The sequence below is a fragment of the Aquarana catesbeiana genome, linkage group LG01, assembly GCF_042186555.1.
Source record: "Aquarana catesbeiana isolate 2022-GZ linkage group LG01, ASM4218655v1, whole genome shotgun sequence".
Classification (NCBI taxonomy): Eukaryota; Metazoa; Chordata; class Amphibia; order Anura; family Ranidae; genus Aquarana; species Aquarana catesbeiana.
The window spans coordinates 57,848,417-57,920,505 of record NC_133324.1 but is presented as its reverse complement, the minus strand read 5'-3'; the positions used below and the strand labels follow the sequence as shown (position 1 = coordinate 57,920,505).

General features: G+C 43.6%; 2 protein-coding genes and 1 long non-coding RNA gene across 3 annotated transcripts in view; 2 read left to right on the top strand and 1 right to left on the bottom strand.

Moving 5' to 3' along the window:
* The window catches only part of EPG5 (ectopic P-granules 5 autophagy tethering factor), a 194,787-nt gene extending 194,224 nt beyond the window's left edge, over positions 1 to 563 (top strand). Inside the window, exon 45 of the mRNA XM_073629339.1 lies at positions 1 to 563. This exon is cut by the window's left edge and continues 443 nt beyond it. The gene's annotated coding sequence lies outside the window, so the exon portion shown is untranslated.
* An 894-nt stretch (positions 564 to 1,457) lies between these two features.
* Positions 1,458 to 9,879, top strand: LOC141131491 (uncharacterized). The gene is made up of 2 exons (XR_012242785.1): positions 1,458 to 8,573; positions 8,702 to 9,879. It is a non-coding gene; the product is annotated as an uncharacterized lncRNA (long non-coding RNA).
* Positions 9,880 to 17,802: 7,923 nt separating this feature from the next.
* SIGLEC15 (sialic acid binding Ig like lectin 15) lies at positions 17,803 to 36,744 on the bottom strand. Its single transcript, XM_073624569.1, has 5 exons — positions 36,575 to 36,744; positions 26,593 to 26,976; positions 25,977 to 26,342; positions 22,348 to 22,378; positions 17,803 to 18,148 (listed from the first exon to the last, which is right to left on the bottom strand). The coding sequence occupies exons 1-5, from the start codon at positions 36,624 to 36,626 to the stop codon at positions 18,100 to 18,102; spliced, it is 882 nt and encodes a 293-aa protein (XP_073480670.1). The 5' UTR covers positions 36,627 to 36,744; the 3' UTR covers positions 17,803 to 18,099.
* Between the last annotated feature and the right edge of the window lie 35,345 nt (positions 36,745 to 72,089).

The window sequence follows — 72,089 nt, the reverse complement described above, 5'->3', positions numbered from 1 at the left end:
CATCCCTCTTCATAACAGTCGATCACTGGGCTTTACTATTAGCCATTAATGATGCAAAGTAATCCACATGGGGGGGGGGGGGGGGGGTTTGCAGATCAGTGCCTGCAGCTTACAAGGGGTGTTCAAGGAGAAAGGCAGAACCCTCACCTCCGGCAGGCCATTCTGTGCTTGCCATTGTACAGAAGGGATCAGTGTGATGCAGAACACAAAAGAAAGTGAAGTCTTGCGTTACTGTCCAATCACCCTTTGCCTATCAACTTTTTTATGCTCAGTATCAAATTAAAATGTCGGCTGTGAATTAGCCTTGGCGCAACTATTTTTGATTCTGTATTAAAGAAAAAAAAGTTGCACTATAAGAGTAGTAGTAGCCTAGAACGACCCTTTTGCCATTTTTACCAGAGTTGCTGTATATATGTGGCTACAAGTAAGAGTTTTCAAATGCAGTAGTAAAGAGTTGACTATGGACTGTGGGTATTCCCTCCTGTTTTCTTTACCAACCAAAAAAAAACCCATAAATCATCAAAAGAAGTTCTGGACAGCCACACTCCAAAAAATATATTTGCCTTTATTCAATAAGGTGTCATCCAAAATACAGGTCACAGCAAAGTGGAACAAAGCTTACGCGTTTCGCACTACGATGAGTGCTTAATCATAGCTGTGATTAAGCATTCATCGTAGTGCGAAACGCGTAAGCTTTGTTCCGCTTTGCTGTGACCTGTATTTTGGATGACACCTTATTCAACAAAGGCAAATATTTTTTGGAGTGCGGCTGTCCAGAACTTCTTTTGATGATTAATTGCCACAGCATTGCCAGCACCTGGACTTCTAGACTGGAGGAGATGCCCTTTACTTTGATTTGGCCAACCTGGAGCGGTGATACTCTCTACTTAAAAAACCCCATACTTTTCATTTACTCCCCCACTACTCTACTCAGCCACTGGGTGCAAAGACAAATACCCAGGGCTTTTGCCTATGGGACCTGCTCCCATGCGACAGTTCTGGTGATTTGGTGGATGCTTGCTCTTGCACACAGTGCTGTCACATGAGTGTGCCGGAAGTCCTCGGTACTGCGTCAGTCAGGATTTGGAACATTCTCAGGGATTCCTCGCTTTGCTTTCGAGGGGCAAATAGTGCAATAGAGTAGCAAAGGGATGGTGAGTAGAAGCTGCGGGTGAAGCCATCATTAAAGTGAACCTTGGGGAAAAAAACTAAGAAATTGCAAATATGGACTTTGTAGGCACACACAAAATGATTAAAATGATGAAATTTTAATTGGATAAGGTTAAAAAGGTAATATAAAAAAAACATAAAAAGAGCACACATGATACTAATGATGACATAAAATATATATGACCCCAGAGACTCAGATACCTCCATATATTATAATCCAATCCAATGAGATGAATGATAAAGTATAGTGTAACCAATGGTAACATCCGAAAGGAATAAAGTGCGTGGAGTGGTTCACTCCACGCACTTTATTCCTTTCGGATGTTACCATTGGTCACACTATACTTTATCTTTCATCTCATTGGATTAGATTAGATTATAATAATTGGAAAAGCAAATACTCTTGCACACAGGTGTGTTGACTAGGTAATCCAAAGGATCAGAATGGAAAATAACTTTCAGCCTTGCTGCCCTCCAGGATAGGGATATCCTAGTGATAGACAAAAACAAAAAATATATATATATGACCCCAGAGACTCAGATAACACCTCCAATTATTATAAACAAAAACAAAGAAAAGAGGGCGCACCAGCCTAGTGCATTATCCTTTAGTACATGTATTCAAAAAGCATAAATAAAAACTACTCAGGCTCTGATGATGAAGGTTTAACCTTCGAAACGCGTTAGCCAGTAGCCAGTCCCCCTTTCCAAGACTCAGAGACTGCAATTAGTGGACAGACTGCTTATGTCAAAGACTGTTACAAGCGCGATTTTCTTTCTACCTGTGTGAGTAGTTTTTATTTATGCTTTTTGAATAAATGTACTAAAGGATAATGCACTAGGCTGGTGCGGCCTCTTTTCTCTGTTTTTGTTTATAATAATTGGAGGTGTTATCTGAGTCTCTGGGGTCATATATATTTTATGTCATCATTAGTATGATGTGTGTTCTTTTTATGTTTTGTATATTACCTTTTTAACCTTATCCAATTAAAATTTCATAATTTTTTTTTACTCTGTGTGTGCCTACAAAGTCCATATTTGCAATTCCTTAGTTTTTTCCAATCAATATTGGGACGTTGGTACATTGTTAGTAGTGCATCCACGATGTCATCCTGTGAGGATACACGTTAAATTCCATTTTTTGACATTAAAGTGAACCTGTTGCTACCCCTAGCTTTGGCAATGCAAATCAAATATAAAAAAGCACCAATTAGTGCAGTTGTGTAGGCCTAAAATGTATGTAAATGCAAGGCGTGTAAGCAAGTCTGCCTCCAATGCTACCTCTTGGAATCTTCTTTACATGTGCCAGGAGAGAACAAAGTGAGCAGAGGAATGACCTCACGGTTGTGCTGCTCCTTTATTGTCCAATCAGATAGCTAGGGGTGTGTCTATGACCAGTGTTTGAGCTTCTGCTGCTGTAGTGGTCAAAGACTTGGCTATGCTGTCTGCCAGGGATAGCCAACTCACCAAACCCAATGGCCATAATTAGCAATCCTCATGGCCATTCTTTTTTTCTGTCTGGAACTCCGCTGGTAAGAGACATCCACCAGAATTTAACAGCTTTGTGCAACAACTGAAAGATTTGCAAATGATGGCATCCCTGTTTAGATGGTACAAATAATTCAGTAATCAAACATGATCTTTGGAAACTTAAAGAGGGCAGACACTTAACACTTGGCCACAGCAACGAAATTTAGCTACTGAAGTTTTGGAGAAATGTAACATTTTTGTAAGACAGCTCCATGCTATTATAAATTTCCTGGTCCTAATCAGTTTCAGAAGAACCTTTTTATGCAACAGTGTGATAGCTAAGACTTGTAGTTTCCCATAAGCTGCAGTTATACCCAACTCCAACTTAGGCCGGCCATACACTGCTTGAATCTCAGCTGGTTTAGCAGGACCTGGCCGAGATTCAAACTGTTAAGGGGCAGGCTGAATGTACCAAGTTGATCATTCGATCAACTTGGGTACAACCAGCCTACCAGATTCTCTTGTGACAATCACTGTTGCTCAGCAGGAGGGATTCCCCTGTCAACACTGTCTGGGTGGTTGCAGGAAAGAAATTTGCACTGTGTATGGTCAGCCTTAGACTTTACTTACTTTACTTAGACTCCTCCTAGGAAAATGTTTCTGTCGGATACGAAGAAATGTTATTTTTGTTACCTAAGGTTGGAGACAGCAGATTAATTAAATAAAATGCCTCATCATTTCTTTACCTCCTGCCCCTGCCCAGCATATTCATATCGGGAAATACCTACATGCTGTTAGCTGCAGACAAGCTCTCCATTTAAGTTTTTGTAGGCTTTACTTTATGGTGTAAGAAGCAACAGCAAGTCTTTAGTGAAGTACTGAGAACAAGAAAGCCATATGCCCCCTGTACCCACTTGATTGAATATCTTCAGTGCCTAGAGCCATATACGATTTTGCACTGCACTGCACTCAGGAAGCACATGTAGTCACTGAAGACTCAGAACAGAAGCTGCTTGAGATTAGATAAGCTCCCCTCATTCCTGTGTGATTCCAGCCAGCCAATGGCAGAAAGTTGAATGAATAACTAGAGCAGGGGGTCTCAAACTGGTGGCCCTCCAGCTGTTGGGGAACTACAAGTCCCATCATGCCTCTGCCTATTGGAGTCATGTTTGTAACTGTCAGCCTTGCAATGCCTCATGAGAATTGTAGTTCTGCAACAGCTGGAGGGCCACCATTTTGAGACCCCTGAACTAGAGGGGTCATGAGGCCTTCCTTGTTCTCAGCCTGGCACAGAAGATGTGTTACTGTTTACACTGTGCTGTTGATTAGTAGGAACTACAGACAGGCTTAAAGTGTTACTAAACCCACAACAGTAAGATCAGTCTGTATATGCAGTAAAGCATGCTTGTTATACTCACTGTGGGGCTGCTTGATCCTGTCTTCTCTGATCCTCACCTTCTTTTATTATCCCCAATCCGTCTGCTGATAGTACAGAGCCTTGGGGGCACTCTGCACATGCTCAGTTTGGTGTGTATTGCTAGAGTTTTTTTTTTTTGGAAGGGTGTATGTGATCAGCACAGGGCCAATCAGCACTGTTCAGACAAAGTCAGGGGTCATGCAGCCTCATAGGACAGTCAGAGGAGAATGAAAACTCTTCCTACAAGCTTCAACCAGTGCTTGACCAGACATTGATAGAAGTCACAAGACTGCTATATACTGCTGATGAGAAAAGGTATTTAGCAGTTTATATTTACTAAAATAATTGCATTTCCATGTTCTGTGTACTTTGGGAGACCAGATATAGTGAATGCAGGGGCCGCGGTTTAGTAACACTTTAATATAAGCAAAGCAATAGGCTTGGACCTATATAATTGCAAGGGTAGTTGTTCCTGGTTATTTTACAGGAGCTAATGTGTTTTAAAAGCACAGTTCTCATTTTTGTTGTAGGCATTATTTTAGTGCCTGTGGATGAGTACCCGTACATGTCTCAAAGAGTAAATGTGGTTTAAAAATAAAAAATGGAAGGGGCTGCCATATGCAGCCCCTATGTTGCCAAAATAAAGAAACCTGATCACGCTGCCCGTCCTTTGAGTGGCCGGTGCAGTGTTGCCATCTGCTCACGTTCTTGTACGAACACAAGGGGGGAGCACATTGGGAGGCAAATGGGGAGACTGTGTAAGGTTTGCCATTGGACCAACCACCCTTACTCCGGGTGTGAGGCTTGCACTTGTGTTATAAGAATATCAGCAGAAGGGAACATTGCCTCCACCCCATACGGGCCAGGAACAAGTACACAGTTCTGTTGGACATCTGGCAGAACTCGTGCCACTTTCTGTAGCCCCTACTTTAAATAAGTTGCTGTTATGTCTACATCTATTGTTCCCTGAAGATGACTGATTGTTGCTGGTAAATGACTGAACTCAAATCAATGCAACATGTAAGAGGCCTTCGTATTGGCACACAGTCTACTTGACCTTACACAGTCTACTTGAGATGTTGCTCAGTCTGGCTGAGATTCCTCAGATCTATGGTGGTGGCTTTCTCCTTGACTTGTGTAGACTCCTTTTGGATTGACCAGTCTTGGAGAAAGAACCAACCTTTCCATGGTGGATTCTGCCAAGACCTGAAAGTAGCAGGTTGTTTGCCAAATGGTTGTGCCAATTGCTGTCTTAAGCCCCTTGGCTGCCTTTGGAATCTTATTGTATTTATATATTCTTTAATAGAAAACAGAGTTTAATCAGTATTCTATAACCGAGAGATAGCTACTATATAAATATTATAGATCTATAATTTAAAAAAAAAAAAAAAAATCACAGAAAGGTCTATGTACTATAAATGACAGATGGTGATATATTGACGTAGTCTAGTTGAAGTGTCTTCTATAAAGCAGAGGCAGTGGCCCCAAGTATCTATAGACCATTCTCTGGGGTCTCCACATTTGCCATCATTGGTGCCCCCCTCAGAGTGTGCCTCTCAGCACATTCCATTTCCAGCAAACTGGGGACCCAAAATGTGCCTCATGGGACCCCACTTCCCAACCTTTGGCTCCCCACCTAGGCTCACTTTATAACTCTCAGGGACTGCTGCCATAAGGATGTATACTTTTTTTGAATGAAAGTATCGGATTTAGGCAAGTTGCTTTGGATGCTGTATGGGATTGTTGTTGTAGACTGGAGGCTTTTAGCATATTGTGATAAGTGCTGTTATCATGACTAATCTGACCATTTCTTTATTTAATTTAATGATACATGTTAAAGGTACCTGTCAGGGGAAATCTTGTTTATCCTTGCCAAGTCTCCCACCCAGCACTGGGCATGTTTATAACTGGTGTAGGATTACAGGCAGGGACTTGCCACAGAAGGCAAGTAACAGCTGATGGGTCCCCTTTAAATTCAAAACTTTGGTACACACTTACAGATAAGCTTCCCAGTAGTTGTCTTAAATTATGTTACCAAAGATGAAACTCCTGGTGCAGGGACTGCCTGCAATGTGACTTCAAACTCTGTGCAGGCTTTTGGGAAAAACAGTGAGCCAATCACTGAGTTGGGAAGGGGATTCTGTGTAAAGGTTGGAAGGAAGAGTTTTTCAACACATTTTTAGAAAATCAAGCCAGTTTGTAGACTAAAATGGAAATGTCTAAGAATATTAAATGACAGATTGGCTTGTGTGACAATTATCTTTATAATTGTTTTTAACATTTTTAAGGCATAAATTAAGCCAGAAATTTAGGACAATTACCCACATAGGATTTCTGACCATACAGACTTGGAATTGTGGAGCCATCAGGTGTTTATATATAATCGTAAATATCTTATTGGGTGTTTTAGATGTCTGTGATCAAATTTGCAATTTTACTTTTGTTTTAAGGGAATCTTGTACTGAGAAACTAGGAAACTTGGTATAACTGCTCTACTCTCCTTTGGATAATACTACATGCCTGGCTCTTTTGTTAATCCAAAAACTTCAGTACTTTCTGTGCCAATGACCTGGATTTAGAGTGCAAACTTTTTAAATAAACATCCTGCACTAAACTAAAAAGAATCTGTGCCCCCTGGAAAACCATGGAAGGGAAAAATCTTTAAAGCAGAGTTCCAGGCTTTTTTTGTTCATTAAAAGTCAGCAGCTACAAAAAGTTTAGCTGCTGACTTTTAATAAACAGACACTTAACTGTTCCATGGTCCAGTGATGCGGCCGCACGGAGCCCCGCTCCTCTCCCTTGCTCCTATCCCTCGCTCCTCTCCCCGTCCTCTCCTCAGCACCTCCATCGAAACTGTGGGCACCCGGCCGTGACAGCTTGCGGCTTCACAGCCGGGCGCGCACTGCTATCTGGACAGGCAATCTTCTGGGACTTGTCACGTGTCCCAGAAGATTGCCTAGGGGGAGACAAGGAGTCGCCTAGGCGGCCCGTAGGCAGAAGCAGGAAGTGGAATTACATGCCAAATGCTGCATGTAAGGGGGCGAGGACTGCTTAAAGCAGAAGTTCCACTTTAAAATCTTTTTTTTTTTAATTTGCTTATCCACTTCCCGTCTTTAGTCCATTTAGAAACCGTTGAAGTTGTTATAACAGGATTATGGTTGAGGCTACAACAGTTTGTTTTTTTTTTTTTTTTTTTTTTTTTTTTTTTTTAGAGTTGGCGATTCTGTTTCTATTAAGTGTTCTGAGGGGCTATACAACGCACTGGATCACATTTACAGGTGGCAGAAGAGGCCCCCCCCCCCCAATTCCACTTTATGACATAACTACATAACTTCACCGTGTTTTTGTGCATTAAAATTAATTGAAGTGTACTTTTTCCCAAAAATGTTTTTCCAAAATATATCATGTGACATAAAAATTTGCAACACCCACCATTTTATGCTCTAGAGCTTCTGCTTGAAAGAAAATATAATGTTTGCGGGTTCCAAGTAGTTTTCTAGCAAAAAAAAGAAAAGGTATAGGAGAGGAATGTCAGAATTGGTACCGGACTGGAACTGGGGAAAATTTAATTTTTCAAAAATCCAGCATCCTTAAAGTTGACTTTTTTTAGTTTTTTTTATTGATCAGGGTTCCGTGGAACCCAAAGTATCCCTCCTGAGTTTAGTAGAGATTCCTTGAGCAGTGAACATTGGTGGATTGATTTCCCACTTGCACTGATCACAAATGCAAGGGGTAACTTCTAAGTTGACCACAGATTCAATAGGGTGATTTCCACTAACCACCAAAGTAAGGGGTAAGAGGACACAACGTTTACTGTCTGCCATTCAGCTTATTGATCACAGTAATGTACCATGAGCTGTAGATATAATCCTGTTAAGTAGGGTTTCCCCAAGACCTAAAAATTATTTCAAGGGTTCTTCAAGAGTAAAGAGGTTGAGAAAGGCCAGTACAGACCATCGAGGTATGATACGTTACATTATATCATCCATGTTTTGTTTTTTTCCTCGCTGAATTACATCAATACATAGAACTATTTTTAGGTTCTTCATGTGTTTCTTGAAAGGTCCTCTTCTACAAAGGAACTGGTGTGGTATTTGTAGTATCGATCTCAAAATGGGCCACAAATGTCCTCCTTCCAGTGGGATACAACTATCCCTACTTCACAACTCTGAAATGGCAAGAAACTCATGCCTCCAAAAGAGGAGGAATGTCCCCAGTCTGGAGATGAGACTCCCTCTGTCCTCCCGATGGACCACCAGGAGGTAAATGTAGAAGATAGCTTTCTCTCACACCTACCTGCAGCCAATATAAATATTTGCTCACTAATATTCCACAAATGCTGATTATTTGTTATAGGTTTGTGCAATATTTTAAGTTCTGTATCTGGATGTGTAATATGTTTTTTTTTTTTTTAATTAATTTTAGGTGTACAGATTGTACACCGACAACCATATAGCAAGAAATTTCAGAGAATTGTGACAATCTTATACGTGTGCATTCTGTATACCAGGGATAGGTAATTAGCGGACCTCCAGCTGTTGCAGAACTACAAATCCCATGAGGCATAGCAAGGCTCTGACAGCCACAAGCATGACACCCAGAGGCAGAGGCATGATGGGACTTGTAGTTTTGCAACAGCTGGAGGTCCGCTAATTTCAGATCTCTGCTGTATACTGTATAACAGTGCAAAAAGTCAACTTTAGTGGAAGGAAGAGGACATAGAGGAGTAATAAACTCAAACAGAGCGGGCAGTGGGACAGAATAGGTTCCAGCAGCTTCGGGACAAGATCAAAGATGTCCAACTTCGCCCCCCCCTTCATTATGTGCAAGCTTATGAGGAGAAGGGGGCGGGAGAACACAGCCTGCACCTCCTCCCTACTCTCGCCTCCTCTCCTTGCCACTTCCAGCGCTGGGTTGACAGAAGTAGTGATGTTGCTGTCAATACTCCTTTCAGCCTTATAGTAGAAGGAACGTGCGGCACCCCCATCCCTACAATACATGCTGCGCCCAGGGCAGCCGTCCCTTCTGCCCACCCCTTGTCCCGGCCCTGGGTTCCAGGGTACCGTTTGGCAGCAATATAATGCGTGGAAGGCCTCTCGGAGGTGGGGTACTCTGTGGATTGGATGGTGAGATGGGGTGGAAAAGTGGATGAATTAGGAATGGGATGTGAGGAAGGTAAAGAAGTAGGGGTGGGGAAGGGAAAAGGACTAATAGAAGAAAAATAAAAGATTGCATGATTGTTCCAGTCAGTACTTCTAAAAGTAATGAGGCCAGAGAAAGATGGGTACCTAGCAATCCGTAATGGCCGCCTTTTTTATTATTTAAGAACCAAAATATTAGGGCCCCTAACCGAATCTGGTGGAATGATAGTTAGAGCTGTTGATCTGAGAATGTTAGCCGTTATTTCTGGGGTCCCAAACAACAATCCATACACCTGCTTTAGAGCAAGGATGAATTACTTAACCTTTTACTAAGCTACTACAAGTCCCAGTTTGCCCTGCTAGTTCTAAGTCAAGGCAGGAGCTTCACAAGCGGTACCAGTGTCTGTGGCCGTCTTAACCTGGAGGATGTAGATACCAGGCGTGTTCAAGGAGGTGTGCCTACTTTTTATGCATCTTCATTTAAACTGCTGTTTTTCCTTTTTTGTGCACTTTTTATTTCATTGTGAAGTACCAGATGTCTTATAATCCTTACATTGTGTATTATATGTAATTACGATATATATTAATTTTATACATTTTACATCTCATGACATTGTGGAGATATGTGTTATATAATAGTTGTGATTGTATATTTAATGTATAAACTGATAAGCATTATAACTCAGTTTTTTTTGTTTTTCTTTTTTGTTTTTTTTTTTGTGTGCAATATTTAAATGGTTAGGACATGACAACACGGGCATTTGCGAGCGCACTCATTGTATTTAATAAAGCGCTTACAAAACATTAAGCATCTTTTGAGAATCTTCCTTGAAGCCCTCAAAGTAAATGTACAGCTCCTGCGATGGATGCAGATCTTAATGGAAGTGCAGGCTGTAGCTTTTAACAAGCTTTTAGCGTGTTTCAGGAGCTTCAGCTAAAAGCTTACTTAAAGCTACAGACTAGCACTTGCCAATTAAAAATTCACAAATGCCAGTGTGTCTAGGGCTTAACAAAAAAAAAAAAAAAAAGCTTTTTATTGCTCCAGAGTGATATGAGAAATAATGGGGTAGGTCAACGTTGGATACCTTTTAAAATTTTTATAAGACAATAAAAAATATATATATATTTAGCGATAGCAGGCAGCCAGTGATGCCTGCATATACCTTTTAGATGAAATGTCTGCTATGGTCTGTGATTATGGTGAGTTGAATTACTCACCGGCTGGGTGTACATAAGAATCCAGCAGCATTATCTCCCCATTGGTCTTCTGCCCTCCCCCCTCCGCTAAATGGGAGGAGTCTCAGCGTGCTTACTGCGGGTGCCATAATGTTAATCAGATTGCGTATATATAACAGGGTAGGTGAGACTTCCTTATACTATAGATGGAGCTGGGGACTCGGGAGAGATTTTGCCACTGGAGACCCTGACCTTAATGTGCCAGCATCTACCTGAAGCTGAAATATATCACTTTTTGGGTAGACTGGTTGTCAAAAACCACGAATAGCAGTTCTATGTGGTTTTTTTTTTTTTTTTTTAAGGGTTCTTATCACCTAAAATCAGTGCCTCAGCAATAGCACTGTTTCTTAAATGGATAGGCCTGCATTCTCATGAACATTGGTTCACTGCACAACAAGGCCTCCATGACTTGTGTAGGTGACAGATGCCCTTTACATCCTGTGACTAAATGTAAACATGTTGGCGAGAATTCATTAAGCTGCTCGGTTGTGTCTAGTAGCCATTATTGTGTATTTTGTGATGAGCCTAAAAAATAAAAAAAAAAATAAAAAATATATAGTCTTATGCATGTCCCTATTATTTATTTATTTTTTGATAAATTTGTTTTTAATCATTTAAATTATAATAATTTTACAGACATTGGAAACATAGCCAAAAAATAAAGAAATATGATGATATCAAATCAAAATAAATGTCATCAATTTTACCAAAAGCAATGAGGAGTGTGAGCGGTATACAAAGACATCAAGATTGAAATGACAGTGGGTGGGAACCCCAACGGGACATGGTCCCTGACCTTGTTAAAATAAAACCCTGAACATGACATGGCCCCTGCTCTAGCTAAAAGAAAAACCCCATCGGGGCGCAGCCCATGATTTATCTAAAAGAACTTTTATAAAAACTAGAGAGAGTGGACTTTAAAGGCACACAGGTAAGCCATGTAAAAGTAATTAGGTATATTTATTGGTATAGAAATTTTAATTAGAGAAAGTTATTACAAATAAATGCATATAAAATACATAAAACTCGTATTGTGTACCCCGCACATATACTCTAACACCACTTAATCAAATAGAGAGAGTACAGAAATACATCCAACAGGACAATAATTGCAGTTCCCGTAGTGTTAACCAGATACAGGTGTATATATAGAGTGCTGTGGGTCAAGATGTGGCACAACTTATTCACTCAACATGTGGCGAGTAAAGGTACGCTTCTTCAGGATAATAAAGTTCTATTGAATATATATAAAGAAATATAGCAAATATATAGTTTGAGTTTATTAGCATAGCATACAAAACTTAACACAATAGGCAAAAGACAATATAAAATTGCTCCGATAGGGTCAGTTGGCCATAAACGACCCCCACTTAAAAGGAATGGGCCACCCGGAGTCAGGAAGCAAAGCACTTCAGTTGGGACGTATATGTGTAAGAAAGTATATTAAAAACAGCATGTAAGGGTTTTCAATGATATATTGAGATCAAATTACTGAGCAATTTTATATTGTCTTTTGCCTATTATGTTAAGTTTTGTATGCTATGCTAATAAACGCAAACTATATATTTATTTGCTATATTTCTTTATAAATTCAATAGAACTGTATGCTCATGAAGAAGCGTACATTTACGCGCAACATGTCGAGTGAATAAGTTGTGCCCGGATCCACATCTCGACCCACAGCACTCTATATATACATCTGTATCTGGTTAACACTACGGGAATTGCAATTAGTGTCCTGTTGGATGTATTACTGTACTCTCTCTATTTGATTAAGTGGTGTTAGAGTATATGTGCAGGTTACACAATACGAGTTTTATGTATTTTATATGCATTTATATGTAATAACTTTCTCTAATTAAATTTCTATACCAATAAATATACCTAATTACTTTTACATGGCTTACCTGTGTGCCTTTAAAGTCCACTCTCTCTAGTTTCTAGTTTTTATATATCCAATATTGGGACGTTGGCACACTGCTATTTGTGCACTCAGTGTCACCCTGTGAAAGTACACATTAAATTTGAAATCCTTTGCAATTATCTAAAAGAACAACAACGGGACACGACCCCTGCTCTCACTAAAACAAAAACCCCAACGGAACACGACCCCTGCTCTCGCTGAAAGAAAAACCCCAACGGAACACGACCCCTGCTTTCTCTGAAAGATAAAGATTAGGGCAGCACAGTGGTGTAGTGGGTAGCACTCTCGCCTCGCAGCAATAGGGTCGCTGGTTCGAATCCCAACCACGACACCATCTGCCTGGAGTTTGCATGTTCTCCCTGTGCCTGTGTGGGTTTCCTCCGGGTACTCCGGTTTCCTCCTACACTCCAAAGACATGCTGTTAGGTTTATTGGCTTCTGTCCAAAAATTGGCCCCAGTGTATGGGTGTGAGTTACGGACCTTGGATTGCAGACCCCTTGGGGGTGGGGACCGGTGTGGGTGTGGTCGATGGTACTACATGGGTACCTTAAATATATATATATATATATATATATATATATTTAAAAAAAAAAAAAATAATAAAATAGTGGATGGGCATCTTGATGGGACGCAGTGTGTGGGGATAGGGACAATTGTGGGTGCTCACTCAGGTTGAACTGGATGGACTGGTGTCTTTATTCAACCTATGTAACTATAAACCCCAACGGGACACGGCCCCTGCTTTCTCTAAAAGAAAAACCCCAACGGGACACAACCCCTGCTCTCGCTGAAAGGAAAACACCAACGGGACACATAATATAAGAATAAACCTCAAATTGTGGGATGTTATAGGCAATTAAAGAGATGATACATTGTTTTTATAAAACGTACATATTTATTACAAAAATGATTGGATAAAAATTCCAAATAGGAAGTAAAAAAACACGACAACAGGTGAAAATATCACATTACATAAAGTAGAATATAATCATAAAGTGATAGTCCCCAGCTACTTGCTGTTTCTTTATCTGTGAATTTGCGATAAAAATTAGTAGATGGGGATAGCCAACGCTTTTCGAAATATGCAAATATAAGCAAAATCTTCTTCAGGGAATAATACGACTTCTGAAAAAAAACTATTTAAATTGAAAAACACAATATATTGTATATGACTGTACATGAACATGCATATGTACACATGCATATGTACATATACGTACATGCATACCCATATATACACTTACAATGTTTGAAATTTCTAGCAAAAGCACTTCTTGAAAAGTCAGGAGAACCATATATCATTATATCATGTACTCTTCATGAGCTGCAGGGACCCACCAAAGACGCCCAGCTTTGTAATGCCCCAAGGGGGAGGTGAAAATTGCAATGTAAAGAGGAAAAAGAAAAAAAAAAACACATACAAAAAATGATGAAAAATCCCACGAAGATAATTAGTAACTGTTTTGTAGGATAATGGGTCAACCTACATGATGTTCACCAAAGGGCTGGCCCAGTAGTTGCCTAAATCCAGAGAGGACATACTTGTAAAAAAAACTTTTTCCAATCTTGCATTAGAGAAGTAGGCCCAATGCACAGGTGCATACACTGGCTATAGTCTGTTGCAGGGTGTTAGTATGCTGCTGGTAATCCTACGGTGCGTGGCAATGCTCCACAACGGATGGATCATCCGTGCCCTGCAGTTACAGAGAAGGAATGACGCTGGCTAACATTTCCGCCGTTCCTAAGTACTGTGCATGCGCGGGAAAAGTGACCCTGATCGCGTCAGGCAGACATTATGTTACCTTGGCTTTAATGGTGAGGATGAATGACATTTCTGGACAGGATTGCCTTCCCCTTGCAACCTATATGTTAATGTTTCTTTATCTCAGCTTAATGGTCTAGATTAAGATGTTGCATCTTTGGGTTTAATTTTTACATATATTCATATATAGTGTTGTATTTTGGTTAATTATATGTTGTAATAGCAAGGGCACTGCTGAATTTTGCACAAGAGACCTTGAATTTCTTTATAATCAGCCTGTTTACTCCAATTGCATTGGGAACTGGGTGATTTTTCTCCTTCTATTTGCGAATGTATTACATACAGAATCTCCCCTGTTGTCTCATGGCCGCCATCCTGGTCTCCGGATGTTGTCATCGCGGAGACAGGATGGGATGCGGCTACGCATGGCGTATGTCCGACGTGACCGCGCACGTCGGCCTGACTTGATCAGCGCAACTTTTCCTGTGCAAGTGCAGTACTTGGGAACTCCGGAAATGTTAGCCGGTGTATTGCCGAGAAAGTTCCCCCGACGGATAAGGATCCCCTGTACTGCACTTGCGCAGTACGAACGACTACGGAGCCACCGAAAGTCTCCGAAGTTGAACAGCTGATCGTCAGCTCTACACGGCGCCTGTGAGTCCAGGTTAAAGCCCCACCATCCAAGTGGACATAGAGTTAGAATAAAACTATATCGAGCCAAGCGAGCCCACGAGGGGCCCTGTTACAGGTGCTGTGTACAGCTGACTCACAGGTGTTTAGCTTCGGCTATTTTCGGCGGCTCGTACTGCGCAAGCGCTGCGCAGTACAGGGGCGTCCTTATCCGCGGGGGGGGAACTTTCTCGGCAGGACACCGGCGCCATTCCTTCTCCATAACTGCGGAGCATGGATGTGCCATCCGTTGTGGAGCATTGCCACGCACCGTAGGATTACCAGCAGCATACTAACACCCTGCAACATACTATAGCCAGTGTATGCACCTGTGCATTGGGCCTACTTCTCTAATGCAAGATTGGAAAAAGTTTTTTACAAGCAAGTTCTTTTTGGATTTATGTAACTACTGGGCCAGCCCTTTGGTGAACATCATGTAGGTTGACCCAGTATCCTACGGAATAGATAGAAATTATCTTCTGATGGATTTTTCCTCATTTTTTTGTGGGTTTTTTTTTTTTTTTTTTTTCCTCTTTACAGTGCAATTTTCATCTCCCTTTGGGGCATTACAAAGCTGGGCTTCTTTGGTACATGATATAATGATATATGGTTCTCTTGGCTGTTCAAGAAGTGCTTTTGCTAGAAATTTCAAACGTAAGTGTATATATGGGTATGCATATTCATGTACACAGTCATATACAATATATATTGTGTTTTTCAATTTAAATTGTTTGTTTTCAGAAGTATTATCCCTGAAGAAGATTTTGCTTATATTTACATATTTCGAAATGCGTTGACTATCCCCATCTACTCATTTTCATTGCAAATTCACTGATGAAGAAACAGCAAGTAGCTGGGGACTATCAGTTATATTCTAATTTATGTAATATGATATTTTCACCTATTGTCGTGTTTTCTTTGTTCCAATTTGGAATTTTTATCTAATCATTTTTTGTAATAAATATGTACGTTTTATAAAAACAATGTATGATCTCTTTTTTCAATTGCCTATAAAATCCCACAATTTTGAGCTTCATTCTTATATTCTATTGCAAGGGATGATGGCAATTACATATACAGCTATATGAGTCTTTGTTATTCAACACCAACAGGACACGGCCCCTGCGCTAACTGAAACAAAACCCCAATGGGACCCGGCCCTTGCTCTAGCCAAAAACAAAAACAGGACACAGCCTCTGTCCTATCTGATAGAAAAACCCCAACAGGACACGGCCTCTGCTTTGACTGAAAGAAAAACCCCAATGGGATCCGGACCCTGCTCTCACTGAAAGAAAAACCCCTATGGGACCCAGCCCCTGCTCTCACTGAAAGGAAAACCCCAACAGGACATGGCCTCTGTTCTGGCTGAAACAAAACCCCAATGGGATCCGGCCCCTGCTCTCACTGAAAGAAAACCCCAATGGGACCCGGCCCCTGCTCTCACTGAAAGAAAAACCCCTATGGGACCCGGCCCCTGCTCTTGCTGAAAGGAAAACCCCAATGGGACCCGGCCCCTGCTCTCGCTGAAAGAAAAACCCCAATGGGACCCGGCCCCTGCTCTCGCTGAAAGGAAAACCCCAATGGGACCCGGCCCCTGCTCTCGCTGAAAGGAAAACCCCAATGGGACCCGGCCCCTGCTCTCGCTGAAAGGAAAACCCCAATGGGACCCGGCCCCTGCTCTCGCTGAAAGAAAAACCCCTATGGGACCCGGCCCCTGCTTTCGTTGAAAGTAAAACCCCAATGGGACCCGGCCCCTGCTCTCACTGAAAGAAAAACCCCTATGGGACCCGGCCCCTGCTCTTGCTGAAAGGAAAACCCCAATGGGACCCGGCCCCTGCTCTCGCTGAAAGAAAAACCCCAATGGGACCCGGCCCCTGCTCTCGCTGAAAAGAGAACCCCAATGGGACCCGGCCCCTGCTCTCGCTGAAAGAAAAACCCCAATGGGACCCGGCCCCTGCTCTCACTGAAAGGAAAACCCCAATGGGACCCGGCCCCTGCTCTCGCTGAAAGAAAAACCCCTATGGGACCCGGCCCCTGCTCTCGCTAAAAGGAAAACCCCAATGGGACCCGGCCCCTGCTCTCGCTGAAAGAAAAACCCCAATGGGACCCGGCCCCTGCTCTCGCTGAAAGGAAAACCCCAATGGGACCCGGCCCCTGCTCTCGCTGAAAGAAAAACCCCAATGGGACCCGGCCCCTGCTCTCACTGAAAGGAAAACCCCAATGGGACCCGGCCCCTGCTCTCGCTGAAAGAAAAACCCCAATGGGACCCGGCCCCTGCTCTCACTGAAAGGAAAACCCCAATGGGACCCGGCCCCTGCTCTCGCTGAAAGAAAAACCCCTATGGGACCCGGCCCCTGCTTTCGTTGAAAGTAAAACCCCAATGGGACCCGGCCCCTGCTCTCACTGAAAGGAAAACCCCTATGGGACCGGGCCTCTGCTCTCGCTGAAAGGAAAACTCCAATGGGACCCGGCCCCTGCTCTCACTGAAAGGAAAACCCCAATGGGACCAGGCCTCTGCTCTCACTGAAAGGAAAACCCCAATGGGACCCGGCCCCTGCTCTCGCTGAAAGAAAAACCCCAATTGGACCGGGCCCCTGCTCTCGCTGAAAGAAAAGCCCCAATGGGACCCGGCCCCTGCTCTAGCCAAAACAACACCTCCAACAGGACACAGCCTCTGCTCTATCTGAATGAAAAACTACAATGGGACACTGATCTTGCTAAAATAAAAACCCAGACAAGACACGGCCCCTGCTCTCGCTGAAAGAAAAACCCCAACGGAACACGGCCCCTGCTCTCGCTGAAAGAAAAACCCCAACGGAACACGGCCCCTGCTCTGGCTAAAACTCCAATGGGATCCGGCCCCTGCTCCATCTGAAAGAAAAGCCCCAACGGGACACAGCCCCTGCTCTAGCCAAAACAAAACTGTTGAAGTGGATGGACTTGTGTCGTTTTTTTTTTTTTAACTAGATTAACTATGTAACTTTATGTAAAACCCCAACAAGACATGGCCCCCTTCTCTATTGAAAATGAGGTTTTGGCTAAAGATGCACCTTCGTCACATTCCCTGGTTTACATAATAAGAAAAATAGACAGAACTGCACGTAACATTCCCAAAACCAGTTTTTCCAAGTTTATTGTGAAGTTACACTCAAAGATAGACCATTTCCAGGGACAAACCTGGCCAAAGCTGAGTATGCCCCTGCAAATCTGGAACTGTGTTTATTATCGCCAATTATCAGCCAAGAAGAAAAGAAATAGTAACAGACGAGTTCTTCAGCAAGCTCGCTCCTCAGATGCTGCAGATCCTTCTTTAGGGAGTTCTCTGGGTGTAGTTTTCATAGGTTGAATCCTGCGCTCTCCTAAAACAGAGACATACATACAGTCATGTCAATTCTGGTGCCTATTCATTTCTTGGCTGTGTTCACAAATATCTGACACAGATCAGCCCTTGCTGCAGCAGTCTGATTATTGAGTAGGAGGAGACTAATAAAATTCTTACGTCTGCCTGCAGCAAAATGATATTACCCTAGCAGAGGCAATGCCACTGGACTAAACCTCAAGGACTGTTGATAATTCTAAAAGTTAGAAGTTTTTAAATGACACTGTGTATATTGTGCCATGCCAGGAATTTATTAGAGCCCTTTCACACTGGGGCGCAGGCCGCGTCAGCGGTAAATCGCTGCTAGCTGTGCGGGCAGGGCGCTTTTAACCCCAAAGGAGGGGTTGAAAGTGCCCACAAAGCACCGCTGCCGAAGCGCTTTGCAGGTGCTTCGCAGTGCTGCCCATTGATTTTAATGGCAGGGGCGCACACCGCCCCAGTGTGAAGGGCTTGAGAGGAGCTTTTCAGGCGCTATTTTTAGCGACAAAGCACCTGAAAAGCGCCTTCAGTGTGAAAGGGGTCTTAATGTAAACTTGTTAAAGCTGAACTCCGGGATTGTAAGAAAATAATACCCTTGCAGCGGGGTTCCCCCCCCCCACACTACAAGGGTTAAATGCTTGTAATGTCTAAGGCAGCGGTCTCAACCTGGGGGTCGATTGCCCATTGGTCCAATCTGGAAAGCTGGCCGAGACGGACCCGAAGTTACTGTGTGTAAAACACTGTCCGTCTCGGCCAGAGAGACGCCACTTCCGGGAGAGTAGAGACCGCCTGGAAGTGACGTTCCGTCACTGCCATCTTGGTACTCTCGTCCGCAGCAAGGCTACAGTTAGAAGTCGGCAAGTGGACATCTTTTTACACCCACCGAAGTCTTGCATTTTACACGTATTTTTACCAATAAACTGAGCTTATATACTATATAAGGCTTATATAGTGTATATAAGCTCAGTTTGCTAAAAAGACGTCCACTTCGACTTCTAACTAGCCTTGCTGCGGACGAGAGTACCAAGATGGCGGCAACGAAACGTCACTTCCGGTTAACACATTAGACGGGTTGCTGATTCTGACGGAACACCTGAGTGACTTTGGTAAGTCAGAGACACTAATTAATAAAAGTATTTTTGTACATCAATTGCCGCCACTGTGCCATCAAACGCAGCCACTGTGCCCATCAATTGCCTCCACTGTGCCCATCAATTGCCTCCACTGTGCCCATCAATTGCCTCCACTGTGCCCATCAATTGCCTCCACTGTGCCCATCAATTGCCGCCACTGTGCCCATCAAACGCTGCCATTGTGCCATATTAAACGCAGCCACTGTGCCATCAAATGCTCCCACTTTGCACCCCCTGCCCACCGTCTGCCTGGCACTTACCCTGTCTTTCGGTGGGGCATTTTACTCATTTGTAACTTATGTTAATTTTAAATAAATATCTCGCACTATATATTACAGATTGTTTTTGTGATTAATCACTACGCTTTAAGATGTTAAATTTGTAAGAATGAAAATATATCCTGCATATCAGATATTTATATTTCGATTTATAACAGTCGCAAAATTACAGCAATGAAATGACCAACGAAAATAATTTTACTGTTAGGGGTCCCCACAACTTGGGAAATTTTATCAAGGGGTCACGGCACTAGAAGGGTTGAGAACCAATGGTCTAAGGGGTAGTATTACCCCCTCCAGCAGGCTTGGTGCTGTCCTCTTCTCCCCAAAGCTCCCGTATGTGATTGTACATCATGTACAATGCAGGACTAGTAACCCTGCATTGTGTGTGGAGGTGGTAAGTGTGTGACTGCGTCCGTGACTGGCTTAAAGAGGAGGCTGCAGGGACCAGCTTGAACAGATGGAGGGAGCCCGCAGCAGACAGGTATATAGTATTACACCGGATTCCTGTACCCCTGGACATCACAAGCATTTAACCCTTTTCAGTGTGAGGGGCCCCGCTACAAGGGTATTTTATTTTCCAGCCTGGAGTTCAACTTTACTTCAATACTTTCATGTTACTTCAGTACTTGCAAAGCTGATTTTCTGGGACCCGGAAAGCACTGAAACCAAAGGTAGTCGGGCAACAAGCATTTTTAGAAGGTCAGCGATAGCAACTTACCATTTGCAGGACAATTGTTATCTATTAAAGTGAATCTCTGCTTTGCTCAAACATCCTGGGGAAAAGTACCATCATTTCTATACACTACAACAAAATGACGCCTGTCCACACACTGCCTCTGCATTTAGTGCCATTTTCTTAGTGCAAAATGGCTTCAGCTTGGTCTCCTACCCATGGGAGAACCCCTCTCTCTAAAGCCCCTCCAACCAACTTATGTGCATCGGCATAGCTCCCTCTACTCCTTCCTCGAACGCAGCCACCACAAAATACCTGGTGGTGGCTGGTTTGGGAGGTTGCTCAGGTCTGGCGTTCGGAAGGTAGGCCTGAGCGCTGCATCATAGTCAGTAAGTTCCATATGTGCGGATAATGGGGCCAGCATTGCCAAAACACAGGTTCCCTTTTGCTATCTTATAGTGGGTATAGAAAAGAATCGCCCTTCTTTACTTTGCAGCCTGAAATGAAGACAGACACGGTTTTTATTATATCTAGCTGTATTTACTCAGTGCAACTAAGTGAAAGATATAACACCAACATGTCAGGAAAAAATTCAAAAACAGAATCACTGAGTTGGAAAAAGGATCACCCCCTTATGTCAGTGTTTGGTTTTAATTAATGCCTTTAGTCTGTTGGGACTTGTCTCTACTAACTTTGCACATCTAGACTTTGCAATATTTGCCCACTCTTCTTTGCAGGCCTGCTCAAGTTCAGTTGCATTTGATGGTGATGGTTTGTGGACTGCAATCTTTAAGTCATTCCACAGATTTTCAATGGGGTTTAAATCTGAGCTAGGCTATGCAAGGACATTCACCTTCTTCTCCTTCAACCACTGGGTGGTCATTTTTGCTGTGTGCTTGGGGTCATTGTCATGTTGGAAGGTAAACCTTCTTCCTATTGAGAACTTTCTGGTAGAGGGTAGCAGATTTTCTTCAAGATTGTGACGATATTTTGCTCCATCCATTTCTCCTTCTATCCTGACACGTGCTCCAGTCCCTGCTGCAGAGAAACGCCTCCATAACAGGATATTACCACCTCCATGCTTTACTGTAGGTATGATGTTATATGGATTGTGAGTTGTATTAGATTTCCGCCAGACATATCGTTTGGGGTTGAGGTCAAATAATTAAATTTTAGTCTCATCTGACCATAACACCTTTTTTTTTAGGTGGCCTCAGAATCTCCAAGGTGCATTTTGGCAAAGCTCAATCGTGACTGCATGTGGCCTTTCTTGAGAAGGCTTTTCTTGAGTGGCTTTTTTGTTGCAACCCTCCCATACAAGCCACATGTGGAGAATTTGTGATATTGTCACATGCACACAATGACCACTCTGTCATAAATTAAATACAGCTGGATAAAACAAAAACGGTGTCTGTCTTAATTTCAGGCTACAAAGCAACAACATGTGATTATTTTAAAGAGGGGTAATTTTTTTTTCTATACCCACTGTATAGGAAATATCTAGAAATGCTAAATGTGCCTAAGTTGTAGTCTGAAAGTTTTTATCTTAAATTCCTCCTGAAAAATAACAGTGCACTTCCTATCCCTACAGCTTCATAGATACCTCTGACCGCTAGTCTTACTAGATTTGGAGTGGGATCTGGTGATGTCAATACTTTTGTTCTCCTTACTGCAGGAGAAGCTGTAGCTAAGGATCCACAGTGCCAGGATCTCCCTACTTCTGTTGCATCCATTGTATGGATCTGAGGCTTCCTTAATCTCTCCTGCTACTTCCTTATCGTTACCCCTCCAGTCATATAAGGACAGCTCTGATATGAGGAAGCAAAGCCTTGCTCCTTTAACCAATATGGCCACTTCCACGTGGAGACAGAGTGCAGAACAAGGCATGGTAAGAAAATAATGGAGGAAAGATCAGTTGTAGGAATATCACAGGCAATATGGGTGAGTTGTCCTTTGTTCTCTGCTAACATGTAGTTATTATCTGTTATAGTTAAAGTGGACCTGTGCATCCTGAGAAAAGTAATATGAAAAACTTATATTTACTTGGAATTTTACTTTAGTTTACCCCATTTCTATAACCATTTTAGTATCAACATAAAAAGCTGCTACTTACTGAAAAGTGTCGGCTATAGATTTTGTCGTGTCTGTATGGCAACAAAAAAAAATATATATATATCATTATACAAGAACACTAATTTGTAAATCAGTTATCTGCTGGACAAGACTGATGTTTGATTTAAAGAATTGCAATTAAAAGCAAGGTATGTTTTTAGTCTCAAAGTAAAGTGTTTAACCACTTCAATACCGGGCACTCCCCCCCAAGCCCAGTCTAATTTTCAGCAGCCATATTTTGAATGACAATTGCGCAGTCATGCAACACTGTACCCAAATATCATTTTTATCATTTTGTTCACACAAATAGAGCTTTCTTTTGGTGGTATTTAAACACCACTGGGTTTTTAGTTTTTTGCTAAATAAACAAAAAAAGACAGAAAATGTTTGAAAAAAAAAAACAACTTTTTTTTGTTTCCGTTATAAAATTTTGCAAATAAATAATCTTTCTTCATGAATTTAGGCTGAAGTGTATTCTGCTACATTTCTTTGGTGAAAATAACTCAAATCAGTGTTTATTATTTAGTCTGTAGGAAAGATATAGAGTCCACAAACTATGGTATATATCTAAAAATTGATCAGTCCTGATGTACTGACAGACTCATTTATTGAGGCCCAGAAATGTCAGGACAATACAAACACCCCCAAATGACCCCTTTTTGGAAAGTAGACAGTCCAAGATATTTATACCTACGACGTCCACCCATACCGACGAGAGGTTCCCCCCGGCGTCATCTTACCATAGGCTGGACCGCAACCAGTTAAAGCTCAATTGAACTTGGTTTAATACCCCGTATACACGATCAGAAATTCCATCAGAAAAAACTTGGATGGTTTTTCCGACGGAATTCCGCTCAAGCTTTCCTTGCATACACACGGTCACACAAAAGTTCTCTGAACTTTCGACCGCCAAGAACGCGGTGACGTACAACACTACGACGAGCCGAGAAAATGAAGTTCAATGCTTCCGAGCATGCGTCAAATTGTTTCCGAGCATGTGTGTTTTTTTGCTCGTCCGAATTGCATACAGACGAGTGCATTTTCAGATAGGAACTTTTTCCGACCGAGAAATAGAGAACCTGCTTTCAATCTTTTGCTGGCTGGAATTCTGCCAGCAAAAGTCCGATGGAGCATACACACGGTTGGGATTTCTGACCGAAAGCTCACATCCGACTTTTGCTGGCGGAATTTCTGATCGCGTGTACGGGGCATAAATCTTCCTTTACCTTCCCTGACTGAGCCAAATCCTCCTTCATTTGTATATCGCATGCTTCCCTTCCCAGACACTGCAGCTCCCAGTGGGAGGGTGCAGAGGCAGTGCTGCCAATCCAGAAAGTCGTGAGCAGGACTGGGCGTGGCCTGGTGATGATGGACAAGCTACTGGTTTATGAATCAACAGTGCCAATGCTGACCTCTCCACCCCTTGCTGCATATTCTCCTCCCACTATAGTACAAGTGGGCACGACCTACATGAAAGTGGTGGCTCTGCTTTGAATTCAGGATCAGGGCATCATCATTTCCTCCCCACCACAGGAAGCTGCTCTAGGTGGACTTTAGTGGCTGGATCAAAAGATATTGGTGGGGCTTTGCTGAGGGACCAAGAAAAAATGAAGTGCAGCCGAACTTATTTAAGTGCTACAGCACATCATTTTTTTTAATGGGGGGCAGGGGACTTTAACCACTTGCCGACAAGCCGCCATCATTATACTGCGACAGGATCCCGCAAACCGTCGTAACTATACATCGGTCCCTTTAAGTGGGATAGCAGGCACGTGCGCGCTGCACAGCGGGGGGTGACTATGCCTGTGACCGGCGGTCGCGATGACCACCGGCCACAAGCGTTCACGGGCACGAGAGGCAGAACAGGGATGTGTGTGTGTAAACACACACATCCCAGTTCTGTGAGGCGAGGAGAAATCGAGATTGTGAGTTCTTACGAGCTGGGAACCACGATCTGTCATCTCCTATAGTCAGTCCCCTCCCCCTACAGTTAGAACACACAGTCAGGGAACACAGTTAACCCCTTGATCGCCCCCTAGTGTTAACCCCTTCCCTGCCAGTGACATTTTTACAGTAATCAGTGCATTTTTATAGCACTGATCGCTGTATAATTGTCAGTCGACCCAAAAATGTGTCAAAAGTGTCCAATGTGTCCGCTATAATGTCGCAGTCTCGATTAAAAATCGCAGAATAAATAAATAATAAAAATGCCATAAATCTATCCCCTATTTTGTAGACGCTATAGCTTTTGCGCAAACCAATCAATATATGCTTTTTGCAATTTTTTTTTTATTACCAAAAATATGTAGAAGAATACATATCGGCCTAAACTGAGGAAAAAATTACCTTTTATAAAAAAAATTGGGGCTATTTATTACAGCAAAAAGTATTTTTGCTGTAATTTTTTCAAAATTTTCGCTCTTTTTTTGTTTATAGCGCAAAAAGTAAAAACCGCAGAGGTGATCAAATACCACCAAAAGAAAGCTCTATTTGTGGTTAAAAAACGACGTCCATTTTGTTTGGGTACAGCGTCGCACGACCGCGCAATGGTCATTTAAAGCGACGCAGTGCTGTATCGCAAAAAATGTCCTGGTCATTGAGCAGCCAAATCTTCCGGCGCTCAAGTGGTTAAAGGACTCCATGCGTTCTGCTAAAATGGTAACATTTCACTGTAGGTGCAGGTGAAAGGATAATTAAAGCAGAGTTCTGACCCCCCACGAAAAAATTAAAAGTCAGCAGCTACAAATATTAAGACACATACCTGTCCAAGGTTCCCACGACGTCGGCACCCCAGCCGATTTTCGGCTCTGCTCTCAGGTTCTGCCGTCGCCATTCATGGTAAGGGAAACCGGCAGTGAAGCCTTTCAGCTTCACAACCAGTTCCCTACTGCGCATGCGTGAAGCTCGCTGCGCTTTCAAACTGGCCCAGCGGCAGAGGAAGGAGGAGGGGGGGTCGAACTTTCCCAGGGACGGCGCCATCTCCCGGAAGTGGGGAAGGTTACATAACATGTCAAAAACAGGTACCCGTTCCACCCTCCCCCCTGAAAGGTGCCAAATATGGCACTGGAGGGGGGGGGGGGGAAGCAGATAAGCGGAGTTTCCACTTTTGGGTGAAACTCCGCTTTAAGTGGGTACAGAACATATGTGATCAGAGTACTCTTCCTGATCTTGCCCTCATTTGCTTCTCTCTTAAGAAGGACAGTGTCATATTTGCTCAGGCATCATCCAGGGTCACCATCTACTTCCTGTACTGAGTATACATAACCTTGTAAATCTAGGTTCCTGTGCAGTTCTGTTGCAGCCTCTTACCTTGCAATTTGCAAGAAAGTTACAATGCAATGTCTCAGGGGTCTGCAAACTATAACCTGTGGGCCACATCTGGCCTGCTACAAGATATTATCTGGCCCACAGCTAGTGTTAGTGGCATATCCTCAGTTTTCAGAGATTGAGGATTCAAGTCAGCGGAGGCCGCCCCACAAGCCCTCCTTCCCCTGTCAGTCTCCAGTACAGGGGAAGGACTGCTACGACCAACAGGTACTTCCTCCATCTGTCTCCCAGCTCCTGCCATGCTGCTTAAGCCACATTGTAATCCCGCTGTAAGGTCCACTTTAACAAGACATAGCTGCCTACCTTTGCTGTAGTAGCTAGCTGCAGCAAACATCAGTAGCAGCATTAGCAGTTTGGCTCCCAGGGCAGCCCACAGCGTCACATATGGAAAACTGTTGGGCTGTGGCCTGAACTTGAAGAAGAACACAGAGCCTTCCGTTCTGCCATGACTGTTGGTGGCCACACAGGTATACTTCCCATCCTGGTGCAGGTAATGGAGCTCTGTGGTCAGGTGATGCTTCAAGGTAGAGCTACTTGGGAGTATGTCCTGATGGTTCTGAGGGTCGATCCAGAGCAAAGAGGGGGCAGGTTCTCCTTCCGCAATACAGACTGCATGGTATCCCCGCCTGTGGTCAAATCCCACTGAGATGTTGACGATCCTGGGAGGGGCTGAGAAGATATGCAGTATTTATTATTACCATCTGCCTAGTTGTCACTTATATTTCTGTCTGAGGGTTATACAGGAAACCTTGGAACAATCTCCTCTAGATTCATCAAAGCAATGTAATAGAAGTTATTCAATTTGTATCTAGTCAAGCAGGCCCTTGTACTACTTTGTTGGTAGATCTGAAGGAGACGGTATAGTCAGATCATAGAATGAATGCGGCCAGCTTAAATATAATAGAAGCACAGATCTTACCAGATACATGCAGCCAAGTCCCAGATTTGGTCTCATATTTGTCATGTCGATCACTAGACAGTTCAACCCGACAATAATACCTATTACTGTCCTCCCAAGTCAGGTTCCCTATGCTGATGGAGATATTGTTGTTTCTTGGGTTTCCGATCAGCCGGAATTTGTTCATGTAGTTCACGGTGGTTTTACACGGCTCCTTAATGTGGTCGCTGGAACACCTGAAGACCACAGTTCCATTGTACGGTTGTCTGACTCGCCAGATGACCGTTAGCCCACCAGGGTGGCTCTTGTGAGGGTGAGAAAACAAACATGGCAAGGAGGCAGCTTTACCGATCTCACCGCTGACATCTCTCGATACTTGAAGAGACCAAGAGTTTCCAATTACTCCTGTAAGACATAGTAGATAACACAAATGTGTAGTAAAAGGAAGGAGAGAACTTCCAAATTTGCTCAGCTAACTTTGTTGAATAGATCCTCTTTTGCCATACTATTGGTGGTACTAGATGTAAAGGTCCTCCACACATCAATGCAACACCTGTCCAGAAAGCCACTGCCTTCACCCCAGTGTCAGCTGGTGCCAGAGCCTAGAGCAGTGACGGCGAACCTTGGCACTCCAGATGTTTTGGAACTCCATTTCCCATGATGCTCATCTACACTGCAGAGTACATGAGCATCATGGAAAATGTAGTTCCAAAACATCTGGGGTGCCAAGATTCGCCGTCACTGGCCTAGAGGGACCAGTGACACCATCCCCTCCATAATGTGAAAGTGCTTGGACCTAGCTATTGTCCCCAAGGCTTGAGCTTCAGGGAAGGAGGCCACATATTGCCCCATTCTCTAAACCGCTTGCCTACTGGACACTTTTATCCCCTTCCTGCTAAGGCCAATTTTCATCTTTCAGCGCTGTCACACTTTAAATGACAATTGCGCGGTCATACAACACTGTACCCATATGACATTTTTATCATTTTTCTCCCACAAATAGAGCTTTTTTTGGTGGTATTTAATCGCCACTAGGCTTTTTATTGTTTGCTAAACAAACCAAAAAATACAGAAAATTTTGAAAAAAGAAATAAAAAAATTTTCATAGTTTGTTATAACATTGTGAAAACAGCCAATTTTTCTCCTTCACTGATGTGCGTTGATGAGGCTGCACTGAGAGGTGGCAGTGATAGGCAACACTGATGAGGCACTGATTGGCGGCACTGTTAGGGCTGAACTGATAATCAGGAGGAGAAGCAGCACGTTCACAGGAGGACATCCATGCATGTCCTCCCGGCAAAGTAAGCCCGTGCTGTAGCCGTCTTTCGGCTATAGCAAGGGCTGGTGCAAGGATTTTTGACACCCTAGGGATTTTTGCCACTCCAGCCCTGACTCCACCCATAAATGCAGTAACATCAGCACCCATAATTGCAGCCTTACCGGGGGGGGGATACACACAAATCAGAGTGATTGGCTGATCATTATACATACACAATATCTGTATACATGTACATACAATAATGCAGTCTGAGACTCTCAGTGGCAGTGAAAACTTTTACTCACCAGGTGACGGTGTGACTGGGGCTCCCCTCTGCAGCTCTCTCTGCATCCGATGACTTGACCCCGCCGCTGCCAGTGCGAGGAACTAACAAATTTAAACGCTGCCCACCTCGGTGAGTCCAGGCAGGCTCCACCTGTCACCAAGCCTGGAATGCCGCCATTGACTCTGCACTGACGCTTGCCATAGTTTAGGACAGGCCAGGTCAGATGAGAGAACCATCTGCGTCTCCACGACAGGGGGGGTAGTTTTAGTGGCGGAGGAATCGTGCGGTGTATGGGCAGGAGGGAGAGCGGCCTCCATGGGGAGGGATCATGCGGCGTACGGGCACAGCACTGGGCAGAAAGGCAGTGCGGACATCAGAGACGGTGACAACGTGACCACTCGCGGTGGTACACAGACAGGTCACACTCACTGGCAGTGGCACTATGATGATCAGGGGCACACAGCGGCACAAGGGATGTTTCCTTTCCCTTCCTTCATAATGAATACAGTCCTCTGCCGCTGCTGCGCCAGCGTCTCCGGCACTGTACTGAGGGACTCGGGAGCGAAGCGGCTGCCTGTTGAGTTTGTTGCTGAGGGAGTAGGATCACCAGCGGCCGGGCGCCCTAGGCGGCTGCCTAGTTTGCCTAGTGGTAGCGCCGGCCCTGGCTATAGCGCGGGTGTGATGTGGTTAAGCAGTGGGTATTTTTGTGCCAGAAAAGATGAAAGAAGGAAGGGCATGGGATCACTGGTGGGTCAAGGGCACATACACAGACACCAACTTTGGGAAAAATTAAAATGATTCCTAGCTGAGGCCTGCGCCCACACTGCAAGAGTTAATTGCTTATTTAACCTAGAGGAGAGGGGAAACACTTTTACTTACCCGTTCCTCTTCTCCCCCGGTTGATGGCGCTCTCCCATGCTACGGCAGTGGCCTGTCCCTTGGCGTCATCACATCCTGCACTGGCCTTGATGATGTCGGGACCTTAGGTTGCTGGATCATGGAGGAGAACATGCTATGGGCACCAATCTAGCAGCATGGATCAGTTAAAGGGGTTGTAAACCCTCGTGTTTTTTCACCTTAATGCATCCTATGCATTAAGGTGAAAAAACACCTGGCAGTGACCAGGCCCCCCCCCCCCGTTTTACTTACCTAAACCCCATATTTCCCTCGATGGGGACACACTGTCCCTCTCTCCACGGGGTCCCGGCTCTTGATTGGATAGATTGATAGCGGTGCAACCATTGGCTCCCGCTGCTGTCAATCAAATCCAATGACGCGGGTGGGCGGGCCAAGTCCGGCATTCGTGTCTTTGAAAGCAAATGCTGGACTCGGGAGTGCACCTGCAAGGTAACCCTCCGGGAGAGCGCTTCTCCTAGGGGGGTTATCTGATGCGGGGAGGAGCCGCCGGGGAGCCCCAGAAATGGATGATCGGGGCCACACTGTGCAAAACGAGCTGCACAGAGGAGGTAACGATGATATGTTTGTTTTAAAAAAAAAAAAAAAACGTACCTTTACAATCACTTTAAGTCCCATGGACCCAATTGAGCAATTGAACCCTTGCAGTGCGGGCGCAGCCCTACAGCAAGGATCATTTTCAAGTTTCCCAGAGATGAGCTTTGATGAAAGATTTTTGAGATCATGCAGAGGTGGACAAAGCCAAAAAGATGCCCCCCTTGTGAAGAAATGATGCCCCCTCAGCTAAACTTTACTAATGTTTTTTTGCCATAACAATTAACTTATAACTTATTCTAATGGCTCTTAGTTCTGCCTTTGATACTGTAGACCACAATCTTTTACTCTCTAGCCTTGAAGCCATATTTGGAGTCTCAGAATTGGCTCTGAAATGGATTAAGTCATCTCTCTGGTCGTGTCACTTTGTTTTTCTTGGTGGATTCCAGTCTGAAGTTGGTCCAGTCAAGTATGGTGTTCCTCAGGGCTCAATCTTGGGTCCCTTACTTTTTAGCATGTACATGTTCCCACATGGCCAACTGCTTAGATCACACGGGTTCAATTATCACTTCTATGACACTCAGATATACATCCACACTAAACTGGATTCTACTTTGGCTGCTTCTCTCCTATCCAGTGGCAGCCCGTCCATTAGGGGTGCCCAGGCGCCGCCTCCTCTATTCACGGCCGCCACATCCTAATTAATGCTCTATGATCCACATGCTGCTACCCCCTATCCATGCGTCCGGGCCCTTTCAGGACGCCGGGTGCATGAATTACAGTGGCGGGGGTGGTTTTTTTTTAAGCACCTGACTAGAGCCAGAGGCTCTAATAGGGTTCGAAATAGGGTGGGCTCAGGTCCCAGAGCACTGCGCCATGAGCCCACCCAAGTGTTACAACAGCGAATCAATATTTGCCATTGCAACACTGAACCTCCTCCTGGCCAATCGGGAAGCGGGTCTGGTGCCCGTCACCCGATTGGCTGAAAGGACAGGTGATCCTATTGGACGCCTAGGAGGAGGGGAGGAGACGCACAGCGGAAGCGAGGAGGAGAAGACACAGGAGCCACTGCCCGATGTCTGCCGATGCCCTGATCCCCGCCGCTGTCTGATGTACATGCCGATGCCCCGATCCCTGCCGCTGCCTAATGTGCCGCCAATGCCTGGTCCCCCGCCACTGCCCGATGTCTGCCGATGCCCTGATCCCCGCCACTGCCCGATCCCTGCCACTGTCCGATGTGCCCACCAATGCCCCATCCCCCGCCGCTGCCCGATGTGTCCGCCGCCTAGATGGGGTAAGTGCCGGTGGACTGGCAGGAAGCGAGGGGGGGTTTGAGGTGCCACGGGGTTGGTTGTTTGCCGCCCCTCCAAACAAAAAACCACCAGCCGCCACCGCTCCTATTGAACTGTATTTGTGATATAAAAACTCGGATAACCCGTAATTTCCTTCAATTAGACTGTGACAAGACTGAAGTCATGCTTATTGGCACCCCCCCTTTAATTACATAAGGCCAGTCCTAATAGCCTATCTATAGATGGCACTCTACGTGAGGTTCAGTCTAAAGTGAAAAATATAAGGGTGATATTTGATGCTAGTTTAACCGCTTCAATACCGGGCATTTTCACCCCCTTCCTGGCCAGACCAATTTTTAGTTTTCAGCACTGTCCCATTTTGAATGACAATTGCGCGGTCATACAACACTGTACCCAAATGAAATTTTTATGTTTTTTCCCCCACAAATAGAGCTTTCTTTTGGTGGTATTTGACCACCTCTGAGGTTTTAATTTTTGCGCTATAAACAAAAGAAGAGCAACAATTTTGAAAAAAACACAATATTTTTTACTTTTTGCTATAATAAATATCCCTATTTAAAAAAAAAAAAAAATTTTCCTCAGTTTAGGCCGTAAAAGAAATCACAATAAGCGTGTATTGATTGGTTTGTGCAAAAGTTATAGCGTCTACAAAATACGGGATAGATTTATGGCATTTTTATTTATTTTTTTACTAGTAATGGCGGCAATCAGCGTTTTTTTTTTTTGTGACTGTGACATTGCGACGAACATATCGGACACTTTTGACACATTTTTGGGACCATTCACATTTATACAGCGATCAGTGCTATAAAAAAAATGTACTGATTACTGTGTAAATGTGACTGGCAGGGAAGAGGTTAACACTGGGGGGTGATCAAGGGGTTAATTATATTTCCTAGGGAGTGATTCTAACTGTAGGGGGAGGGGATTCACAAGAGGAGGAGACCGATCGGTGTTCCTCTGTACTGGGAACACACCATCGGTCTCCTCTCACCTGACAGATCTACAGTCCTGTTGTGTTCATGGGAATCGTGGGTGCCCGGCAGACGTCGCGGCTGCCGGGCACGTGCACCGGGTTCCGAGCAACGTGGCGGGAGCGCGCGTACCCCCTAGACAGCCAGGAAGCAGAGGACGTCATATGACGCCCACTCAGGATGGGAGATCCCTCCTGCGGACGTCATATTACTATAGCCGGGTAATGAAGTGGTTATTAACCACTTAAGGACCGAGCCTCTTTTTGAGATTTTTTGTTTACAAGTTAAAAACAGGTTTTTTTTTTTTGCTAGAAAATTACTTGGAACCCCCAAACATTATAAATTTTTGTTTTCTAACACCCTAGAAAATAAAATGGCGGTCATTGCAATACTTTCTGTCACACCGTATTTGCGCAGCGGTCTTACAAGCGCGCTTTTTTAAAAAAAAAATAAATTTGAATTAAAAAATAAGACAACAGTAAAGTTAGCCCAATTTTTTTTTTCTACATTGTGAAAGATAATGTTACGCCGAGTAAATTGATACCCACCATGTCACGCTTCAAAATTGCGCCCGCTCGTGGAATGGTGGCAAACTTTTACCCTTAAAAATCTCCATAGGCGACATTTAAAAAAATCTACAGGTTGCATGTTTTGAGTTACAGAGGAGGGCTAGGGCTAGAATTATTGCTCTCGCTCTACCGATTGCGGCGATACCTCACATGTGTGGTTTGAATACCGTTTTCATATGCGGACGCTACTCACGTATGCATTCGCTTCTACACGCGAGCTTGGCGGGACGGGGCACGTTTAAAATTTTTTTCTTATTTATTTATTTAACTTTTTATTTTTTATTTTTACACTGTTTTAAAAAAAAAAAAACAAATTGTCACTTTTATTCCTATTACATGGAATGTAAACATCCCTTGTAATAGAAAAAAGCATGACAGGACCTCTTAAATATGAGATCCGGGGTCAAAAAGACCTCAGATCTCATATTTACACTAAAATGCAATGAAAAATAAAAATTGTCATTTAAAAAAAAAATAAATAAAAAAAAATTGGCCCTGTAAGAGCAATGGGCGGAAGTGACATTATGATGTCGCTTTCCGCCCAGCAATGGTATGGAGACGGGTAGGGGCCATCTTCCCCCTCACTCGTCTCCATACCCAGCAAGGGTGAAGATCCGATCGCCGCTGCCAACGGCTCCGGTAATCAGTGGAGGGCACCGCAGCGCGGCAGGAGCGGGGGAGGGGTGGCCCTATCCCGCCGCTGATAAGTGATCTTGTGGCGAATCCGCCGCAGAGACCACCATTATCGGAAAGCAGAACGCTGGCCGAAGAAGAAGAAGATACCGGAGTTATGGTAGCTAGCTGCTGCCATAACAATGATGTTCCTCTTAAAACTTAGGACGTATATCGGCGTGCGGCGGTCCGTAAGTGGTTAACCTTTGATCCACATGTACAAAATGTTGTCAGAACATCTTTTTTTCCACTTGAGAAATATCCTATGCTATCATACACTGAAAAGCTGATCCATACGTTTGTGTTCTCCTGACTTCTGCAATGCATCCATACGTTTGTGTTCTCCTGACTTGACTACTGCAATGCTCTACTCACTGGTGTACCTAAATCCACTATTGATCGACTTCAATATGTTCTAAACTCTACAGCCAGAATCCTCACCAGGTCTGGTACAAGTGACCACATTACCCCTATCTTGAAGTCCTTGCACTGGTGACCTGTCAGGTTTTGCATTGACTTTAGGATCCTCTTGCTCACCTATAAGGCTCTTTATGGCTTGGCACCCCATTATCTCTCTGAAGTTTTTCCAATTACTCCCCCCCCACCCCTCGTAACCTCCGCTCCTCAAATTCTGGTCTCCTGTGCGTCCCCCCTACTCACCGACACACGATGGGAGACCGGGCCATGTCCTGCTATGCCCCAAAACTCTGGAATTCACTTCCAAAGAACATCAGAGAGTCCTCTTCTCTATACGCATCCAAATCAAATCTAAAAACGTTTTTCTTTGACCGCTGGCCGACCGTCTCACTCAGATATACTGCGACAGATTAACGTACTTGTATGTTGCCCTTTAAGAGGCGGCTTGCGGGCACCGGGAGCTCCGTGACCGCGATCGCTGGTCCCGCGGACCCGATGTCCGCGGGGATACCCGCGATCGTCTGACAGAGAGGAAGAACGGGGAAATGCTGATGTAAACAAGCATCTCCCCGTTCTGCCGAGTGACAGGACACTGATCACAGATCCCTGTAATTGGAAGGGTTGATCAGTGACGTGTTACACATAGCCCCTCCCCCCCACAGTTAGAATCACTCCCTAGGACACACTTAACCCCTACAGCGCCACCTAGTGCTTAACCCCTTCACTGCCAGTCACATTTACACAGTAATCAATTAATTTTTAATTGCACCGATCGCTGTATAAATGTGAGTGGTCCCAAAATCGCGCCAAAAGTGTCTGATGTGTTTGACATAATGTCGCAGTCACGTTAAAAAATCGGTGATCGCCGCCATTACTAGTAAAAAAAAAAAAAAAAAATTATCAATAAAAATACCATAAGACTATCCCCTATTTTGTAGACGTTATAACTTTTGTGCAAACCAATCAATAAACGCTTATTGCGATTTTTGTTTTTTTTACTACCAAAAATATGTAGAAGAATACGTATCGGCCTAAACTGTGGAAAAAAAAATGTTTTTTTTTTATATATTTTTGGGGGATATTTATTATAGCAAAAAGTAAAAAATATTGCTCTTTTTTCATAATTGTCGCTATTTTTTTGTTTATAGCGCAAAAAAATAAAAACCGCAGAGGTGATCAAATACCACCAAAAGAAAGCTCTATTTGTGGGGAAAAAAGGATGTCAATTTTGATTGGGTACAGCGTCGCACGACCGCGCAATTGTCAGTTAAAGCGTCGCAGTGCCGAATCGCAAAAAGTGCTCTGGTCAGGAAGGGGGTAAATCCTTCCGGGGCTGAAGTGGTTAAACAACCTTTCACATAATTGTCCCTTTTTTTCCCTTTATATTATCCTGTGTATTTCTTGTGTTTTCTTTGTAAAACGCTTTGAGAAGCTTTAAAGGCGTTTATAAAAAATTTAATTTATTATTAAAAATCGATTTTGCATGTGCAACCTCGAATATGCGCACGCTGCAGTATTGAACCCAAAAGCAAACCTTTATTATATTGCAGCTTTCTAATTCTTAGATGTGATGGCTGCATTCGTTTTCTTTTTTAGGCTTTCATTCTTCTTTTTTCATCCGGTGAACCAGAAAAAAAAAAAAAAGGCTCAAGCTCTCCAGCAGAATTTATCAGTTTACATGGATGAAACAAGCCACTTAAAGAGCAAGTAAACCCTGGTGGGTTTTACTTCCTCTTTATTTCCCTGCAAAGGTAAAGCATAATGGGCTATTATGCATCATATAGTAGCCCGTTATGTATCACTTACCTGAAACTGAAGCCCGTGATGTCACCGCTGTCCCCTGTGCAGGCCGCGTCCATCTTCACCCCTCTTCCTTCCGGGGCCGCAAACTCCGCCTCTGTGACTGGCCGGAGTTGCGTGACGTCACTCCCGCGCATGTGCGCGGGAGCCGCCGGTCACGGCATGACCCTTATTAGAAACAGCACGATGTGCCCTTTCTAAAGTGCGATGTCATAGTCATTGGCGCACGCCTTTTTTGTAAATATCTCCTAAACCGTGGAGGTTTAGGAGATATTTCAAGCACCTACAGGTAAGCCTTAATATAGGCTTACCTGTAGGTAAAAGTGGCTGTACAGGGTGTGCAACCACTTTAAAGAATATGTAAAGCTTTGTTTAAAAAAAAAACAAAAAACAAACATGTCTATACTTACCTCCTCTGTGCAGTTGATTTTGCACAGATTTTGGCCTTGATCCTCCTCTTCTGGGGTCCTCCAGCGGCGCTCCTGGCTCCTCCTCTTCTCGAGTGCCCCATTGAAGAGCGGTCCCCTCTCAGGGCACCCGTGCGGGCGCGCTCCTTTGTCCTGCTGCTGCGTCTATTGGCACAGACAGCAGGACTCGGCCCCGCCCCCCAGCTCCCGGGTTATTGGATTTGATTGACAGCAGCGGGATCCAATGTCTGCTCTGCTATCAAGCTATCCAAGCTGGGCTCGTCACCAGGTTCAGGTAAGTAAAAGGGGGGGAGGGGGTGTCTGGGGGGGCAGCTGCTTCACAGGAGGTTTATAATTGTAATGCATAGACTGTATTAAGGTGAAAAAAAACATCAAGTTTACAACCCCTTTAACACTGGCAGGGGGGGCTTAAAACGATCAGCTTTTATTTATTCATTTAAAACTTTTATCCCAAAATGAAAAAAAAGAACTGTTTGCTGTAACTTTATTATACTGGAGTTTAGCCTCCATTAGTTAGTGTATTTAAATCTGCTAATACATTAAACAATCCCCTCCCTATGTGGACAATGCCGCTGTCTGCTGTGCTCCTTCATCCAGAGTTGTGTTTCACCAATACAGGAGACCAGATCACCAGGTGAAAACAGAAGGGGAAAAAAAAAACTAAGAAAAGAAACAAATGCAGCCACCACATCTAATGATTGGTAAGCTGTAATATATTACATTTTTGGGTTTTGGGTTTATTATTGCTTTAAGCTCATTGTTATACTAATGACAATTTTTTTGTTTTTTGGACATAAAAATGTAAAAAGTTCATGGCACCCAAACAGAGGGACTTACCACCACTTAGAGGGATGATGAAGAACACGGGCAGGAATAGAATCGTCCTCATCCCTGGATTCCGGGCTGTCTGTCTGTCTGTCTGGACTCGATCGCTTTGTCTGGACTCGATCGCTTTGTTATAATTAACTAAAGTTAAAGAAAATCGGGAAGTTCCTCTGTAGCGGACACCCTGTGACTCTCAGAGCTGCTATTTTCAGGATTTTTCCATCTTAGTCACGTCGTTCTCATCATGATGAATAATAGTGAGGCTCTCTGCATTTATCTATGGCTGCAGAAAAATAAGAAAGAAATTAACTAGTTACTGGCCGCCTGCCGCAGTTGCACTGCGTCAAGTTGGCTCCCCTGCGCGCTAATCACCGTCGTTGTACGTCGGGCGCGCACACAGCGATTTGTGAGCATGCGCGCGCGCGCCCGTTCACGAGCGGGGGGGAGCCAACCAGCGGGTCCGGCGTGACTCTTTGTCCGCTGGCCACCCGCGATCGCTCCACAGAGATGCAGAACAGGGATCTGTCAATGAAAACAAACAGATCCCTGTTATGACAGGGGAAGTACGGAGTGATCGTCTGTTCCTAGTGATCAGGAACAGCGATCTCTCTCCTCCTCCAGTCAGTCCCACTCCTCCTACAGCTAGAAACACCTCTCTAGGGAACACTTAACCCCTTGATCGCCCCCCTAGTGTTGACCCCCTTCCCTGCCAGTGACATTTATACAGTAATCAGTGGCTATTTTTTTTTTTTTAGCTCTGATCGCTGTATAAATGTCAATGGTCCCAAAACCGTGTCTGATCTGTTCCGCCGCAATGTCACAGTCCCGTTGAAAATCGCTGATCACCATCATTACTAGTAAAAAAATAATAATAATAATTTTGTAGACGCTATAACTTTTGCACAAACCAATCAATATACGTAAACAAGGTAAATGTAAACAAGACAGATCGCCAATCTGCCAGAGAGGAAAATGGAGATCGTGTGTTTCTGCTAAGCAGAAGCATGGATCTCGGTTTTCCTTTTAGTGAAAGCACCTCCCCTCCCCCACAGTTAGAAAGCACACATAGGGAACACATTTAATCACCCCTGATGTTAACCCCTTCCCTGTTAGTGTCATTAGTACAGTGACAGTGCATATTTTTTAGCATTGATCACTGTAGTCCCTGGTCCCCAAAATGTGTCAGTTAGGTGTCTGATTTGTCCGCCGCAATGTCGCAGTCCCGCTAAAAATTGCTGATCGCTACCATTACTAGTAAAAAAAAAAATGAATAAATAAAAATTCCATAAAACTATCCCATAGTTTAGATGCTGTACCGTTTGCGCAAACCAATCAATATACGCTTATTAGAATTTTTTTTTAACCAGAAATATGTAGCAGAATACATATTGGCCTAAATTGATGAAGAAATTCGATTTTTGACATTTTTTTATCGGATATGTTTTATAACAGAAAGTAAAAAAATATGTTTGTTTTTAAAAAAAAATTTTTTTTTTTGTTTATAGCGCAAAAAATAATAACCGCAGAGGTGATCAAATACCACCAAAAGAAAGCTTTATTTGTTGGAAAAAAGGGCATCAATTTTATTTGGGTACAGTGTCATATGACCGCGCTATTGTCAGTTAAAGTAACGCAGTGCCGTATCGCAAAAAATGGCCTGGTCATAAGGGGGTAAATCTTCCAGAGCTGAAGTGGTTAATCTCACTGGTGATGTCAGTGGCAGTTAGTCCCCCCCCCCCCCCCCAATTCCAGTGTCAGTTAGTGTCAGATTGGCCACCATACTATCACAGTCCCATTATAAGTCGCTGATCGATGCCATTAGTAGTATTAAAAAGAAAAATAATATATTCCAGTATATATGAAAAACCAATTAATTACACTTTTTGGGAGATTTTTTTAAACAAAAGACATGTAGCAGAATAGATTTTGGGCAAAATTTATGAAGAAATTTAATTTTTACACATTTTCTTGTTGGATATGTTTTATAGCGGAAAATATATTTTAAAAAAAAATTTTTTTTTTTTCAAACTTTTTTTTTGTTTATATCGCAAAAAAAAATGCAGGTGATCAAATACCACCAAAGGTGGCAGGACATCCAAAAAAGTCCTGCAAGCAGCTTCTTTGCAGCGCCCCTGGCCATTGAAATCTTTTAGCCACTTCAGCTCTGGAAGATTTTACCTCCTTCATGATCAGGGCTTTTTTTTTTTTTTTTTTTTTTTTGCTATTCAGCACTGCGTCACTTTAACTGGCAATTGAGCAATCATACAACGTGGTACCCAAACTAATTATAAGAAATATGTGGCGCTAACTAAAGTGCATACATAGTATGAGCAAATATCACAAATAATGTGACTAGACATATAACTAGTGACAATTCTTCAGTGTATACATTTTAAAGTGCATGAATAATATGAGCAAATATCAACAAAATATGTGGCTAGACATAAAACTAGTGGCAATTCTTCAATGGGACATCAAAAAACTAACAAATTAATAATGATGTAAGGATCCAATAATAATTCATAAATCCAATGAAAATCTTAAAGTGCATAAAGGTGAAAAAAAAAAAAATCACAGAAAGAAAAAAAAAAACAAAACAGTGAAAAAGTCGCATAAATTGGAAAAAAATCGCATAAAGTGCAAAAAAGCGAAAAAACTGCTAAATAAATAAATAATAGTGCATAGTCCAACAAGTGTAATAAGGTTCCAACATAAACGGAACAAACCTTCATACAACAGTTCATGAAACCGATCATTTTTTGCACATGCACTTTTGTTTTTGCATGAACTGTTATATGAAGATTTGTTGTGTTTATGTTGGAACCTTATTGCAACCTGTTGGACTATGCACTATTTATGCACTTTAGTTAGCGCCACATATTTCTTATAATTAGTTTGGGTAGCGCATTGTATGACCGCTCAATTGCCAGTAAAAGTAGCGCAGTGCTAAATAGCAAAAAGCACCCTGATCACGAAGGAGGTCAAATCTTCCAGAGCTGAAGTGGCTAAAAGATATCTGAACCCAAGAACACAAATGTAATATATTGCAGCTTACAGTCCTTAAATGTTGTGGTTGCATTACATTTTATTTATTTATTAAATTTTTTTTTTCAATCTAAGAACATTTTCAGCAAGCATAGAAAATAAAAAAAAAAGGTTAATCTTGCCAGAAATGCCCTTGTCACGTCCTGCAAGCACTGGTAGGCTGAAATACATAAAATGTTTGACTTTGGATTCAGATGCGCTTTAAGAAAATGTAAAACCTTTAGAGCCCTTTCACACTGCCAGCGCCCGGGCGTCGGAGGTAAAGCGCCGCTAGTTTTAGCGGCGCTATACCATCGTTTTTGCTGCGCTTTTCTTAGCGCTAGCGGGGAGCTTTTAACGCCCCCCCCCCCGCTAGCGGCCAAATAAAGGGTTAAAAGCGCCCCCAAAGCACCGCTGCCGGTGATCCATTGATTTCAATGGGCATTGGCGCTGCACGGATGCTGCTTGCCGGACTTTTTTTGACGTCCTGCCAGCGCAGCGCCCCAATGTGTAAGCACTCGGGGGTTTTACACTGGGATTGCAGATGAGGCTTTTTTCAGGCGCTTTACACGCTCTATTTTTAGCGATAAAGCGCCTGAAAAATGCATCCAGTGTGAAAGGGGTTTTATCGTCCATAGTCTGGGCACAGGTGCACCTTAAAGCGGAAGTAAACCCATCCATAAAAACAGTTACCTTTCCAGTACATGGGGAAGGGATCACCGCTCTAGGTGGATATGGATACAAAACTCTCCTCGAAACTGGAGTACCAGGTGCCGGCTAAGGATATAGCAAATCAAGCAAAAAGGAAGTTCTGGACAGCCCCACTCCGGAATATAGCCTTTATTGTATACAATCCAAAAATACAAGCCACAGCAGAAAATGGGACAAGCGTGTGCACGCATTTCACACTTAACAGTGCTTAATCGTAGCTATGCTATGGCTATGATTAAGCACTGTTAAGTGTGAAACGCGTCAGCTCGCTTGTCCCATTTTCTGCTGTGGCTTGTATTTTTGGATTGTATACAATAAAGGCTATATTCCGGAGTGTGGCTGTCCAGAACTTTCTTTTTGCTTCACCTTTCTGGCACATGCTAGAAATGTAACCCTCCCATTGGTTGTGCTCTCAACCAAACTGTCAAACCATTGAATGGCTGGTGTCATAACTGATCACGTGTGAAGCTTCATGGCAGTTGTAGATTAGATTTAACAGAGGCCAAGATGGCAGCTTCCTTGGCTGAAAACGATAGGAGGGTTTACTTCCACTTTAACCACCTCCCATCTGCGCTGTACCACCTATTAATGTAATCAGTGCCTCATCACCAGTGCTGCCGATCAATACCACCTACCAGTGCCACCCATCCGTGCCGTCCTATCAGTGCCATCTTATCAGTGCCTATCAGTGTCGCCTTATCTGTGCCTATCAGTGTCGCCTTATCTGTGACTATCAGTGCGGCCTCATCAGCGAATATCAATGAAGGAGGAAAATCACCCATTTGCAAAATTTTATAACGAACTATGAAACATGTTTTTGTTTTTTTGTTTTAAAAAAATTCTGTCTTTTTATTTATTTGTTTAGCAAAAAATAAAAATCCTAGCTGTGATTAAATACCACCAAAAGAAAGCTCCATTTGTGTGAAAAAAATTATAAAAATGTAATTTGAGTATAGTATAGCATGACCGCGCAATTGTCATTCCATGTCTGACAGCGCTGAAAGCTAAAAATTGGTCTGGGCAGGAGGGGGGTTTAAGTGCCTGGTAAGCAAGTGGTTAAGCCCTAATACTGTTTCATTCAGAATATAAAACAGAGGTGTAATAGTCTTATTTGGCCACTAGAGGGAGGCATTGTTCAGTCCAAGATAAGTTAAAATGACTTCAGTTTACACAAGAATTTGCTGCAGCCGGGGTGCCCATCATCAGACAATCATCATAACCGCAGTCACATGATGTGACTCACATCTACAGAGAAGAGCAGCAAGAAGAGGATCGCATGCGGAAGGTTGAAGCCATAATCTACATCTACAGTGCGGAGGAAGAGTTTTATACTCAGAATTCTGCTCACAATCTTGGAGCTATGTATTATCGGAGACAAATTGGCTGGAAAAAGATAAAAAAAATGTTAAAAGAAAATACTCCAGAGGCGGACATCTGCCATTGTTTGGATTTTTTTTTTACCTAAGGTAACATTAAACAATATCTTTATTCTCCAAAAATAATCCATAGACATCCCACCACTTAAAGAGACTCCACTTTTCTTAAGAAAAAAAAAACCATTCCCCTCTGGGTGATCTATGTACATTGCGGGGATTGAACAAGCTGTTGCAGATTCCTATTTTTTGTTATTCTGAAGAGGTACCTGTTTGTCTGTGTCCATGTGGAAAGTGAATTTAATGGGAGTGGTTTTATAATTATCAGTCAGCTGCTGCACCTGCAAGGCTCTAATGAGGAAAGTGGCAGGGTCTGCGTCCCTTTAGAGTTGATTTCCCTTTGGGAGTAAGCTATACTGACAATTAACACAAATATAGTAATATTACACCCTCAGTTTGAAGTACTTTCTTCCTTAGTATGCGGCTTCTTTATCTTTAACGCTCGCCTATGTTCTAGTTTAGCTACTTCTCTACCAGGCCAATTCTTTCAATTCTCTCCTACATGTAAAAATATATATTTTTTTTTTTTGATAGAAAATTACTCAGAACCCCCAAACAATATATATATATTTTGTTTTTAAAGCAAAGGCCCTAGAGAATAAAATGGCGAGTGTTGCAATTTTTAATGTTGCGGTATTTGCACAGCGATTTTCCAAACACATTTTTTTGGAGAAAAAATACACTTTTTATAAAAAAAAAAAAAAAAAAAACACAATATATAACCCAATTTTTTTTTGTTTTTGTTTAAATAAATAGATACCTAACATGTTACGCTTTAAAATTGCGCACGCTCATGAAATGGTGCCAAACGACTACCTAAAAAATACCCAAAGGCAACGCTTTATACCTAAAAACGCTTTGTACCTAAAAATCCCCAAAGGCAACGCTTTCAAAATCTTAGTTACAGAAGAGCTCTAGCACTAGAATTATTGCTCTTGCTATAACGTTCGCAAGTGTGGTGTGAACACCGTTTACGTATTCGGGCGCGGCCTACGTATGTGTTCACTTCTGCGTGCGAGCACAAGGAGAAGGGGGTGCCCTAAAAAGTTTTTTTTTTAAATATTACTTATTTTACTTAATTTTTTTTTTTTACACTGTCTCTATAAAAAAAAAAAAAAAAAATATCCCTTTTATTCCTATCACAAGAAAGTCACTTATCATCACAGAAACATCACTTGTAATAGAAATAAGGCATCACTTGTAATAGAAATAAGGCATCACTTGTAATAAAAATAAGGTCCTCTTTATGGAGAGATCTGAGGTCTATAAGACCCCAAATCTCTCCTCTACCCTGGAAATCATGAGAAAAAACCCCCCCCAGAAAAGTAAAAACCACACGCAACAACAAACATTGATTTCTGCTTTCCAGGAAAAAATGGCAGTGTTTACATCTGCCCAAACTGGAAGTGATGTCATGACGCCACTTCCGGCCTCCCAGAAGCATAGAAATGGCCGGGGACCGTCTGGTCCACTGCTGACTCTGTGGTAACCCGGCGGAAGCTCCGGACTGGATGCCGGGCTCTCCGATCACACAGGAGAGCCTGGAGTGGCGCCGATGTGCGGTGAGAGGGGGGTGTTTTCTCTCGCTGCCTGAAAAAGCCATCCAGTGGCTAATCAACCGCTAGGCTGGCTTTTACAAAAAAGAAATTAAAAATACTGGGATGATGTCTGTAGCTGCCATCCCGGAATAACCACTTCAACCTGAGGATGACCATGGATGTTCTACAGTTAGGAAGAGGTTAAGCCGGTGTCATGATCGCTGCCCCAGGTTTCCTTTTTCAGGTTGGCTCTTTTCTCTTGCAGGGCCTTATGGAGCCAGCCTTGCATGCAGGGACTAGACTTTTATGTCCCACTATATTGTGTACATCAATAGAATCACACAGCCCCATGGCCTAGGATGGCAAGGCAGTGCCCTGCTCCTCCCGCCCCCTCTCCCTCCTTTCTCCAGCCTAACATCCTGGCTCCAGACTGCACTGTCCACTGTTAACCCTTTCTTGTGAAGACCAGACGTTCACTGAAAATCATCATTTCAGGCCAGTCCACACCAGAACATAGTGCGGGAAAGGCTTGTTTAATGCGTGTTTTCCATGTTCTGAACACACTGCTTTTGCGGTCAGCTGCAGGTGCCATTACACTCCCCCCTGTCTTCTAGAGACTTCTAGAAGTATAGTGGGAGGGAGAGCAGGAGAGGCAGCCTAAATAATAATGGGAGGTGTGCCCAGAAGGTGGAGGGAGTGCCCATAAAGAAATTCGGAGTCCTGGCAGCCAGGAAGCCAGGAGTTCCTGGGTCCAGTCCTTCAGAAGGTGACCCCCTGTGCAGGGAATCTGCCCCTGGAGCAGAAAGAGACAGAGAGGAAGCCAGAGGAGCCTGAGCAGAGCCAGAAGGAAGTTGATGTGAGGAAGCCCAACTGTTCTGGGACTGGTGCGCAGTCATGTTGGAACAGGAAGGGACCATCCCCAAACTGTTACCACAAAGTTGGAGCATGAAATTGTCCAAAATGTCTTGGTATGCTGACGCCTTTAAGAGTTCCCTTCACTGGAACTAAAGGGCCAAGCCCAACCCCTGAAAAACAATCCCACACCATAATCCCCCTCCACCAAATGATTTGGACCAGTGCACAAAGCAAGGTCCATAAAGCCATGGATGAGCGCGTTTGAGGTGGAGGAACTTGACTGGCCTACACAGAGTCCTGTCCTCAACCCAATAGAACACCTTTGTGATGATTTAGAGCGGAGACTGCTTAGCCAGGCCTTCTCATCCAACATCAGTGCCTGACCTCACAAATGCACTTCTGGAAAAAATGGTCAAACATTCCCATAGACACACTCCTAAACCTTGTGGACAGCCTTCCCAGAAGAGTTGAAGCTGTTATAGCTGCAAAGGGTGGGCCAACCCAATATTGAACCCTATGAAGACTGGGATGCCAATAAAGTACATGTGCGTGTAAAAGCAGGTGTCCCAATACTTTTGCTAATACAGTGTATTTGTTTATTCATTTTGTATTGGTGGGATATAATGGTGAACCACTAGCGTCCCCTATTTTTCATATCACCAGTGTTAAATATTTGCAGAGGCAGGTCATAGGGATTAATTTACTGAAGGCAAATAGACTGTGCACTCTGCAAGTACCGATGCTCCGGAGCTTGGTAAATGAGCTAAAGCTTTAGTTTACAAAAAAAATACCCAATCACATGCAAAGGAAAAAAACAATGCATTTTTGCCTGCACATTAATGGATGGTGAAAGTTATCAGAGCTTTTCCTCATTTACAGAGCTTTAGAGCAACTGCACTTGCAAATCTCACACTCTGTTTGCCTTTAGTAAATCAACCCCCATTACACTTCAAAAGACTGAAAAAAAAAAAAAACATTCTCTGTTCTGTAATTAGCTGAAGCAAAATTGCATTGAATTCCATCGATCGGATTTTCCTCAGACAAAACCTCAGACTTTTGTCCGAAGGGCGTTGGACAGGAACTTGTCTTGCATACAAACGGCAAGGAATTGTCGGCCAACAAACACGAATATAGTGACGTAGTACGTGGTTTTTCAGCTCTTTAGCGCCACCCTTTGGGCTCCTTCTGCTAATTTCGCGTTGGTAGAAGTTTGGTGAGTGTTGATTCGCACTTTTCGTTTCGCGCTTTTCAGTTCGTTTCTGAACTGCCGTTCGTCAACCAGACATGTTGTGGAATTAGGGGAGCTAACGTGTTATTTATTATTGGCCTTGGAGTTATTGCTTTGACCCGAGTCCAGTCCAGGAACAGGAGGAGGAAGATTTCTTGGACCAAAAATTGGTTGCTTTAATAATCGTGACCAATTATGTCATATGCCTTTGCTGCGGGAGCTCCAGGAGAATAATCCGGATGATTTTTGGAATTATCTCCGGATGACGGACCCCTGCTTTCACCATCTCTTGGCATTGGTGACCCCCTATATTAAGAAGCAGGACACATGCATGAGGCTTTTATTTTATGTTTTGGTTGAATAATAATGATTTGATTTGGTATATTTTCTATATTTTTGGATGCATAGAATCCACTTTTTGGTTAAGTTCTATTGGCAGATAACATGTCTAATTTTATTTGTTTTCTTTTTTTAATGCACAATAAAAAAAAATGTGTAGAATAATACTTGGCTATGTGTTTTACTTCAAATGACAGTTTGGGAGTAGACCGTTACATTTAAAAAAATACAATGTAGGGACACCAACATATTAAAAACTATGGGATAATGGTGTTGTGGTAATTTGCACAAAAAAAAAAAAAAAAAAAAAGCATAATAATATTACATAGTAGGTGAAGTTGAAAAAAGACACAAGTCCATCAAGTCCAACCTATGTGTGTGATTATGTGTCAGTATTACATTGTATATCCCTGTATATTGCGGTCATTCAGGTGATTATCTAATAGTTTCTTGAAGCTATCAATGCTCCCCGCTGAGACCACCGCCTGTGGAAGGGAATTCCACATCCTTGCCGCTCTTACAGTAAAGAACCCACTACGTAGTTTAAGGTTAAACCTCTTTTCTTCTAATTTTAATGAGTGGCCACGAGTCTTATTAAACTCTCTTCTGCGAAAAAGTTTTATCCCTATTGTGGGGTCACCAGTACGGTATTTGTAAATTGAAATCATATCCCCTCTCAAGTGTCTCTTCTCCAGAGAGAATAAGTTCAGTGCTCGCAACCTTTCCTCATAACTAAGATCCTCCAGACCCTTTATTAGCTTAGTTGCCCTTCTTTGTACTCGCTCCATTTCCAGTACATCCTTCCTGAGGACTGGTGCCCAGAACTGGACAGCATACTCCAGGTGCGGCCGGACCAGAGTCTTGTAGAGGGGAGAATTATCGTTTTATCTCTGGAGTTGATCCCCTTTTTTAATGCCAATATTCTGTTTGCTTTGTTAGCATTGCATGCCATTGCTGAGCCTATCATCTACTAGGACCCCCAGGTCCTTTTCCATCCTAGATTCCCCCAGAGGTTCTCCCCCCAGTGTATAGATTGCATTCATATTTTTGCCACCCAAATGCATTATTTTACATTTTTCTACATTGAACCTCATTTGCCATGTAGTCGGCCACCCCATTAATTTGTTCAGATCTTTTTGCAAGATTTCCACATCCTGCGGAGAAGTTATTGCCCTGCTTAGCTTAGTATTGTCCACAAATACAGAGATTGAACTGTTTATCCCATCCTCCAGGTCGTTTATGAACAAATTAAATAGGATTGGTCCCAGCAATTATTCTTGATATCACTAGAAAAAAAAACCCTTTGAAACTTTGTTTGCAATAACTCCATCAGTATCACCAGCAAAGCAGCTTCATTATTATCCCATTAAAGAAGAAGATAATTGTGCGCTGCATTTGGAGATTTCATAATTTGCAGCGTCACGAATGTTAATTCTCCATTCCGAGCGCTAGTTTACAAGACCGACCGCTTCTGGCTCCTCCTTGCTTCCGAGCATGCGTGTTTGTACTTTGGACTTTTGTCTGACAGACTTGTGTACACACGCTCAGAAAATCATTTGTCTGCGGAAAATTTTAAAGCCTGCAATCCAACATTTGTCCGCGGAAAATCCGACAACAATTGTCCGATGGAGCGTACAAACGGTCGGATTTTCCGCCAACAGCCTGTCATCGAACATTTCCCGTTGGAAAACACAGGCCAGTCTTATTTTTTCATAAATGAGATGAGTTATATGGAGGAGATGGAGGATCAGGAGGCACATGAGATCAGTATGTGATGGTCTCCTCTTATCTCTCTTGGCACACTGCCCTAAATCTGCCGCATGTTCCCAATCTTGTTGCCATAACAAGAAATGACGGGATTATTAGGGAGCTCGGCGTAACGACAGCAGATAAGATCCGCTGATTTTGCTACAAAACAGACACTGAAAGCCTGAGAACAGGCTGGCCCCGGAATCTCACGGTTCTCTTACATTTGAACCTTAACCGCTTCAGCCCCGGAAGATTTTACCCCCTTCCCGACCAGAGCACTTTTTTGTGATGCGGCACTGCGTCGCTTTAACTGACAATTGCGCGGTCGTGCGACGTTGCACCCAAACAAAATTGACGTCCTTTTTTCCCCACAAATAGAGCTTTCTTTTGGTCATATTTGATCACCTCTGCGGTTTTTATTTTTTGCGCTATAAACAAAAAAAATAGCGACAATTTTGAAAAAAAAAAACACACATTTTTTTTCATTTTTGCTATAATAAATATCCCCCAAAAAATTTATAAAAAAAAAAAAAATTCTTCCACAGGCTGATATGTATCCTTCTACATATTTTTGGTAAAAATAAAAAAATCGCAATAAGCGTATATTGATTGGTTTGTGCAAAAGTTAGAGGCTAATTTTATGGCATTTTTATTATTATTTTTTTTTTATTAGTAATGGCGGTGATCTGCGCTTTTTTTTTGTGTTTTTTTTTTTTATCGTGACTGCGACATTATGGCGGACACATCGGACACTTTTGATGCTATTTTGGGACCATTGTCATTTATACAGCGATCAGTGCTCTGATTACTGTGTAAATGACACTGGCAGGGAAGGGGTTAACCACTAGGGGGCGATCAAGGGGTTGTGTGTCCTAGGGAGTGATTCTAACTGGGGGGGAGGGGCTTCCACTGACATGACAGTGACCACAGGGAGCAGTATATCCCTGTCATGACACAAGGAAGAATGGGGAAATGCCTTGTTTACATAGGTACTTCTCCATTCTACCTCTCCACACCACAATCGTGGGCCGCCGGGGAAAATTGAGTTCCTGGGACCCTCGGGCATGCTCCTGTGGCATGCGGCGGGCGCGCCCCCTAAAGGCGGCAAATTTAAGGGGGCGGACCTGTACGCCCATTTGCCTGCCTGTGCCATTGTGCCGATGTACATCTGTGTGCCGCAGTCGGCAAGCGGTTAAAGCAGGTTTTATACCCGAAACTAAACTTGTCATATATATTACAGCTTGCCAATCTTTAGATCTGGTGGCTGCATTTGTTTTATTCCCTCTGTTTTCACCCGGTGATCTGACCAGTAACACCCCCTGTATTAGAGCGCCCCCACTCTGCATGAAGGAGCACAGGAGGCACATATGGACAGCAGCCTTGTCAGTCTGGGGGGAGGGGAGTGTTAAACATTTAAATAAACAAATTGAAAGCGGACCTTCAGTCATTTATTTTCATCTTTCCATCTATTAAATCTTCTGCCCTTGTTGTTGTTTTAACTTTGGATAGTAAAACATTTTTTTTCTGCCAGTAAATACCTTATACAGCCCACTTCTTGTTTCTTGTCTGGTCATTAGCCTAGGCTTATGACATCATGCACAGCTCTCTCTCTCTTGTGAGAGTTTGCCAGGAAGGAAGGTGAGGTGGGATGAGTCATAAGAGGGCCAATGAAAGCTGCAGGGCTGGAGGTGTGTCTCTGTGTAAATCCAGGAAGTGAACAGGCGGCAGCTTGCGTTGCCCACAGTTAAAATGGCTGCAGCCAGACTCAGTGGAGGGAGATTTCTGCAGCATATTTGGCAAGTACAGAATCGCATTATATATAAAATAATATGCAAAGTGGTTGGAGGGAAGCTTCAGAATGGCAAAGATATTTTTATTACAAATTATGTGAGCAGACTGTAGTTCCTCTTGAAGCAAGTCTTCAGCTCACACGTAATAATCACTTACAGCAGTTTCTTTCCTTTCGGGATAAAGATTTTATATTTATAAATACTTGATTTGATTGTAGCCGTATTAGTGCAATTGTGACAGAGAAAATTGAGTACTGTCCGTGATACTTTTTTTATTTGCACTAACATACAATTTTTCAGGACAAGCTTTCGGGGTATGTCCCCTTCTTCAAGGTCCAAGCAGTACTGATTCACACATTTTTAAGGAGAATGTTAAAGAAAAAGAAGAAAAAAAAAAAAAAAGAGAAAACCAAACACATACACTCCCTCTGTCTTATCTCACTAACTCTGCTGCTATCTTTTTACCATTGATTTGTATGTGTTTGGTTTTCTCTTTTTTTTTTTTTTCTCCTTTTTCTTTAACATTCTGCTTAAAAATGTGTGAATCAGTACTGCTTGGACCTTGAAGAAGGGGACATACCCCGAAAGCTTGTCCTGAAAAATTGTATGTTAGTGCAAATAAAAAAAAGTATCACGGACAGTACTCAATATTTATAAATAAAAGCTGATCATTGTAGGCACCCCTGTCAATGGTAAATAGTTTGCCTCAACCCTCTAACTGCTTTATCTGCAGGACAGTATGTTCTGTTGAAAAACAATAGACTTACTGGTCCAATCACAAGGTGAAAATAGAGGGAAGGAAGCCCCCCAAAAAAGAAAACTAAAGCGGCCATCACATCTAATGCCCCGTACACACGGTTGGATTTTCCGATGGAAAATGTGTGATAGGACCTTGTTGTCGGAAATTCCGACCGTGTGTGGGCTCCATCACACATTTTCCATCGGATTTTCCGACACACAAAGTTTGAGAGCAGGCTAGAAAATTTTCCGACAACAAAATCCGTTGTCGCAAATTCTGATCGTGTGTGCACAAATCCGACGCACAAAGTGTCACGCATGCTCAGAATAAATAAAGAGATGAAAGCTATTGGCTACTGCCCCGTTTATAGTCCTGACGTACGTGTTTTACGTCACCGCATTCAGAACGATTGCATTTTCCGACAACTTTGTGTGACCGTGTGTATGCAAGACAAGTTTGAGCCAACATCCGTCGGAAAAAATCCTAGGATTTTGTTGTCGGAATGTCCGATCAATGTCCGACCGTGTGTACGGGGCATAAGAATTGGTAAGCTACAAAATAATAAATGTTTGTTTTTGGTTTTAATATTGCTTTAACCCCTTCCCATCGGTGCTGTAGGCAAAAGATGGCTACAGTGTGGCTCTCTAGTTCTGGGGGGGGGGGGGAGTTCATGGTCATCCTCCCAGAACCTCTCCTGCCGCTCGCCCCCTGGGGTGCGCATCGGCCATGCTCTGTGACTGCTGTGTCCTTTGCAAGGCTGACAGTACATTGTTTACAATGATAATCAGTGCAGGTTATCAGTGCAGCCTCTTTTAGTGCACATCAGTGCAGCCTCATCAGTGCAGCCTCATCAGTGCACATCAGTGCACATCATTGCAGCCTCATCAGTGCACATCCATGAAGAAGAAAATTACTTATTTGCAAAATTTTATGACAGAAACTAAGAAAAATCTTTTTTTTTTTTTTTGCCAAATTCTCAGTTATTTTGTTTGTTTAGCAAGAAATAAAAAATCCAGTAGCGATTAAGTACCACCAAAAGAAAGCTCTACTTGTCTCAAAAAAATGATAAAAATGTCATTTGGGTACAGTGTTGCAGGACCGCCCAATTTTTCTTTCAGTGTGACAGTGCTGAAAATTGCCCTGGGCGTGAAGAGGGTGAAAGTGCCCGGTACTGAAGTGGTTCATGAGTTAATCCTGCACAATCGATTTGCTTTGTTTGTACCTGATGTGTCAGGATCACTAGTTTTCTAAATGTAGGAATGCCATGACTGGCTCTCCCCCACCCAACCACAACTGGATTTTTGCTTTATAATAAAGGACAACATCAGCATTAGTTACAATGTCCATTAAAAAGTCCTCCTACCTCTCTGAGTGCACCCCCACCTGGGATAAAATTTACTTTCAACGCCAATCCAGCGATGGTCGCTTCAATATGGACCCAAACAACAATTCTTCATATTGCACATGCACCCTACGGCTCCTTTCATTCCTATGGGTGCTTGGAGGGACTGCTGGAGGTCGCCATGAACACGACTTACCCATAGGAATGAATTTGGCCACAGTATGCATGTGCAGTATGAAGAGGAGCCGACTGGGACCTTGTTGGAGGAAAACTTGCTGGATCAGGGAAATGGATCGGTATTACATCAACTAGGCTGCACTCAGGGGGATGGAGACGCTTGAAGGACAAATTCACTATAGCGTTTTCAAATCAATTCCCTCCATCTTTGTGTCCATTGAGAAAGTGTAGAACATTTATCTTTTAATGTCTAAAAGTCCAGTCCTTCAAGTGTCTCTGACTTCTTTCCAAAAGGGAGTAGTGTCCCTGCTGAGGACATCTTTTGGTACAAGTTTTGTAAGTGGAACATTGGTTAAAGTGGAACTTCACCCCTAAAGGGAAGTTCGATTTTTTTTTTTTTTTTGCCTCCTTCTCCCCCCCCCTTCAACTTTTGGACACTTTTTTTGGGTACCTGGTTTTGACAGGTACACATTCCCACTTCAGCCTGGATTGCCTAGACTTGGAGACCTGCGAAGAACTGGCCCAGTTACCCGCCTGCTCTCAGTCTTCTTTCAAATGTACAACTCAGGAAGCATTATTGGCATGGTGCCTTGGTGTTAGGGTGAATGAACTTGCACAAGTGCTACATTCTCCCCTGCTGTTTGATGTCCCACCACCTGAAAGAAGTTGACATCGGTGAAGAACCTCAAGGACGACAGATTATTGAATTGGAGGTATTCACAGAGTTTAGTTCTGCCTTAACTTGGGCCACCAACGCTCTTGCCATAATGTGCAATGTGATGGCGCATTCTGGCGCACTTCCAGAGTGTGCCCTCCTCCAGTGATGCGGCCTCCATGCTCTCCCTTGTCACTCTGTTGCCACTATTATCTCTTTTTTTTTTTTAATATTAGGCTGACAAATGTGCAAACGTGAAACAAAAAACATTTGTCTTGATGTTTTTACTTATTTATTAATGATCGTCAGTCAAGGTAGTGTCCCCTTACACTAGTGGTCAGTGGAATGCCTTCCATATAAGAGATGCCTTATAGTGGTGATCAGTGGGAGAAGAGCCCCCTTATAGTGGTGGTCAGTGGTAGAAGTAATCCCTTGAATATGTGGTCAGAGGGAGAAGGGCCCCATTACATAGATTGTCAGTTGGGACCAGCATCCCTTACATTGGTGGTCAGTGGAAAAAAGGTCCCTATATGTTGGGGGTTTGCTGGGAAAAGTGATGCCTTACATTGGTGGTCAGAGGGAGAAGGTTCTCCCTTCAGTCAGTGAAGTGGTCCCATTGGTGGTCAATGGGTAAAGTGTCAACTTACATTGGTAGTTAGTGGAGGAGGGCTCTTTTACATTGGTGGTCAGTAGAGGAGGGCTCTCTTACATTGGTGGCCATTGGAGTGGTCCCATTGGTGGTCAGTGGGTAAAGTGTCACCTTAAATTGGTGGTCAGTGGAGGAGGGCTCTGTTACATTGGTGGTTAGTTGAGGAGGGCTCTGTTACATTGGTGGTTAGTTGAGGAGGGCTCTGTTACATTGGTGGTCAGTTGAGGAGAGCTCTCATAAATTGGTGGTTAGTGGGAGAAGGAGGAGGACAGAGTGAAGGAGCTCTCTCTGAGGACCAGCCTTCTCAAGCCTGGGCCTTGCCTGCTAGCTTGGCCAAAGAACAATGCCTGATCCTGGGGGAGGCCCTGGGAGGGACCCCCCTGATGACACGGGGCCTAGTAAGGAGGTGGTGGAGGACCTGACTGTGGGTCCAGGCCCTGCTGAGGACGTGGATATCTTCAGTCAGAAGATTATCAATCTTTTTTGGGGCGATTGGAAGAGCTGAGGAGAAACTTAAAATTTTAAAGGCTGAATATAAAAGCCTCAGAGCAAAATACTGCCAGGCCCGGAGTAAAAATCGTACAGCCATGAAGCCTGAGTTACATAAATTGGAGGAAAAAGTAAAGAAGCAAATGTTATTGTTGGAGAAGTTGAAAGACAAAAGTGGAGCGTTTAAAGAAAGGTTTGATTATGAGCAAAGATTTGCCAGACAGACAGCAGCAAGTTCTGTGGATCAGCAGTCTCAGGTAATGGATGACCCGAGTTCATCTACATCTGCAACTCTCCCCCCCCATGTCAGACCGGGGAATCACCAGCGGCAACCAACCAGGGGGTTGAGAGTGAACATGGCACCCTGACCTTCATTCAGATAGTCACCCCTGAGAGCAGACAAGTTCGCCTTTTCTGATGATCCATCAGAAGTCACTGAGGATGATCAGAGAAGGTACAGACCAGCAAAGCCAGTACAGATGGAGAAATCCCAGTACACCAAGCTGCCTTCCAACATGTCTGCCCTATCGGCTGTGGTGAGTGTTGCTGATGACAAAGAGCTTTGCAAACACCCACCTGTGGAGAAACCTTCTGTGGACAGGAAAGGGAAACCTCTGAAACAGGTATCTGTGGACCATCAGGGGAATGAAGATGCACCAAACACCCTAAACATGGATGTTACTGCTCCTGCGTTTGCTGAGGTCTGTAGTTCCTCTACCAAGTTTGTCGCATGTGTTTCACACAGTATGGCGGCCACCTGCAAAAAGATTGCTTCACCTGACCCTCCCTGTGTTCCAGATGTGGGGGAGGGGATCAGCACAGTGCAGCATGTGGAGTGGAAGCAGCCATGGATGTCTCCTGTAATGTTTCCCCTCTGTTGCTGTGTCAGAACAGCCTTCACTATCCTCTGCTGAAAGCCTTGTCCTGGTGGAGGAGAACAGGCCAGCTGAAGCTTCTACCAGTGCAGCAGTGAGAATGGACACTGTCATAGGTGTGCACAGCCTATTGCATTAGGGTGTGCACCCCAAATCTCAAATACACATGAACGCCACCTGCTGTCACAGGGAGGAGGCTCTGATGGTGGGAGACAGTTGATTGGGAGCCTGTTACCTTAAATCCTAAGTATAGGTGTAATATGTTCCTACAGTTGAACCTAGCCTTTAATATATTGGGGGCATTTACGCTGGCCACCGGCACCCCAACCACCCACCTGGTGCCACCTCTAGATAATGCTAATGCACATGGGGTGATTAGGGTGTGCCCAGGCACACCCGGCACACCCTGTGCGCACGCCTATGGACACTGTTAAGACAGCAGGAACTGAATATGCCAGCAAGTATTAAGAATGACAATAATGTTAAAGCAATAGATGTAGTGGGTGGTGGTGAAGGGCATAGGTGTGCGCAGCCTATTGCATTAGGGTGTGCACCCTTAAGCTCAAACACACATGCGTGTGCAGGTGTCTACATATATATGACCCCGGCACATTGATCTCCCTGCTGGCACAGTGAAAGAAAAGAGCATAAACACTTCTCTTATGGCAGAGCCGGTAAGAGGGAGATCTTTCCCCTATTACTGCTGCTACACAGAGCGATAACACTAATGTGCACGGGGTGATTAGGGTGTGCCTGGGCACACCCGGCACACCCTGTGCGCACGCCTATGGTGAAGGGGTTAATATTGCTGGGAAAAATAAGAATGACATTTCTCCCCCTGCTCAGCAGAGAAAAGATTCATCGGTTTTGCAGACCAATCTCGAATCTGTACAATTGATATCTGTTAGATTTGGTAGTGTGGCTACGCCAATATGGCGAAGTCCTCTCTCCACTGCTGAAGGTCCTTGATGAGCATGGGATATGGACAGGGGCCTGGATAGTGTCACTGAAATTGAGGGCGCTGGGCAATTTTGTTCAGCACCTGCCCTGCTCAGCTTTTCTGGGGAGGGATAGTCTGACCATTTTCTACTAGGGTCAGCCTAAGGTATGTAATAAGTGTGGAGAGAAAAGTCACTTTGCATCGTTCTGCACCCGCAAGAAGTGCTCACTGTGCCAAGATTTGGACTATTTGGCCAAAGATTGCACCCAGATTTGATGCAATTTGTGCCAGAAGCTGGGTCATCTGTATAGTCGGTGCCCGGAGGCACTACATAACCTGCTAGGATTGGAGGCTGAGTTTCAGAGGCTTGATCAAAAGGATGAGGCCGCTAAAGTTAGGGAGGAAACTGTTGTTGCTCTTCCTGTGTCTGTTCAATCTGTTGTGTCGGATTCTGTTTCCCCTAACGATGTGGTCCCTAAGTCTGTCCCTCCTGTAGTAGTTCCTAATCCTACTGTGCATAGATCCTCCAGACTAGCAGAAGCTGCTGGGGGGGGGGGGGGGGGGGCAGGCTTAGTGGATCTTCCCTTTCAGCCTACTCAGACTCCAGTCCCTGTCCCTCAAAAATGCAAAGTGCCCAGGGGAATTTGGAGGTGATGGATGGGGGTGGAGCTGAGGGAAGGGTGTCCATGTCTCATGTCTCAACCCCTCAGTTGAGGAGGATTCAGCTGATGAAGGGTGGGAGAGGTTTAAGAGGAAGAAAAAGAAGAAGAGGAAGACGAGTAAAGCTGTAATTTCTTCCTCAGAATTGGACCCAGGAGGGATTCCTCTTGGCAACACATCTTCAGTTCTATCAGGGGATGAAATGTCTGATGTTTCTATCTCTTTATCCTCTATGCATGAGATGGAGTCATGTAATTTGAAGAGAGCTGTTTCAGGTGATGAGAGTATGGCAAAGGTTAAGAAACAACTACCCCAATCATCCCGATGGCAGTTCCCACTCCGATTAAAGGTGGTGACCATTAATGTCGCCAGCATTAAATCTGCAGGAGCGAGTGATATTGCCTTATTTTTGCTCAGCGAGTTTGATGGTGAAACTTTATTTTTGCAAGAGACCTGGCTCAATACTTTGGCCGATGTCCATCTAGCAAAAAGGGAGTGGAGATGCGGTCCCTCCTTTTGGTCTCTTGCGGCTGAGCCCTGCAGCGGAGTTGTGATCCTTTTTAAAACCGATATGGCAGCGTGCCAACAGGTAATTGAGGTAGAAATGGGGAGATGCGTGGTCTTAGACGTCTCTGTCAGGGGGCAGGACCTGTGCTTGATCAATAGCTATGGACCGCAGTCAAAATGGAACAGGAAATGCCTCTTCATAAAGATCAAGCCCTTCCTTTTTACCTCCCAGCAGGTTGAATTTGGAGGTGACTTTAACACCATAATTAGGCCTGAAGACAGGAGAGGCTCCATAGACAGGCTGGGTTACGATAGAGTTTTTCTTAGCGATATGGTTAGACAAGCAGGCCTGGTAGATGTGCATATTGGGCATTGCCCTGGCAGTACGGGATTCACATTTCAGAGAGGGAATAGTCAGAGTAGGATAGTTTTTTTTTTTTTTTAAGCAGAACTCTGCTTTCGCCGCTCCCGAGTTGAGGGTGGTGGAGTTCTCTGACCACTGTATGCTGTCTGTGACTCTGAATGCCTTGGACACTCCACCCAGGGGAAGGGGTACCTGGAAACTGAATTTGGCTCTCCTGGAAGATGTAGAGGTAAGTCAATCCTTTGAGGATTTTTTTCAGGCACAGGTTTCTATTTTGGACTTTTGCAGGAGTAAGTCAGAGTGGTTGGAGCTTGTGAAACAAAGGGTGATTGGACTTTTCAAGGCTATAAGTTAGAAGAAGCTTGGTGTGTACATTGCCTACCAGCATTTGCGGAGGAAGCTTGATCGCCTTGTCTCGTATGGAGGGGATCCAGGGGAGATCTCTGAGGTGAAGCTTCTTCTTAGGAAGTGTCAATATGACCAGCATGCCTCCTTGGTTCTGGAAAGGGGTTATTGGAAATATCACTCACCTGATCCATACCAGAACTGTAAGCAAGGCATAGCAGTTAAGACGGTCATAGGCTTGAGGGATAGAACGGGTTCCCTGGTGAAGTCCAGATCAGGGATCCTGGAGATCTTCAGGTCATATTACGCAGACCTTCTGGGAAGAAAGGACCTTAGTCGAGAGAGGATGGAAAGCTTTCTAGATTCTACTCCAGGATTGGGAAATGGTACATTGCCTTTGATGGATGTGACAGAACACATTTCATCGGATGAGGTAGTTCATGCTATAGAGAAGCTGGCTACCAAAAAATCGCCTAAGACAGATGGGTTGACAGCTGAATTTTACAACTGTTTTAAGTCTATTTTGGCTCCCATTTTAGCGGAGGTTTATAACCACTGTCTAGAAGAGGGTTCACTCCCTCCCTCCATGAGGCAATCTGCTGTGATTCTTTTGTGGGGATATTCTGGGTGAGGATGGGAAGATTCGGTGTCTTGAGAAAGGCGGGGAGCCTCGGGCGGTCTGGATAAGGGCGTGGAGGAATATCAGACCTGCCTTTGGTGAACTGTCAATCTCTGGCCGAGAAGCTGTTTTCTTATACTGTTTCTTTCACTCCCTTTTAGCTGTTTTTTTGAAGAAGGGCAGCATGCATAATGGGTGCGGGTTTGTTTCTTGACTTGGTGTAGTGGTGTGAGTCGTAGTAAGATCATTTTCCCCAGTAATGACATGTTCATGTTGAGAGTTTTGCATTTGTTTACAGTCATACTTTGTTTGAGAGCAGAATTTGCTATATAATTTTTTCCTCTTCATGTAAATATGTATATATTTAAGTATATGACATATATTGATCTTATGCTTATTGATTGCAAGTCTTTTAACAAAGAAAAATTGGAAGAGGTCTCCTCCTATATTGGTAAAACGTGACAAAAGTCTATTGGACTTGTTAGAAGATTTGTGAAAGAGGACAAAAATAGTTAATATCCGTCCACCCAAATTTGTGTGTGTGTTTTTTAGTAATCTTTTAAATAATTCATAATAAATGTCACATGGCCTTTAAGGCTGTGAAACATTCTTGCTGATGACATATAGGAGGACATTTGGGAGGTAGTAACGGAAGTTGGTTACTGTGCATGAATTTGGTAATACTCGGGAAAATTACCATTTTGGTGCACACCACCAGTGAGGACAGACACAAACTGAGATCAGAGATAATTCTGTTAGTGATTCCTGTGACACAATGACTTGTACTGCCAGCTTGTAAAAATAACTCTGAAATAGTTTCATGTTGACAAAACAGAAGTTAAAAGGTGGAAAATTTGGTTGTGATATTATAGAAAAATAATAAAGTATTGTACAGTATAATATAAAAAAGTTAAAAAAGGCACATCGGTGGTATACTGTCAGATAGTGCAGCAAGGCTGGTGACCTGATCTTTTTCTGGTGACCAGTGGAATGACCTACTTACACTGGTGGTCATTGAAGAAGGGCCCCTTTACACTGGTCGTCATTAAAGAAGGGCCCCTTTACACTGATGGTCATTAAAGAAGGACCCCCTTACACTGGTGGTCATTGAAGAAGGGCTCCCTTACACTGATGGTCAGTGGAATGACCCACTTACATTGGTGGTCAGTGGTGAAGGACCCCGTTACACTGGTGGACATTGAGGAAGTGCCCCTTTACACTATTGGTCAGGGGAATGACCCACTTACATTGGTGGTCAGTGGTGAAGGGCCCCTTTACACTGGTGATCAGTGGAATGGACCACTTGTATGGGGCATAATTGGAGAAGGGTTCCCCTTACACTGGTGGTCAGTGGAATGACTCACTTACATTGGTGGGCAATGGAGAAGGGCCCCCTTACAATTGTGATCATTGAAGAAGGGCCCCCCTACACTGGTGGCCATTGGAATAAACCATTTGCATTGGTGGTCATTGGCAAAGGGACTTCTTACACATGTGGTCAGTGGAATGACTCACTTACATTGATGGTCATTGTAGAAGGGCCCCACTTACACTGGTGGTCATTGGAATGACCCACTTGCATTAGTGGTCATTGTAGAAGGGCCCTGTTTACACTGGTGGTCAGTGGAATGAACCACTCACTTTGGTGGTCAAAGGGAAAGGGCCCCCCTAAACACTGGTGGTCATTGGTGAAGGGCCTCCTACACAGATGGTCAGTGGAATGACCCACTTACATTAATCATCATTGGAGAAGGGCACCCTATACACTGGTGGTCAGCGGAATGACTCACTTACATTGGTCGTCCTTGGAGAAGTGCCCCCTTTACACTGGTTGTCAGTGGAATGACCCACATACATTGGTCTTTATTGGAGAAGGGCCCCCTTTACACTGGTAGTCAGTAGAATGACCCACTTACATAATTACATGGGTCTTCTTTGAATAAGAGCCCCCATTACATTGGTGGTCAGTGGAATGTCCCATTAACATTGGTGGTGAAGGGCCTCCCTCACACAGGTGGTCATTAGAAAAAGCCCCCCTTACACTGGTGGTCAGTGGAATGACTCATTTACATAGTGTGTGGATATTCCTAGAGACTGCCAGCAAAGAACTTCAGAGGAACAGCAAGATAGAGCAGTTCCACCAGAAGAGGATTTAAAGCAGAATGCAGGCCAGAAAGAGAGGCCCAGAACTGTGGACTGCCTTTCACCAGATCTCACCTAGTTGTTGCAGCCTAACTGTATTCTTTCACCATCTTGTGCAGGGGAGTGACCAGCTAGGAAAAGACTACGCCTGGGAGGGCTGGCATCAGGACATTGCAGTGGAGAGAGGCCGGTTAGCTACCAATATGTGCTTACTGGCCACTTGCTTTGCTTACACCTTCCGTACCCTTGCTTTGGATCATCTTAGTTTCCTTTCTCATTGGAATACAAATACTTCCTTTCTGTAAGAGCGCCGCAATGGACTGTTAAAGACGCCAACACCAGCAGACTTTATGTCGTGTACCCTATTGTCTAGTGCTCTAGGTTGGTTTTACTTTTAGACAGGATATTTGTTACTGTTAACACGGTCACTATTGAGGTTCCATGTTCTTTTTGACAATAGTGTCCCTGTGGTCGACTCATATATAATGTGTGACAGCAACTTGGGACAGTTTGATTTGTGTTGATATATAGAGTTGTTTTTATATTTCTAACAATACTGGTTTACAGTTGTACACAATAGTCTCTTAAAAAGGATCTCTGTCCGTATATTCTACATGTACTGTTGTAAAAATACACTATACCAATATACACGTCTTCTGTCTCCCAATATATTTTGTTCTGTCACTATTATACCAGTCATCCCATTAGGATATGAACATCAAGGGGAAACAATGTTACAGTTTATTATTCATAATTTGCTTCACAATTTATTAAGATAAATTAATCCCCTTCCTACTTTCTTTTCCCTTTTAATTTGGGATGTTTCCTCTTGGTGTTCACTTTCCACATGTACTGTAATTTTTGTATTTTTTGCATGTGTTTCTATTTCTGGGCTGTTGGGTCCAATTGATGTTTCAAGCATGTATTTTAAAAGTTAATTGATTAATTGTTTAATTGTTTTTCTGCCAATTTTTCATTGGCAGTTTTTTATCCTGTTCTCTACTTATTTGTACTTCTGCCTTGAAAACTTTAGCTATGAGTAAGCATCTCTAGATGTGAAACGCGTTAGCTTTTGCTATGCTCTGTTCCTATGAAATGGCTATCGTTGGATTTTAATCGATTATGCAATAAAGATGTCTGTCTTCAGAGTGCGGCAGTCCAGGATTTTCTTGCTTCTATAGACTTGTGCAAAGTCTGCACCTGGCATCAATCATAGAGGGTGGAGGCACTCAGTTGTGGTTCTGAGGCTTAGTGAGCGGCATATCCTCTACGTTTGTTAACACGGTCACACTGGAATTTGTTGATGCTGATTTTCTTGCTGTGTATCTGTCCAACCATCCCTTTTCTGCAGGGCTATTGTCTGTTCATTAAAGCCACCTTCTGTTACCTGGTATGTCAGTGGGTAGGGTTTGGCCAAGGTGGGTCACCAGTGGGGGACCCGGCTATCAAGCAGCAACTCCAGGGGTAGCGCTACACCTGTTCTGATGAGAACTCAAACATTTCTTTTAACCAGTCACAAATAAATTAAAATAATTTTTTTATATGTGTGAGACTGAAGGATGGTTAACTTTAACTGCCGAGACTGTGTTATTGTTGGCGTCCGCAGGTCACATAGCAGCAGGAATCTCATACCTCTTAGCAAGCATAATACATATAACGGAGATATATATAAAGTAGATTCAGCTTTGTCACATTTTGTACTCTTCCTGTGACCGGAAGAGTAAGAGAAAATAAGGTATGACAAAAAAAAAAAAAAAAATAGAAAATGTTCCAAAAAAATCACTTGTGTGGTATCAATAGTTATATAGGGCACACAGAAATTCTTGGAGTAATAAAATATGGAGTTTGAGGTGAATTTATCAAAATCGGAGCAGACAGAATCTGGAGTATATGTACATAGTAGCCAATGAGCTTCTAACTATATAAGTCCCTGCCTTGCTCCTGTCCTTTTTTCTAGAACACTATCCAACCTGCTGGAGCTGAATTCTCAGCCATATTGTGCCCACTCCATGCCTAAGGTCTCCACACGACATTCCTGGTTGCTGGCCTTTAGATCCAAAATAAAGAATGTCCACACATGAATAGGATCTCTGCACTTTACTGGTAGCGCTCAGAAATTACATAACAGTCGCATCACATTGCCATACTGTACATTCCAGAGTCACATGACCTTACATAATTAATCACATTTAATGGACGGTCCACAGTAGTCACATGTGAAAGCATACGCAGCCCTTTAAGCAGCCATCTCTTTGTAACAGTGTCTCCTCCTACGTCCCACTCCATAGCTCTACCCAGCAAGGTATTCTCCCTGCAGTTACTCTCCTGATCCCAGAGTCATTAGTACTCAGAGGGCTCTAAATTGCCCATTAGGCTTTGGGCATCCAGTTCACGACTCTCCTTTAGTCGTTCCAGAGACAGGATTGCTGCAGCTGTTCCTACTGAACTCTGTACATCTCTCCTGGGATTTCTGCCCCAAGCAGGTCGTTGGCTGTGCTGACTACGTTTGCATAGGTGTGGGGTATTTGGCTCCCATGCCCCATCTGGACTAAGGCTCCTCCCCACCTGGCTTATATATGGGTTCTGCCTCACCCATGACATCACTGCCGGGGGGCTTTACCTAAAAGGGGCCCAGCACCGGATGACACTGTCTTCTGTAACCAGATCCTATCCTGGCACTGAGCCTCTCTCAGTTACAGCGCTCTCTGTTCTGGAGGCCTCCAGAATACAGGGGGAAGCAATCAAACCTGCAGCCTGTGAGATTAAAAACGGCCCAAAGAAATCAATAGCTGCTCCAAAGATTACAGAGGAGCCAAAAAGAACTACATTTACCTATCATCCTAGCAACCTACCTAAAAGGGTGCTACACCAATAAATTGTATAGTAAATATCAGATGTACACAAACTGTAGAGAATTTTTTTTGCATGTTCAAAGAGAATGGGGGACATAAGACAAATACTATGTAATTAGCTAGTTATTATAAGGTAGAAGGAGGGCAAGACAAATACTATGTAATTATCTGCTTATTATAAGGTAGGAGGAGGGCAAGGCAAAATTCTTGGGAACCGTTGTATTGTAATGCCGCGTACACACGGTCGGACTTTTCGTCTACAAAAGTCCAACGGACGCTGACGGACTAAAGCTGGCTGGTAATCCGATCGTGTGTGGGCTTCTCCGGACTTTCAACTGACTTTTTTAGCCTCAAATCCGACGGACTTTAGATTTGAAACATGCTTCAAATCTTTACGTCGTAAGTACGACGGACCCCGAAATCCGCTCGTCTGTGTGCTAGTCCGACGGACAAAAACCCATGCTAGGGCAGCTATTGGCTACTGGCTATGAACTTCCTTATTTTAGTCCGGTGTACGTCATCACGTACGAATCCGTCGGACTTTTGTGTGGTCGTGTGTAGGCAAGTCCGTTCGTAAGAAAGTCTGCCGCAAGTCCGCCGAAGGTACGTCGGAAGTATGTCGGACAGGCTGTCGGACTTTTGTAGACGAAAAGTCCGACCGTGTGTACGCGGCATAAGAGATATGCACATTCTATACTGTTGTAAATTGTATTGCAATGAAACTATAAAATCTATATAAATTATTAAATAAACCAATGTAGCACCCTCTAGTTAGGTAGGTGCTATAGGTTAGATTTTTCTATAGAATAGGAACATTTAGGTGGGCCTAGCTGGTGGCTAGGCCTGTTTGTTTTTATTCTGGGCTGGGAGTGGCTCAGGGCAGGGCTGGGTGACTGTATATGTAATTTTATTATTGCATTATTGCATATGGATGTAGTTATACCACTGTATATGTAATTTTATTATTGCTGATTTTGTTTATGTTATATTTTGGGTGGGGAGGTTATTATCTCTTTATACACTCTTAGGATTATCACTAGCGTATCTGGTATACAATTGGGGAGGTTAGTATCTCCTTACACACCCTATAAAATTAACACCAACATTTTTGGTACACACCTCAGGATTGTGCACCTCTATCTATCTATGTAAATATCACGATTAATATATTTCTTAGATGATATTACTTTTAGCGCCACACTTTATATATTTTTTCACAGGGCTGGGTGACTCACAGGTTGCATCACTGTCTCCTGCCTCTTCTTTCTAGAAGGTGCTAGAAAGAGAGGAGGAGAGGTGGAGCTGCTTGGGCTATTCTGAGGAGCCTTGACCAATCCCCAACTTGGACTGGCAGGGGGCAGGCCTCCTTAAATACCTAGGGTCAGCCTGGGTGGGGGGGAGTTGTCAGGTGGAAGAGCTCGAGTGAGAGAGTGTGGAGGCTGTCGGGGGCCCACAGGGAGCTCCCCAGTCTGGGGGGAGGGGGGATGACCTTGGGCCTAGGCTCGGTTGCAGCCAGGAGGAGAAGAGATCCTGGAGGAGAGGCATATGAGAGAGCAAAGAGAGGACAGTGGGAGATAACACTGCTAAAACTCCAGAAAGGACAACTGGTCGCAGCCAGGAGGGCTGGTGAGTGAAGCACAGTCAGAAGGACTGGGGAGCCACGCCTGAGAGAACTGGGAGTTTGCAGTTTGAGATGAGTGCAGAATTAGAACAGTGGACTGTGGGAAGGACAGTGGTAAGACGCAACTGCAGCCAGGAGGGCTGGCAGGGCCTGAAGAGGGTTTACTGGGATCAGTAGCCATGTTGAGGACAGTTAGCACCAGAACTTTTTCTACATTATAGGGGCCCAGGGTCCCTGCCTGCAAAAGGCAATTCACTGAGGCCTGGCTGAGTTAGTGTCTGGCCCAACCATGTGGTGCTAGCTGGTCTGGGAATCTGCAGCAAGTGAAGTGCTGGAGGAGTAACGGTCTGCAGCAAGTGAAGTGCTGGAGGAGTAACAGTCTACAGCAAGCAAAGTGCTCGAGGAGTAAGGGAAAGAGGTCTTAAGCAAGAGTTGTGCTGGAGAGAAGACTGGAGCGTATATACAAGCGTATATATAGAAGTTCCAAGCAAATTACACTGAATCTTTCTGGGCATCCCATAACTTCCCATTCCCATCCATGTTAAATCCCCTCAATAAAAAAACAAAGCTTATGGAATGTTCTATGTCTCTGAGTGCCCGAGAGATGAATGCCGGGCTGGGCAGGGTGACAAGTGAACCACGATATTCAACAACCCCTACGGGGGCATGGCTACACCAATTTTAAAAAAAGGTTCATAGAGTATATTCCTATAGTATATCAACACCATGAACATTTCTTTTAACAGTACATAGACTTTATAGACATTTTTTTTCTTTGGTTCCACCATCCATCAAATGGGCAGATTTGTGACAATATAATCTGGAAATGTCACAGGCCTAATTCTTTGAAATGTCATCATGTTCTGTACACATTTGAAAAATCAGCTTTCCGCTCAGAGTTTTGTTTTCACAAGAGTTTTCAGGGATACTGACATTAAAATAAAACGCACAGATAAAAGTTGTGCCAACATCTCCTGCTGTGGCTCATTGTAGCATTTTTTATGTATTTTGTTATGGAGAATGCATCAGGAGGAGCCAGAACACAGAAAGATAGGCAGGATCACCCAAAACTTTAAGATAAATGGGATCAGAGGTGGGAATTATGGTAAGAAGATCTCACAGTCGAAGCATCTAATAAATTCCACCTGCAGCTTAAATATCATTTTTTGTGGATTGAGCGTTTACTTTAAACCAGGGGTCGCCAAACTATCTGAACAATCCTTCAGACTTGGAGAGGGCCTGACTGAGGCCAGTGAGAATAGAAAATGCCTCGGCGTCAATGGGAGTAAATAATGCCCCATCGTTGGTATCAGGGCCGTCTTTAATATTGAGTGGATCTTGGGCAAACATTTTCTTGGGCCCCTCCATGCAATTTCGCTCTCCACCTGCTCTGAGACATACAATAAATAGCAGCTAGACTCAAAATCAGTTTACTAAATCAGATCAGGCAGCGATTGTGATTGGTTGCCAAAGGTTACCATGTTTCATTATGGCTCACTGACTGGCTGCTAGAGGTTACAGCACACATTATAGCTCACTGATTATTTGCTAGAGGTTACAGCACATGATTTCTGCTTGTTGATTGGTTGCTAGAGATTACTGTACATTAATACTGTTCACTGATTGGTTGCTAGAGGTTACCGGACATCCTTACCACTCACAAATTGGTTGCTAGAGGTTACTGCACATTATTACTGCTCGCTGATTGGTTGCTAGAGGGTACTGCATATCCTCACTGCTCAATGATTGGTTGCATGAGGTTAGTGCACATAATTACTGCTCACTGATTGGTTACCAAAGGTTATAGCACATTATCTCCTCACTGCACACCATGGACTGGGGAGGTGAGGGGACCCATTAATAGACAGAAAACTCCTAGGGATCCTAGGACTCCCGGGATCAGTGGCAATGCTTGGGGAGAGGGTTGTGATCAGTGGCAATGCTTGGGGGTTGAAGGGATCAGTGGTGGGGGGATGGCAGTACACTGGCAAATTCTGAATCATGTAGAGCTGGAAATCTTTGGCATGTACAGTAGTGGGGAATTCTACACTGACCACCAATGTAATGGGGAATGTTCAATGACCACCAATTTGAGGGGGGATTTACACTGACCACCAATGTGAGGGGGAATTTGCACTGACCACCATGTAATGGGGGATTATACGGCACCCACCAATATAAAGAGGGATTTCTACACTGACACCAATTGAATAGGAGAATTTACACCAACCACCAGTGTAAAGAGGAATATAGAATGACCTCCATGACCACCAATGTTAGGGGGGATTTACACTGACCACCAGTGTAAGGGCATATCTGCACTTGCCACTAATGTGAAGGAAAATGTACACTGATCACCAATGTAATGAAGAAATTACACTGAGAACCAATTTAATGGGGGATTTTACATCAACAACCAATAAAGGGGGATTTCTACACTGACCACCAATGTAAGGGGGATTTACACTCAGCACCAATTGAAAGGGGCCTTCTACATGGACCACCAATGTAAGGGAGGATTTGAAACTGACCACAAATGCAAGTTTGGATTTTTTTTTACCGATTACCAATATAAAGAGGAGTTTCTACACTGACCACTAATGTAATAGGAGCATTCACAGTAACCACCAATGTAAAGAGGGATTTACACTGACCATGAATGTAAGGAGAACCTTCACACTGGCCACTAGTGTAAATGAAAGGATGTAAACAAAGTACCAATGTAATGACAAGATTTACACTGACCACCAATGTAACTGAGACATTTAGCCTGCGTTCACATTTGTGTGTGTCGGGAACGCATGCAAAATCACTTTCCTGACACCACAGAAACAAATTGCCCTTTAGCAGATAGACAGAAGTGTCATTAATTGTTAATGACACCCTCACACATCTGCTGAGATGTGCGTATTCACATGTTACAAAATTCAGGGTGCTGTGGCACCATGTTATTTTGAAGAAGAGTTCCACCTCCTCCTATATTTGCAAAAATGTATTTCTCAACATCAAATATGGATTTTCATGGTACCACCACACCTACTAGTAATTAGTCTTGACTACCACTGAAACACCATATGTGTATGTTTATGTAGCGCACCCCCTTAAGGCCCGCATATGAACTGGGATCCCCCACACTGCACAGCCTGGCACACAGAATTTTCACAGGCCCTCCAGAGTCAGGGAACAGTCCAGTGCTTTGTTTTTTTGTTTTATTGAGGGATTAGAACTTGGGTGGGGATTGGGAATTATGGGATGCCCACTTGACTTTAGAACAGCTTCAAGGACAACTTTCATATACGCAGTCTATATAAACGCCTCTGCTTCTTCCAGCACTTGCTTGCAGAATTCCAGTTGGCACACTGATAGTTAATCTGACACAGCAGTCAGATTTAAAGCAAAAACCTGTTGTAGGCAGGAACCCAAGGCCACTTTAGGTGTGTAGCAAAAAGTCAGTGTCCAGCATACATCCTTGTGGCTACTGATCCCAGCACCACCTCTTCAGGCACTGCCAACCCACCTAGTTGTAACTGCCTCTTTCACTATCCCACCTGACTGTCTTCTGGCATGGCTACTTATGAGGTTAACAGGCCCGCTTCCAGCACCTTTCCGCTGGGGATTGGTCTAGGACCTCGCAAATATGCCAGTCAGCTCCTCCGTGCCTCCACCCACTACATCTGGAAGCTTCTCCAAGGTTCCAGAAACAAGGGGAGGCACCAGAAGAGCTACCTGATGAGTCATCCAGCCTCCCTAAATCACTCAACCCTGACCCAGATGCAACCTAGGCCTGGCTCTCAGCCAAGCCAATTTACCTACTCTATCAGCTAACTATATACAACTAGCACACAAGCTAGAGTGCTACATTTATATCTAGCCTATATAAATGAATACATGCAATGTTTTTTTTTTTTTTACGATAACCTATATTCAAGCTTTCATTTTATAGCCCAGTTTAAACAATCATATTCGTAGAATGTTAGGTTTGGAGCAGCAACTTTTGATTGTATGGTCAATTCCTGATTGATTAAAAGTGATTGAAATTGCATGAAGTTACCATGTGTATAGCTAGCGGAACTGTGGATGTAACTGAAGTCTTAACAGGAATATAACCCTTATTCCAAACCTACCTCTAGACTTTAAAATCAGTTATCATTCTTTTCCTTTGCATTTCATACTTTTGGATTTGGCGTTGGTTGGAAATGTTCTACATTTTCAATTAAAAGTCACAGGAACCCACCACCATAATTATTAAATGTACATTTCATACTGTAATAATTTGGCCACGAGAGAAGTGTTGTTATCAAAGGTTTTGAAGGGAAATTACAGCTTGAAACAAATATAAGCAGATGGCAATGTGGGGATGATGGGACAATAGTCTAAGTCCCATAGGTGTGCACAGCCTATTGCATTAGGGTGTGCACCCCAAAGCTCAAACATACATGCATGTGTGTAAATATATATAGGGTAGTAGGGCAATGGAAAGTCTCAGTAGAGCAGAGGTTGGTGTCAGTAGAGCAGTGGATGGTGTCAGTAGGACAAAGATTGGTGTCAGTAGTTTTTTATTTTTATTACTTGTTTCCAATTTTATTTTTAAATTTTTTTTTTACAATATTTTTCTGAGCCCCATTGGTGAAATATCAGGAGTCTAAACAGACCCCTGATGTCTCACTTTGGAGAAAAAGAAAATGACTGAGGACAGAGATTCCCCAGTCCCTTTCTCTGCAGCAATACAGCAGGGGCAATCTGCACAGCACAGGGTGATTAGGGTGTGCCCAGGCACACCTGGCACACCCTGTGCGCACACCTATGCTAAGTCCATAAGTTTAATATAAGGAGCCGTGTTTCCCTAATTTTTAACCTAGTGCAATAGTAACATTTTCTGCAAACAGGAAAACACATCACACAGCCATGATTGCTATTAAAATAAAAATGTAAAATATTCAGAAATGCCATCACAAGTATACATAATTTAGTAAATGAAATGATCACATTCAAAGGGCATAATTGTGTAATGTTGAAGAAGTTTCAATGCGTTATCCAAGTGGCCGTAATGCTACACTGCTGGGTTCTCTTATCAGCAATGGGGGTGGCAGCATGATGGAAACATGGCTACTGATCCCAGACTTGTGTCTTTTTTTTAACCAGATTAACTATGCACCTAGGTAAGAACATTCCATTTGGAGAGAGTGTCTCAGTGTGAAGATAGCAGTGTGCTCCAGCCAGGAGGGGTGATCTACTTGGGAGACGACACCCTATGTTGGAGTGGGGGGACTTTTGGCCCATAAGAAAGTCAGAACAGCTACACGGGTCCAGAGAGACTGGGAAAGCTGAGGTTACTTGTGAGTCTAGAGGGGCTGGAGGAAGTTTGAGTTCCTGAGGAGTGTGTGAGAACACAGGGTGCTGAGCAAACCCCATGGGGCCAGGAGTAGGCCTGTACAGGAAGATGTTGCAACCATGGCTGTGCTGGAAGATCCCATGGTCTGGGAGACCAGAGAGAGCAGCGGTGCTGCGGACAGGAGAGCCAGGTGGCTCAGCATTTCAATTTAACACTGTTTTGTTTGAAGTTCAAACACCTGCATGAAACCTTATGCTATACAGTAAATACTTTATTTTTCCTTTTTTTAATAGAATTGGGTTGCTGAGCCCTTAACCGTAGTTCCTGTCTGGCATGGACTCCCTTTACAAGCACCACATCTATCACAAGAGCTAAACGTCCCCCATATCGTAATGGGGGAGATTTACTAAAACTGGAGCCCTCAGAATCTGGTGAAGCTTTGCATGGTAACCATCAGCTTCTAACTTCAGCTTGTTCAATTAAGCTTTGATAATATAACCTGGAAGCTGATTGGTGTCAATGCAGAGCTGCACCCGATTTTGCACTCTCCAGTTTTAGTAAATCTCCCACCATGTGTAACAATGCTAAAAGGAGGAGAGATTAGTTCATGAGTTGGCTGCTTGCTTTTTAAATTTCCAAGTAATGGTGAGGGAAAAGGCAAGGCCTGTATGTTACAGGGGACCACCACTACTGAACACTACAGCTGGTGACTTCTCTCATTTCATTACAATGGAGTCTTAAACATGACACAGTACTCAGGGTCCAGCAGATTCTTTCTAACATTTCCCAATTTGGACATTTTCACTTAGGGGTGTACTCACTTTTGTTGCCAGTGGTTTAGACATTAATGGCTGTGTGTTGAGTTGTTTTGAGGGGACAGCAAATTTACACTGTTATACAAGCTGTACACTCACTACTTTACATTGTAGCAAAGTGTCATTTCTTCAGTGTTGTCACATGAAAAGATAGAATACAATATGTACAAAAATGTGAGGGGTGTACTCACTTTTGTGAGATACTGTAAGTTGTACCTCTTTACCTGCAGTCTTCTCTTTTCTTCATCCGTACAAAGTCCAGAATTTATAAAGCTTGTCTGAGCAATCAGAAAAAAAGGGGAAGGAGAACTGAAATCACACACTGCAGAGCTCAGTGAGGAGAGCTCTGAGAGCTGATTGGAGGAAAAGGGGCACACACTCCTTCACACAAGAACAGAGCTGAGGCTGTCAATCACAGGCTGTTGAGCTGTAAACCCCCCCCCCCCCTCCCCATTTTTAATTTTTTTTTTTATTTTAAAGATCTATACCTTTTTTTATAGCTGCCTCCAGGTTGGTCATGTGAAGAGCTGGGTACTGTCTCTCCTGCTCTTTCCTCTGGAGGTGAGCGAGTTTTACTGTTGCACAGAATGGTGCTCATGTGTGATTGTGGTTCTGTGAGCCCAAGTGGGTGTGATGATGCCCCCCCAGCACCAATTAATGAAGGAGCAACAGTTAGAGTAGGACAGAGAGGAGAGTCTGCCAGAGACAACACTGGGGTGAAGCTAAGCTTTGCTGCAAAAACCTTTATTTTTTTAAGTTTTAGACATTGAGCAATTGAATAATGTAAAAAAAAAAAAAAACTGGAGTTGGGCTTTTAGGTCAACTTAAAGGGGTTGTAAACCCCCGTGTTTTTTCACCTTCATACATCCTATGCATTAAGGTGAAAAAACACCTGGCAGTCACCAGCCCCCACCCTGTTTTACTTACCTGAGCCCCTTCATCTCTTCGGCGGGGACACACTGTCCATCTCTCCATGAGGTCCCGGCTCTTGATTGGATAGATTGATAGCAGCGCAGCCGTTGGCTCCTGCTGCTGTCAATCAAATCCAATGACGCGGGCGCCGGGGGGGGGGGGGCACGGACGAGTCCGGCATGCCTGTCTGTAGACGCAAATGCTGGACTCGCGAGCGCGCCCGCAAGGTAACCCCCTCGGGAAAGCACTTCTCCTAAGGGGTTATCTGATGTGGGGAGGAGCCGCCGGAGGACCCCAGAAGAGGATGTTCGGGGCCACTCTGTGCAAAATGAGCTGCACAGTGGAGGTAAGTATGACATGTTTGTTACTTAAAAAAAAAAAAAAACGATCCTTTACAATCACTTTAACCACTACTTTTTTATTTTTTTTGCTATTTAATACTGCTGACCTTTTGGATGTGGAGCTGGCTGGAAATGACCTGCGCTTTCAATTAAGACTCAGGGGAACCTAATCACACTTTCCCACCATAAATATCAAATGCGCCATTCTGATTTTTAATTTGGCGAGGTGACAAATATTGTTATCAAAGGCTTTGAGGGGAAGCTGAAGCTTGAAATGAACATAAACAGTGGAAATGTCAATAGCAATCCCGTTTCCCAACTTTTTAACCCAGCGAACCAATGTTATTTTCTATAAACCGGAAGCGGGATCTGTCGGCCATAATAGGTATTAAAACATTTATTGAAATTCAGATTATTTTAAAAGCAGCACTACATGGAGAACAAGCTAGAGGTTTATTTAGACAAAGCAGATTTCTGTTTTAAT

Coding starts and splice junctions, on each gene's coding strand:
- SIGLEC15 (XM_073624569.1), bottom strand. CDS start 36,626: ATGAGGACGATTCTATTCCTGCCCGTGTTCTTCATCATCCCTCTAAGT. Junction 22,379..25,976: donor AGCTAGCTACTACAGCAAAG/GTAGGCAGCTAT, acceptor GTTGCCATACAG/ACACGACAAAATCTATAGCC. Junction 18,149..22,347: donor TCTATAGCCGACACTTTTCA/GTAAGTAGCAGC, acceptor TCTCTGTTTTAG/GAGAGCGCAGGATTCAACCT.